Source organism: Schistocerca piceifrons, chromosome 4 (assembly GCF_021461385.2).
Source record: "Schistocerca piceifrons isolate TAMUIC-IGC-003096 chromosome 4, iqSchPice1.1, whole genome shotgun sequence".
In the NCBI taxonomy this organism is placed as follows: Eukaryota; Metazoa; Arthropoda; class Insecta; order Orthoptera; family Acrididae; genus Schistocerca; species Schistocerca piceifrons.
The window spans coordinates 336,694,797-336,766,885 of NC_060141.1; positions in this window are offsets into that span (position 1 = coordinate 336,694,797).

Here is a 72,089-nt window from a genome sequence, read left to right on the forward strand (position 1 = left end):
TCACCACAAACTATTCTTCCGCTGTGTTCCGTGATTTTCCTTCTACTTGTGTTACAATTTAACTCAATGTGACACACTCTTTCGTAAAATCGGATAAGCACGTAATAAATAAGACCAAGTTTTCTGTAAATTTATGCGATGAATACCATACTTTGTATTGTGAATGCAGCGGTAACTTGGACCAACAGCAATTCATAATGAAAATTAGCTTCCATATACAATCTGCGATCAACAAAGAAACTTACTGCGAAAAGTAATTGATGACGTACGGAATATATGGGACGCCTACAAATGGGATGTTGCCTTTCGGAACCTAGGTTCCGCACTTTCTACTTGTAGCTGTTGGCACTGCACGATTTTAAACTTCCCTTGATAAACACCATCGTGCTCATTCTTTTTAATAATCTAAACGCTATTTTAATGGTGGAGTAATTTTGGGCGAATCTTCAAAAAGTCTATTTCTCCCAGATGGCAGGTACCAATGTTCTTGTCACACCATGTATTCGTCGCTGACAGCTACCATGCGCGCTAAATTACAAACACGCCCTCATAACTAGAATGGAGCGTCTGCAAGTTCCCGGGAAGACATTACAGCAGCCTTTGAACCACGGGAAATAAAACTACCATTTACCTTACAGAAACACCTCCCTGAGTGTAGACTGAGTAATCATTAAATTACAATACCTTCCTTAGCCGTAAACCCGGATTTCACAAGGAATCATCGGACAACTTACTACAAAATATTACTGTTAAATTTTTAAATTAGCATGTTGTAACCCAGCTTATATTCCCATCTTTTCTATTTCCTTTTATCTGTATGTACCTACTAAATGCAACGTTCTCAAGAATCTCTTTTGTCACTGTAATTATTCACGTTTGGACTCTACTCGACCAAGCGATTTGCAACACAGGACATTTTCAAAATTTTGTTTTAACTTTTCTTTTTACAAGTGTCACTTTCACCCTCACAGAATGTGCTCTTTCGTCAGGCCAAGCTGATCCGTTATCCTTAGGTTTGTCTGCCAGGTCAACTGTTCAGTTGTGAGTAAAATATGGTTCAAATGGCTCTGAGCACTATGGAACTTAACATCTCAGGTCATCACTCCCCTAGAACTTAGAACCACTTAAACCTAACTAACCTATGGACATCACACACATCCATGCCCAAGACAGGACTTGAACCTGCGATCGTAGCGGTCGCGCGGTTCCAGACTGAAGGCGCCTAGAACCGCTCGACCACACAGGCCGACAGTTGTGAATATTCTTCATAAATTCTTTCTGGCTATTAAATGAAGTTACATTATTCCTGGTGCCTTCAGATCCTCTTTTATTGCAAGGATCAATTTTGTTGGTTTAATTTTTTGTTTTACAACGACTTTCGTAAATTTCTGGAACCTGTCTAGTTAATTTGGTTGCTTCCATTGTTTTAATATGCCCATTGAATTTATTCCTGTGTTTCTTCATATCCGAATAAATCTTGGTAAACTATTCAGTATCAGTATTTTCTCTTAGCCTGCATGTCACTTCTTCAGTATGGTTTGGGTGTGAAGTATTCCTGATTACTTTTTGTCCTCTATTTCTCCGATATCTCTCCTTCTGTTTTAAACGCGTTTTTCATCTTAAAAGCGCTCTGGACTGATGACAGTGTTCTAATGTCTCAGTGTTGTGTCTTTTGAGATGCAGTTTTTGTGATAGATGACTCTCATAAGTCTGAAGGTTGATTTCATTTTGTGGTAATTCAGTAACCAATGTTTTCCAGGCCCGTCTCCTAGATCTTTCCACCTAAGTATTTGAACTGGGAAATTCTCCTGAATTCCCAGTATTTAACTTATAGAATGTTGTGTGACTGGTTGTTGTTTGACAGATGGTTCGTTCTTCAAAACGTGTTTGGAGACCTGCTCTTTCTGCTCTTCCGTTAGGACTTCCTGTTTGTTTTTGTCCTGACTTAAAATCGCCAGGTAGTCTGCGAACTGTAAGTGGTCTATCGCAATATTTATTCTTCTGGAGTTGACTGGTTTATCAGATTTAAGCTCTGATTTTGGTTTCTTCGCTTCTGGATTGCAAATATCACGGAGGCAGTTTGGTTTTTCATATTAAAGAGTAAGCTCAGAGCTTCCTCCTATGTACCGAACTGATACTTTCTTTCAGCATTTTCTTCCTCCTCTTTATCCTTTACCCCACTATAGGACACTTCTCCATCATGCGAAAATTAAATGTGTCTTATAGCATGCTTGATCTTCATTCCGCATTTTACAGGTGTTCTCTATCTTCAGATCGTTTATTTTCTCTGAACTGCATCCCCACATGCCCGAAGGAGTTCGGATTTAGTACACACATTCCGAAAACGATTGCGCAAGTGGGATGTCCGACAATTGGTGTCCACCTAAGGATTATAATTTTAAGAAAATTGTTAAGGCTTCCGTGTCCACTAGTTGACAAACTGCCTATTGGCTTCTGTCCCGGGTTCTTTGGACAGAAGCCAATAGGCAGTTTGTCGATTACAAATTTGCTGGCCCAATACTGTATAATATGAAAGAATAAACTTGTGACGGAGTACAGAGTTCAGCAGTTTTCGTCTGTAGAATAGTACACCACATTGCAACAGATGACCATATAATGTAACGGTAGTCACGCCAAGAACAAAGGTCACACGACAGTATCCGCACGCTCAGGCAGATGGCAGCCCTGCACTACGGACTGGTGCAACCAACATGCCAGGTGAGTGGTTCACGGTTGAAGGAACATCAGTGAGTCACGATTTGTTCACGCCGCAAGCAGGCCTGTGCATGTTTGTTATTCAACCGGATGAGATCACCTTTCAGTCATACGCTGTGCCCAGGGTGCAAATAGACCGACAGTGATCCGGTGCAATTTTTCGTGAAGCGAACTTAAAAAGTCCTCCTAGCTGCAATCCCCCCCGAAAGGAATTCCTAGTTCAGGGCTGGAAAGACGAACATTGATACGATGAGCTACAGTTTATATGTGTATTCGTGCATTCTTCTTTAAATAGTCACATTGTCAACGTGGGAACGTCTGCTTATTATACATGGTGTGGGATGTCAATTGAGTATATAGCATACACCTGAGATGTCACAGAATTTATTCTCAGTGACCTACAGTGATAGACAGCTCCCTATAAGATCATGCAAATTAAAAGAAAACGAAGTCGTACAACAGAAAACGGTTTGTCTGATTAAATTACTGAAGATGAAACATAGATACCGCACCTGACGTAGACATACTGATAGTGGGATCCACAAAACTATGAAAAGAAAGTAAATATCACTGTAATAATCTGATGAACTGCAAAAGACACAAAAAATTTTGCCCATTGAGCTTAGCATACAACTAATTGTCAGGGGAACAAGGGATTGCAAATATGAAAAATAGCATTGTCACAGGTGAGACGATATAAAGCTTTGTTCGTGTATGTGACTAGTGATAGCAGAATAAGTTACTGAGCTAAAGAGAAGTCCCGGAAAATCACGAACAAACACCAATACTCTCGCCTAAGGGCATTGAGGGTACAGCTCATTGGTTGTAAGAATTAAATCAGCAAGGCGAAATCTTGATGTTAGATAAATGACTTCCTGCTCACCTCGTCTCGGTAAATGCAAATGTAGCCTTGGTTACCTCTCTAGTGATGTAGGAAAACAGAGGATGGCTGAGGTAATATCTGAGAATTCTGCGTCCAGCACTGACATATGAGTTCTGGTCTAAATTTGATACCTCTCGCTCTGCAGCTGCGAGCAAGTGCTCGCTACAACGCCCCTGGAGCAAGTGTTCGTCATCACGCCGCTAGACCAAATGCGTTCTTACCCTCCATACAAAACACCCAAAATTTAGCTAGTTCCGCCAGTACCGTAATCTCAACGGCCCCAAACATTTCTTTTTTATCGCAGGTGAAAAGAGTGCACTTTTCTTCACGGGTTAGTGGCGGTGATTCACCCACCAAGTGAAGTTCCCTTGTTCAGATTCAACGATCATGGATGGTTGACGTCTGGGTGGACTTTTCAGCCAAAGTAATGTTGTTTAAAATTCTAATGTGTAATTTCTTCCCAAGGAATGAAAATACGATTTTCGAATATCGCGATGCGATAATTAATCCTGATGATGTGGCCCAGTGGGAAAGACTTTCCGCTGGAACTTGGCCGCAAAGTTGTCGCGCTATCGAGGGTAAAGAGTAGATTTAGGTACAGTCTGAGAATGCGATTATTTGAATGTACATTTACATTAGAATTTTGATGTTCCTGAATAATGAGATGCCCTCAGTGACATTTGAATCTTATTTCGCCTTGATTTTTCCCGATCCAGAAGAGTTCTCATTCGAATGCTACCGTAAAAGACAATAGCTTAAATATAATGTTAATTACATTTTAATCAGATCAGTACGATTTATTCCAAAAGTATCTCTTCGCCGACCTTATGATTTATCACTTTGCGGAATAACATCTCTGTTCTTCAACGTGGTTACCGATACGACCAGTTCACACGCGGAGATTTTTCTGCGCAGGTGTGTGTTCACTTGCCTGTCGACGCAAAAAATCGCTGCGTATCTAATGTGTCCTCGAGAGATAGTTATAATTTATTGTCACCATGACACCTATCGGTTTCGGTAAGAATTTTCAGCAGCAGGAGGCAATGCTCTCGACAAGGGAATGGAAGATGCATTATACTATTCGTAACATTTTGAACACCAATACCACATCGAGGAAGAGTATATGGCCAAAACAGTAGCTTCTCAAAACAGAGCATTTTTTTCACAATTGCTTCGTGTGTCTTATTGAGTCCTATGGTGAATCCATCGCTGTGACCAGATACGATCATCGGCCTGGTGTAGCAAGAAACGTGATTCATCCGACCACGCTATAGGTTTCCCTTGTACACTGCAGCTGTAACTGGCGACGTCATCTGGTCAAGAAGCAAAAGCGTAGAGGTCGTCTGCTCCGGAACCCCATCGTCAACAATGTGCGTCGAACAGTGTGCTCCGAAACACTTGTGCCTGGTCCAGCTTCGTACTCTGTCGTCAGATCTGTCACAGATCGCAACCTATCCTGGTGTACAGAGCGAGTAACATCTCGTTGCCTACTTGTAGTTTCATCGTTCTTCAACTGATCTCTGCGGATGCTGACGACAGTAGCACGAGAACGGTCGAACAGCTTCGCCGCTGCCAGGCTCCGGCCCATATCAATCTGTCCTTTGTCAAAGTCGCTTACGTCATTGGGTTTCCCTATTTTAAGCTCATTTCGTCATTTAAAAGATTCCCCAACACAAGTGCAACAGTTACAAAAACGAAGAGCCTCTATAGGGCATTAGAAAAATGAAGGGATACGAACTGTGTGTAGTGTTACCGTTTGTGTTACCTTTAAATGTGTGTCAGTCCGTAAAGTATCTTGTGAGAGTAGCCTTCACTCGCTTACGGAGTGAATTTTGGTATTCTTCGACTAGTGAACTGATGAGACTCTGGGGCAAAATATTTATTTGAATATAATAGCTAGTAGATTTTTTTCTGTACGATTCGACAAATGAACTGTTGCCTAATGTGTTGAGAGTACAGCGTTGAGCGCTGTTGTAAATCGAAAAAGTCTGTTTTGAAGACTCTCCAGTATCTGCAGCCGTTTGTCGGTAGCCATTGACCACACTTCCAAACAACGCCAGACGGCCAGAAGTAATGCCATGCCAACCTGTTATTTTTGCATAGTATGAGGGTTCATCACTTTAGAACGGCGTGTACAGCTGATAAAACAGATCACAACACTTACTGGTCTCTCTGTGCGGCCTATAAGGCAGTCTCTTGTCTGTGGTAAGACCAAGTGAAGTCCGTGACAGTAATTGTGAGTTGGTGGCACCAGAGATTAAGATTGTAGGTGAGTTGAATTGCTTGGCTCTTGTTAGGATCAGAATTCACCTTCCAGACAGTGCACGTATGTCCACAATCAAGTATAGGTTGTGGAGCCGCTTAATAGCGCATTATTATCGTCGTGCAGGGCGATTTCCGCTCCAGCCCGCTTTAGTATGTCCTTGGTGCACATGGAGTACTGCGTGGGTCCCAAAACAGAGCCCAGCGGCATCCATGGACGCACTGCTCTTGTTCTGTTGTAATGATTGGCGTTCCTGACGCAGAGTCTCCTGTACTCCAGGAATGAATCATTTATCTTGAACACATGTCCTGGACAACCTACGGAGCTTAATATCTACAAATAAATCAGTCATACCAGACGTGGTCAAAAGACTTTTCTCTATCATAGAATACACCTCCAGCTCTCTCTCCTTGACTCTTCACTGTAGAAATGCACTCAACCACACTCAAGGATGGATGAATTGTGGAGTGCTCGGCGGGGCATCGAAACTACTCTGGGAGGAGGATGTTGTGATCAGTAAGGAATTTCCGAAGCGATTTCAGTACAATAGATGCCAGAATGATTCCCCATGCCTTTCTGCTTTATGTACTTTCCTTATCGCGTCCGCAACGTCATCAGGCTGCATTCAGTATCGCGGCGGGACGCTGACGTATTATTTTGGCTCTCCCAATGTCTTAGTCAACATCGTCAACGACCTCTCACATTACGCCAAGGGCTTGGAAGGTTAGCGTCTAGCGCCCCGTCGACCTCAATGTCAAAAGAGACAGAACACAAGCTCGGACCGGGGTAGAATAAGGAAGAAAATCGATATTTGCCACTCTGAGGAATGTCCTGTCATTTTGCCTGACGCAATTTAGGGAAATCACGGGAAACCTAAGACTGTGTAGCGGCCGAGAACGTGAACCGCCGTCCTCCGGAATGCGGGCCCTGCGTCACACTATGTTTGTCTTGTTCGGTGAGAACTTAGATCCTAGAGATACCTGTAAATCTCCATTGTCCTAAGGTCCTCCATCTACCATTCCACACTTCAATTCTGGATATATTCAATACATTTTCCTCATACCATTTCCATCTTCAGTTGATCTTTTTATCACACGGAATATTTCTCGTGAAACCCATTGATTTTATTCGTTCATTCGTTCTAGACTGATCTACATGTAAGGGCAACAGGTTGATGTACAGTATCTGCTGCTCATATATTGGGAATACGCAAGTCAGTTGTGTCGCATAGCTACAATTGTCCTTGCCTGGGATTCGGGGTGTGCTTAGATTATTTAAGCGTTGACTAGTGTAGGAATGATGACAAATTTTAGTCACCGTCATTAACATCAGCATCTTTAGTTACCCTTTCATCTCCATCGCTGGGCAAAGGCTCTGTCTAGACTTTCCGATGCATTACAGTCTTCAGTAATACATATCCACTAATAAACATTCACCGTGGAACAACCGACAAAGAATATTAAATAGAATTAAAGATCAAAACACACACACACATGCACGCGCGCACATGTACACACACACACACACACACACACACACACACACACAAACCAATACAAGTTCAACGTCAGAATCCAGCCACACTGATTAAGTGTCTCCTCAGTCTACAAATCACAAACTGGTGTAACAGATGAACATCTGTCAACAGCTTACATCAGTGAAGTTGGCTGACAGTGAAACAGTGTCCACGGCTAACATTAATGGCGCCTGAAACTCGACCTGCAATCGTGAGTACGCCAAACAAATGCAAAAAACTCTGTTTTACACGTGTAGTATGACCCAAACTTAATGAACATGGTACAACATGTTTATAGTAGATCGCCTGGCCAACAGTTACGCAATCACACATTACATTGCCCGCCCCCGGTAGCTGAGTGGTCGATACCCGGCGGCGTCAGGGATTTTCACCTGCCCCGAAATGACTGGGTGTTGTTGTGTCGTGTTTATCATCATCATTCATCCCCATTGCAGTCGGAGGAAGGCAACGGCAAACCACTTCCATTAGGACCTTGCCTACTACGGAGGTTCCCTACGCTCTGTCAAGAAGCATGGGACTTCATTTCCATTCTCTTAAAAAAAAAATAAAGAAATAAAGAAAGCCGGCATGGTAGCTCAGCGTGTTCGGTCAGAAAGCAGGATGGTCTCTGTAATAAAAAAACTGAGCGAAGGGATCAACAAAGAACTTCAACGGATATCATGTGACGTCCGCTACGACCAAACACAACGAACAACAAGGAACAAACTGTAAAAAAAAAAAAAATTAAAAAATGTGGTCAGCGCGACAGAACGTCAGTCCTAACGGCCCGGGTTCGATTCGCGGCTGGGTCGGAGACTTTCTCCGCTCAGGGACTGGGTGTTGTGTTGTCCTAATCATCTTCATTTCATCCCCATCGACGCGCAAGTCGCCGAAGTGGCGTCAAATCGAAAGACTTACACCCGGCGAACGGTCTACCCGACGGGAGGCCCTAGTCACACGACATTTAGTATAGAATTACATTGGACTGGTTGGTTGCGGTACTATGCACAAAAATTTTCAGGCTATTCACAAAGTGGAGACGAACACGTCAGACATCGGACGTGCTCTTAATGATTTGCTCAACAACACATAATTGTAAATTCGCCGTTTCCTACTGTAAAACTTACGTAAAATTGAAAATTAATTTCAATAATGTGTGGCCCTCATGCTGCTAATGATAATAAGTGTAAGGAACTACAACGTATTGATAGTGCTGTGACGTAGAAGGGAAGACGAAAGGACTAGCTACAAAGCATTTACAAAGAACTTAATATCACTCTTAATCAGTCTATGTTTCAAACGGATCTAGAACGAGGACCCACTAATTTGGTAGAGCAGGACATAACGGTGCACCGGTTTAACTTCTCGTGAGCAGTCGAGATAGTTTGAGCAGATGTTTACGAATAGGGACACCCGTTGGTACTGACTGATAAAAAGAAGGGCGTCCCAGCTGAAAAATTTGTGGTGGACAAGAACTTTTCGTGCACCGTGAGAAAGGACTTCGTACCCGTCTGGACCAATTGGTGTGTAAACAGCGGCCCCCACCCTGCGGTGCTCAAGTCGGAGAGGCCCTTAAACTGATCAGGCAGACACGGGGCGTTTGCGGCACCTCTCCATCAGTCGCACTACGTCTGGGCCGATGGCAGGGCAAACGTCACAGCACGGTGCCTCACAGGAGGGGTCGGCAGCTGGACGCGATTCATGCGGCCCAGCGGCGCGGATGCAAACGCGATCTGAGAGCCTGTTGGGCCTACCGAGCCGCTGTATAATTAGTCAGCGACGAGAGCGATCGCACCCATTCACGCACAATGCGCCCGCGCCGAAGGCGCAGCTGGGTGAACTATTTCACCAATACCGCGCACACCCCAGTGCCTCTGTCCTGGACGGCGCCGCTTCCGTTAATCGAACTGCGCATTACGCCTGCGGCCGCTACCTCACAAAAGACGCCGTTCGTATAAGCAGATCGGACGTAAGGAATCGCTCTCGACGGCTGGAGAAATAGTCCGTGCACGACCCTATGGTCCCTGCTTGGCTCTCACTCGGAGTCCCTAATTAGACGATTACCGGCCGCAGGCCTAATTATTCGGCCATAAAACACTGACCGTGGACCGTCTTCCAGCAATAAGCATGTGGTGCCAGTAGTCGAGAACGGCTGACAAGGGAAACTCCCCATTGCACCCCCCCCCCTCTCCCCCCCCCCATATTTACCGGTAAAATGGCCCAGTGGGTAGCTCCTCAAACACAGAACACAGATCAAGCATGAAAACAGGAAAAAGTTGCACTGAAATGTGAAAAAGAAGCAAAATAGAAAAGTGAATGGTCCAAAGATCAAGATGTGGTAGATCGAGCGGCTTGCAAGACTCACTGTGCCATGGTTATGTGACCACGTTGTTAGACGTTGTGGACGCAATTGACGAGTCTGTTCCGCTTCTGTAGTCCTGGAGACTGTCATAATATTCTTTGATTATAGAATATGAGTCATTTGATAAGAATATAGTACCACCGCAAGTTGATATGATGAATAGTGAGAGCAGGCGAGATTTCGTATAGATATCTCATAGAAATGAAAACAACAAACTGGTGCCAACTATGTTACAACAAAAGAATTCAAGAGTCGAAACTCCCAAAACGGGATGCAAGAGTTATAACATGTGGTACATGTGTAGAACAAATAGGAGGTACGTATGTATGGAGGTACCTTCCTTACACCTCGTTGTTGCAAAAGGACGTTCCACCACGGCACAGACACCAATTTATATACAACGAACAGATCACCTCAATGACCGGACGGACAATTCATAATTTTGTGAAAAGAAAAAGCGGCACGAAGTAGATTTCAAAACGGATCTTTCCCCTCTCAGTCCAACATCGTCACCACATAACCATGACGCGGTGTCAACTGAAATTCGTTTAATGTTGCACATTTTGAGCGTGGATCGTTCACTGTTTTTATTTTGCTTCTTTATTCATAGTTCAGTGCATCTTCTTCCTGCTTTCATGCCTGATACATGTTTAGTTTTAGACGCGATACCCGCTGTGCCATCTTAAACTAAATCTGAGGGGAGTGTGGTGTGGTGTTTGCCTTGTGAGAACAAGAATACGTCTTCCCAAACGCAATCTGTTTGACATTGCAAGTGATGAAATGGTAGTATTATGTTAATTTCGATTACAGACTTTTTAAATAAAAAATTTGTAGCAAAAATAAATAAAATAAAATAAAATAAAATGGCCAAGTGAGAGTAGGACTGCCGAACTGAGGGGTTCCGTGCAGACGTAACAAATACTTTATCGAGCCCGCAAATCTAGAATCTTGCCGATTTTTGGCTGTTATCGATATAGATACTGGCAAGACCTTATAAAAATCTCTACAGCAGTTCCTGAGACCAGCCTGGACATACAAAAAGAATGGCTCTGAGCAGTCTGGGACTCAACTTCTGAGGTCATCAGTCCCCTAGAACTTAGAACTACTTAAACCTAACTAACCTAAGGACATCACACACATCCATGCCCGAGGCAGGATTCGAACCTGCGACCGTAGCGGTCGCTCGGTTCCAGACTGTAGCGCCCAGAACAGCATGGCCACTCCGGCCGGCAGGTAAGAACAGTATACAGTCGGAATGTATGGTTTGATAAAGCGCCAGCATCTTGCGTAAACTACCTCCAAAAGTAAGTAGGTGGTAAATTCTTCAGTACAAAATTTCTGCCGGCCGGAGTGGCTGAGCGGTTAAAGGCGCTACAGTCTGTAACCGCACGACCGCTACGGTCGCAGGTTCGAATCCTGCCTCGGGCATGGATGTGTGTGATGTCCTTAGGTTAGTTAGGTTTAAGTAGTTCTAAGTTCTAGGGGACTTATGACCACAGCAGTTGAGTCCCATAGTGCTCAGAGCAATTTTTTAGCCACAAAATTTCTAATCTGTAGATTTTCACTGTATCGACTGTTATTTTGTCGATAAATGGCATTAAGAGTGTACCATAACCATGTAATGAGATGTGAAACAACTGTTAATTTATCATTCACTAAATTGATGACATACATTGACTGAAATCTGAATATTTCAGTAATTTAGTGGACACTAGATGTTTCACATCTTGTTTCGATTTTATCTCCATTCATCAATCGCCTTGTGATTCACGTTCTTATGACTACGTTTATTTGCAATTGCACTAATCCCGTTATAGCAGGGACGTCTGCAGGTTTTCATGCCAGAAGGGGCAAATTATGTTTCCCATATTTTGAGGATATGTTTATCTCCCCATCACTTAATATATATAATGACTGTTTTTACATTTCCAAATCTTACATTTCACAACAGTTTGAGCGTATTAAGCAAAATTTTAATGTTTATTTTACTTAATGTTCAGTATTCATGTAGTGAACTCAGTCGTATCTTAATTAACAATTAATAAAAAAACAGGTCATTACAGTCTGTGTACAGATGAGCAAATTGATTTTGCTCCCAGTGAAAGTTTCGTTAAACGCCCCTAGAAATAGTGTTTTGTAAATACGTTTAGGGCCAGTTCGAGAACATTTTTGCACGTAAGTGAGTTAGCATTTGCCAGCTCCCCCCGCTCCCCCTTCCCCACCCTTCTTGTCCCTTTATCCCCTCATTCGCTTTCGCCTAGAATTTTTTTTCGCAACTAATGGTGAAGTGCACTATACGGTGTCAAACAAATAACACACATTACATTTAATTCCTGAAACAATTCCGGTTAACTCGATATGTCACACGACATAGTTACGTGAAATTGAACGAATGTTATTAAAATGCTGATGTAATAAGCCAGCATTTCGTGACTATACACCAGTAACACACACTAGTAATTGCACGGAAGAAATTTCCCCGCCCCGAGCTACGAGACGCAGTTCTGAGGAAAAGAGAACTTTACGACGGCAATGACCGTCCCAGTCACACACGTGTTACAGCACTGCAGACAGATCTTTTACTTGGGCTCCCTGTCACCCCTCTCAGCTATTATTTATGATACGTCCGCACAGAAATGTTACAGCTATGCCATCTCTGGCACCTCTTTCAGCTTGACGCTCAACGCATCGCTTTGACCTTAAAGTGGCCCTGCTCATTGTGTCGCAACTAGGACTGTTGACGTTTTTAAAAATATCGGAACTCTGATGTATCTATATTGAAAAATTCATCAATACAGGCTCTCGATATATCGGAAAGACGTTTCAAATCGATGTACCGGCGGAAAAATATCGACGTACTTGCCTATAAAAGTATCGGCTAGATATCGTAAATGTACTGCGGGTTTTAGAGCTGTACGTTTAAGTATTGATTTATTGTTAGATATTCTGTAAATCATCAAGCTAGCAGCCTGCCTATCTGCCTTAGAGCAGAATTGAAAGGAAAATGATGCACGTTCAAGCTTGGCGATAACCACTTTGATAACAATTGTAACTGCATGTAAGTGGCTCAACGAAACTTGTCCGATAGGTCCTCTATGGGACTTAACATCTGAGGAAATGCCGATGTGGAAAAATAGCATATTTTGTGCGTTAAAAATTGTTTTTTAACGAAACTGGTGCGCTGTTTCTTCACATCGGATATCTTGTTATTCCATTCACACCGCTGCCCACAGTTCAATCTGAGTTCTTCTTTTGTGCTACATATAATTGCTTCACAAAGTCAAAGAGAAAGCTTGGACACGATGAAAGCTCAAAACGTAGTAAGACACAGGGAAAGTAAATTTGTGTCCTACGACAAATTCAAAAAAACAACTTCAAATATTTTCCGAAAATTGTGAAAAGGTATAATATAAAGTAAAAATATCGCCATCCGTTATTGCCTCTTGGATGACGATATATCGATTTATGGGGGAAGAAGTAATGCCATATATATACATATCATTATTTCTTGGAAAAAGTATCGTTAGTTAAATATTTTATCAACAGTCCTAGTCGTAACTGCAAATGATTGATTCAAGTAATATTGTTCCACGTTGAAGACCATTTGTCCCGAGTGGGTTTACGTGCTTCAGGCGAGATACACCGACTGCTAAAGTTACAGAACACAGTCTTGCAGCGAGCGTTACATGCCGCGTAGTTCCTTGCGGTTACTGAGGTGCCAAAAAAGCAGTAATCGTGTCCTTCCTCTAGCAATGAAAAATTCTGTGACCAAATTTATCTTTTCTGTTGTCCACATCCTCAACCTCGGATACCATGACATGACGGAGCCTGGAAACACAAGCACCAGTTGTGGTTGCAAAGTTATTTGGGACCACTCATTTCCAAGCCATCATTACGTCGCTAGTCACGTCATTAATCAATTACCATCATAGTATATCGATCAGTGCGTGGATAGTCAACGCCATATTAAAGAAAATGCGAATGCCAACTGACGACAGACATTTGAGGCTTATGAAGATACGCGCACCTAGTGATGTGGGGAATGGAACAGATACTTTTCCATCTCTTGGTGGGCAAAATTCGTTAGGTGTAACTCCCACCATGGATATCTTTCTTAATGGTGCCGCGTGTGCAAGTAGTAGTTTCGTCATCTCAGACGATCGGTAGCTATATTTCTTTTTATGTTAGCTTCTTAGCAATGTACGGAGTATAACATAAAATCTTTCTTTCATTTGAGGTACTACACATTGTTCACAAGTATTAAAATCCAAAATATTCTCCCTATGGAAACATAAATTCAGTTTTGCAATTTTATGGGCCCCTTACTGCATTTAATTTTTGAAGGAGGTTGTTATTCTTGAGAGTGCACCTCATTTTTTAGAATTATGCGTTCAACGTCCATTTGTGACACAATTCATTGTTTTAAAGTTGCTAAGAACGAACAAAGTTTGTTCCTCTAGTTCCTATGACAAACGCATCAAAGTTGCTCGAAAATGTATTCGCAAATGTTGATAATTATTGTCGCTTCACTCACTGTTGCTTGGGTGTTGAAACGAAAATATCAATAATGAATATGTCCATGTGAGAAATATCGATATCTGTGTCCCGATTTTTCGGATTCGTATCTGAAACTAAAGGAAAATTTGAAATTGTACACTACAGTTTCACCAAATGTTGAAACATTTTCTAACCACAAGCAAATGTCCTCTGACAATAGACTTTTTCTCACTTTCAAGAACCCCTTCGTGGTGTTCTCTGACAGTAGACATTACGCAGAAGTAGCTCTTCCATGGTTATACAACAATTTTCATAACTTCAAAAACTAAAATTCTTAAGGATTGTTTGACGATTTTAAATTTATTATTCCTTTTCTAATTTCAGTTCTGACCTCCTGTAAAATTTATATTCATCTTTGTCATTTTATAATTACTTTACAAGTATTTTATGACAATTTACGTCATTTTATCGTTATTTTAGGTAATTTTAGCAATAATTTTCTAGGTATTTTAGATAATTAAAGTCTGGATCCAGCTGTTACAGGTGATTCCTCGTATTCCTAAATTAAATGAAGCCTCACGAGGGTCAGCTGGCCCCACTGGCATACACCTGTTGGTGCCCCTGCGTCACAGATACCACACAAGTCCGAATGTAACTCTTTCTTCCGTTAAATCTGTTACTCAAAAAACACAGACAAATGAAACACACTGTACACTGTCTTAGTTGCGAGCTATGACTTAACGTGACTGTAAAGTCTAGCGGCACCTAGTGTCGGGAAGGAAGACGCAAGAGGCGGCTAATATTAATAAATGTGGAAAACTGTCACCTTTGCTCTATCTGAAAGACGCTAGAGTGGTTCGAATCTGAAATTTCATAGATATTTAACGAATATAATTGGTACCTAATAGTGTGGGTAATTAATTTTCTAACATATGGGGTACGTGACATGGAATAGAAGAGCACATCCACTTAACATGTAAATAATATGTGAGCTAATAATTAATAATGCCTGAAAGAACACAGAGTGAGTGACTGTCCACAGTCGATCATTAAATATTACGAAATTTGTTTCCCAAATTGTGATGTGAATTGACTTCAGCTGCACTATTTATCAGTAACGTGAAAATCACCGCGAGATCGGAACTCTAACCTGTATTTCCCACTTTTACGCATACGGTCGCCTGAATCGCTTCACCTATACGAACACGCCTCCAGGATCGACCCAAACTTCGATGTGTCACACTTTCCACATGAATGCTATGTGATTCCCGCCAGGGAGGGGACATTCGATGTGGTAATAAGCTTCACATATGACCGCACCTGTCGAGCTTTTTCCTGCCTTCGAGATCCAGAATGCTTCATTAGGGCGACTGAGCCTTAATTTCGCATTAGGGCGACTGAGCCTTAATTTCGCAGTCATACCCGCAAATACCTATTTCACGACCTCTTATGACACTTTTCAATATTTCTGGTTCGTGCTGACTTGATCTGGCGACTCTTAAGCAACCTGTTCTCGCCGCTGTTTTTGTTAGAAATTCAAAAGCCTAGGAACCAAGAGTCAAAGACACAGAAAAAAATCATCATGATACGTGTCAGTTGACATGCCGGCATCATCAGTGAGTTCGCTGTGATTGTGCGCTAGCTGATACTCATTTCTTTCACTATTTGTACTGTTTTAAAGGCTGATGATGTGTTAGAGCGTCCAAGGCGCTCTATGTGTTCAACGTTTTCGTGACCTTCTTCGAAAAGTTTATACCATTCGTAAGTCCTTGTTTTACTCATACCAGGCTCATCAAAAGCAATATTTAACATTTCTAAAACTCTGCTTCACTTTATTCCGTTTTTATAGCAAAATATAATGCAAATTGCCTGACCACTTTTTGTACTAAATAATTTTTCTTCAATACTACCCAAAGTAATCTTTCTTTCTTTCTCTTGTGCCTTTGTCCTGCATCGGCGCAGCGTTAGCATGGTTATTAACGGACGTGCCATGGTTAATTGAAGGAGTGGCCAGATGCCCGTCCGTTACCCCCCTCCCCGGGACGAATATTTGTACTACAACTGTTGCCGTGAAAGTGTGCGAAAGTTTTTTAATGTTTGCGAAACGCGTAACTGAGGCTGGACTGGAACAACCTCGAATATAGGATATTTCCAAACCGGAGCAAAAACTTGGTAATGCCTCCCCACCCTTCCACTTTTTTTTTTCCTTAAATCGATTTTTCAGAAATATGCTCACTTTGTAGCACACGTCTTTCTGAGGATGTTAATACATAAAAAATAAATTTTCGAGGAAATTTAAGATACATTATCTGGCCTTAAGTGTGCCGAAGTAGTGTCACGCCTCTTCACACAGCATTCTTACATCGAACGTCATTGTATTTCTCTCTGTGGAATTCGAACGTGTATATTCTTTAATGGAGGCCATCACACCAATATTCAGGACCGTAGAAATTAAAATGTCCTATGGTGCCTCTCCTGCTTCCAGTCGGCCGGTCTGACATCCTACCTCCCTTAAAAGAAACTCACGATTAATACTGGATGGAGTTATTTGTGACCGGGAGAATAAGAACTCTTCAGAAAATTTGCACTCTATATTGCCTCTTAGCTAATAACTTTCTATTTTGTGTGCCGTAAAATTAAATATAGAGAACATAAAACCAGTAAAGGCAAGAGACAAGAAACGCAGTCATTATTCTTTCAATCCTTTGGTCCCAGCATTTTTTTCTCTCTAATGTAGTCATAGCTTTACACCCACGTGTTTTCTTTTCCGCGAAAGAATCTATTACCTCATCAAAGTTAGGCAAACGTTATGCTCCATGAAAAATTAAAATGCCGTAGCCTAATATTGGAAAAGCTGTTAATGCGTATAATACCCAATACTGGTGTGGTTTCTGTCTGTCTACGTCTATTTTGTCATTGTCTCCTAGATAAAACGAAATAAGCCTTTCTAATATTGCAGCACTTGTAACACACGCAAAATAAGCGGGACTGTTTTGGCACAGATGGTCATTTTTATCTATTTCATTTACATAAATAACACGACAGAAAATAATTGACGAAATACCAATATCAAATACCTATTATGCCTACTACAAGCAAAGAGCTTTATGTTAAGAAACAGTTTCACATTTCGTTCACACGCTCCAGTGTCTGAAGCAAGAGGTCGAAGAACAGTAGTTGCACGAAATTTTTATGTAACTTTTGAATCGTTACATTCTTCCACATAATTCTTATGATGCCTGCGTTCCTTTTCCTTCCTTGTTCTAACAAATACGCTTGTGAAACATCCCCGTAAAGAAATTATGAATTACTGTGCTGGTAAACTTCTACGTTATTTGATACAAAGACAGCTGAGTAAAACTGAGCGTACTCAGCCAGTACTCACTTTACTTATTCTGATCATCACTAAACTGACACACAAAATTTTTTGTAGCACATCGCAATCCTGACATCCAATAATCCCTACAAAAGAATGGCCCTGATACCTTTCACGAATCACTCACCTCACAAAAATCTTCGTTACTCGAGCTATTCCAATACAGTGAGCGCCAATACTGCCAGCTAAATAAAAGATTCTATCTACTGAAGGCGCTAACTACTGATAAGCATAGTCAGCAAATGAAAGATTTTGACAGAGAACAAACAATGTATTTACATTAATAGTGTTCAAAAGTCGTTCATGACATCCAGTCTTACAAATTTCCTTTTTCTGACGGACACGCGTCCAGAATGTCCGCTCGCAAAACTCCGCCATCTCTCTCCCCACATCCACCACTGCTGCCGGCTCACCTCCAACTGCACAACGCTACGCGCTGTTAACAGCCAACTGCCCAACCCTACAATAGCGAATATTCCAACAATGCCAACCAGCCACAGACTGCACACAGCACAGCCAGTGATTTTCATACGGAGCGCTACGTGGCGTTACTAAAATAAAAACCTAAACAGCCTACTTACATAGCTCCCATGCTCCCCACAAAAAATTTTACAAATTGTTTTGGGCAGTGTTCAGTATAGATTTGCTAATTTTTTTTATATTAACGATAACAAATATTTCAAATGCACACAGTTACTGACATATTGTTGGTCAAAAGCAAAAATTGTTCTCATAAAGACAGTCCTGATCATTCATCACAGTAGTAACTGCTGTTTTTTTCTCAAAGTCTGAACAGTAAAAGAAAATGCACACAGAAGTAGTAGACTTCCATGCAGTCTTGAAGAAGTAGTGTTGTCCTTTCAACGGAAAGACGGTGCTTACTCTTGACATGCAGACAGGTAATGGGCCACAACAGAGCAAACCCACAGCAGAGTCAATCAAAGTTTAGAAGAATAATGGTAGGTAGGTCATCACAGAGCAGACCCACTGTACTCCTGGTAGAGATTATGGTATTGGTGGGCCATCAAAGGTGCAGACCCACTGTAGTCCTTGTACAGATGGCTAGCAGCCATCTGTTGCGACTGTGCGGGTACACAATCACCATCGAAGAGTCTTGCAGACAATATAGCAAGTCCATAAACAACCACTTGTGCACTCACAAACTTTTTGGAATGTCCTTAGAACCAGCAGTGCTGTTAACCAGTTCCTTACTGAATTATCAACTCACATGTAAGCACTAACAGTCCCTTTTTCTTGGTTGAGAAGAAACATGTATTTCCCTTAATAGTGTTCAAAAGTCAATATATATATATATATATATATATATATATATATATATATATATATATATATATATATATATATATATATATATATCAGTTCATGACATCCAGTCTTACAAATTTCCCTTTTCTGACGGACACACGTCCAGATCGTCCGCTCTCAAAACTCTGGCATCTGTTTCCCCAGATCCACCACTGCTGGCGGCTCACCTCCAACTGCCCAACGCTACGTGCTGTTTATATCCAACTGCCCAACACTACAATAGCGAATATTCCAACAATGCCAACCAGCCACAGACTGCACACAGCACAGTCAGTGATTTTCATACAGAGCGCTATGTGGCGTTAGCAACATAAAAACATAAACAGGCTACTTAAACTTGTTGTCACTAATACTATAACTATTCCTGCCCCTGTCAAAATTTATTCTCCAGTTAACTTCGCTAATCCTACCAGAATCACCAGTTCAGTCATACTGCGTTTATTCTCCGGTTATGCGTTATCACGTGTTCGTACGACGCGTTTTCCGAGAACAGAACTTACGTGGCTGCTAACCCGGGACTGTAGAACTGGTCGTTAGTAGCGATCTGGCAAAAATTTTCGGGCAAAACTTCATTTTCTTGGATACTCCGAAAAGATAATATGTAATCTGTCTCACAAGTTATTGGTGTTAGTCGTTTATTTCCTTCTGTTAGTCTGAATCTATATATTTTGCTAATAATTATAACACCGCTGATCATTCTCACACCCAGTCAACCACATAAAGAAACAGCTTTTGGCAAACAGCCGTTCGGGTAAGTTCGTATAGCGCTGTCCCGTTTTGCCGCGGGAAAATTTTATAGTCTTGATTCGATGGGGACTCCACTGGCAGACACATCACGTACACTATGCGCGCATTTGAAAATTAGCTTATTATTTCGTTCAGAAATCAACTCAGAATGTGTTCAAAAATGTTCGAAAATCATCGGGGATGCCTTTTAAAATCATACGAACAATCAATGGACCTGGGAGCTAGGCGGTCTGTGAAACAAGGTTGTTTCCTTCAAGAATATGAATTTGGCGCCCCTAAAATTGCCACCCGGAACAAATACCCCGGTTTGTACCCCTCCCCCCCCCCCCTCCTATATCCGGGCATCCAGTTTTATCCTTTGGGAGGTCCCCATTTACCCGTCTCAACAGTGGATAGTCAATCGTCAATCACGACGATACGAAAGTAAGGACAACAAAACAGATGGAAGAAAATGTCCTGCCCGTCCGGGAATAGAATAGAGGCACATCCGGTTAGCAGTTTGCCACTCTGACCCCGCAGCTACCGAGGCGACCGTGGTTGTTAAACAGGCGGACGAGTTTGATCCATGGTAGGAGTGTGTCCCTCTCCAAAATATCACGCTTTAACACACAGCTACCCGGGCGGGCATATTACCAAAACTGGTGTAACCTTTTGAGAAAGCCGGCCGGTGTGGCCGAGCGGTTCTAGGCGCTTCAGTCTGGAACCGTGCGACCGCTACGGTCGCAGGTTCGAATCCTGCCTCGGGCATGGACATGTGTGATGCCCTTGGGTTAGTTAGGTTTAAGTAGTTCTAAGTTCTAGGGGACTGATGACTACAGCAGTTAAGTCCCACAGTGCTCAGTGCTCAGAACCAGACATGTTTACCAACACACCAACGAAAAATCGAGCGAATCGCGTTCACCGTACATGACAAGAACACGAGATATAGACCCCTAGCCGAATGAAGAAGCGAAAAAGAGCTGAAACATGTCTGGGTAAAACTCCAAAGGTGTCCTGCATAGCCGACCGGAGTGGCCGAGCGGTTAAAGGCGCTACAGTCTGGAACCGCACGACCGCTACTGTCGCAGGTTCGAATCCTGCCTCGGGCATGGGTGTGTGTGCTGTCCTTAGGTTAGTTAGGTTTAAGTAATTCTAAGTTCTAGGGGACTTATGACCACAGCAGTTGAGTCCCATAGTGCTCAGAGCCATTTTTTTTTTTTAGTCCTGCATAAGGCGGAATTCGTCATACAGTTTTCTCAGCAAGCACGGAACTAAGAAGAGCAGGAACACCAGAACATGATAAGATCCCCGTGGTTGTCCACGAGTGTTCCTATGCATTTCGTGCTCTTTGGCCCAAAACGAGATGAATTTCTCCGACTGGTGTTTGGTCCCACCACGCGCGAGATGTCGTTCGATGGCAGACGTGCTGGGGTGGAGAGAGGCGGACAGACAGATTTTTTTTTTTTTTTTTTTTTTTTTTTTTTTTTTTTTTTTTTTTTCCAGATTTATGGAACATGCATAACCCACTTTCTAACACTTTTGAGTGGGCGTATTATGACTAACTATCTCTACTATTAGCAACACAGGAGTGGTTTATTTATGCATGCAAGCTATCTAGTTATTAAGTAGCTTCGCCATATGTGAATTAACGGCCTCTTAGCCTCTCTGGAACGCTGCCAGAGAGTTGCCCGTCCCTAGCCACGTGGAGGCGGGCCGCTACTTCTAGAGAAACCACTCCATTTGTACTGCTCTTTTATTCCCCCCCACCACCATACTGATCTAACTACAACTACTTGCTACTATTATTCAAAACTTAAACAACGTAATATTTACATATTTACACTTGCGCATTAGATCCGAAGCGCACTTACTGTCTCCCAAGGTAGGCTCGCTGGGCCTCCCTTGAGATTTTGTTTACCAAATTAGCGAAATTGCTGAACAATTCGCTGTTTGTCAATATTTCGTGAACAATTCTTGTTCGCAGAAGCTGCCTCTCTACTGAGACAGCCTGTTCATATATTGGGCACTCAAACACTATGTGTTCTGGCGATCCTTCTTGGGCACCACAGTCACACTCTGGTGTTGGCCTTTTCCCTATTTTGTGCAGGTACGTGGGGTAGGGACCGTGTCCTGTGAGGAAGTGAACTAGGCCCTGTGAGGGCTTTATTATGTTGTTCTTTAACCTTCCTCTCACTGTGGGTAGAAACCCATGGACTCTGCGGCCTGTAGTGGACCCATCCCACTCGTCCTGCCAGATGTCAAGCACTCTTTCACGAATGTCTTTGACGCTTATCAGAGGAATGCCCATTATATTTTGCACCCTTTCAACGTTCTGTTTGTGCAGCCAGTAGAAGGCTGCGTGCTGCCTTATTATTAGGTCTAGTGGGCATAGACCCATAATTACCAACAGTGCATCTGTTGGACTTGTGCTGAATGCACCGATGCATCTCAACAGAACGTTCCTCTGTATTCGCCTAACAGCGGCGGCAGGCCGCACCAAAGCTAGCCTGTGGGCCCACACACTGGATGCGTGCCCTACTATTGGTGCCAATATACTGTTGTGATACATATTTATTGCCTTTGACGGCAGATGGAACCTTCTCTGTCCAATTGATATTATCTTATTGAACAGAGCTAAGGACTTTGTCGTTACTTGCTCAATATGCGGAATGAAACTCCAATTCTCATCCAAATATACCCCAAGGTAACGGGCATATCTCTGTCGTGACACTGCTTGGCCATTAATTCTGACTGTTGGGTCCCTATTCAACTTGCCTTTCAAGAGCATATATAGCGATTTTTGTGGTGCAATAGACATTTTAGTCTTCTTACACCAGTTGGTTAACAGTTCAATAGCCAGTCGTGATCGGTCTTCGATCACATTGCGAGTGTCACCTTCTACTAGAATTGCGAGATCATCCGCATAAGCAACGACTCCCAGAACTGCAGTCTCCTGCTGCAGGACGTTCAACAAAGGTTCCATATTAATGTCCCAAAAAATAGGACCACACACCGATCCCTGGGGACAACCACGGGTTACCCTTTTAGATACGACGGCTCCAGGAGCCGTTATCTTAGCAGTCCTTCCATCACAGTAGGCCTCCAGACAGCCATACAGCAGCTGCGGGCACCCAATCTCTCTTAGGCGAGAGAAGAGTGCCGGCCACCACAGGTTGTCGAAGGCCCCTGAGATGTCTATCATTATGCCAAGGACATACTTTGATGTCGCAGAGTGAACAATTCGGCAAACCTCATTGATCGCATCCTGGGTGGAGCGACCCTTTCGGAATCCGAACTGCCTGTCACTCGTACCATGCAGAGTTCGATGACTCTGGAGACGGTCAGCGAGCAACTTCTCAAATGCTTTGCCCATTACATCCAGCAGACAGATAGGCCGATAGGATTTCGGCACCGTTGGATCTTTATCGGGGCCTTTCCTGATAATTACTACTTCCGCAGTTTTCCACTGTAGTGGATAATAGCCCCTTTGTAAACAGACGCTGTAAATACGACTTAATGCCGGGGCGACCAAGTGTGCGAGTCCCTGTAAGATCTCCGCAGGGATCCCGTCAGGACCCGGCGCCTTCTTCCTTGCAAAGGTGTAGATGGTTGCTTCTACCTCCTCTGCTGAGAAAAGGCGCACGTTTGTATCGTTAAGATACGGGATCGAGAGCGCCTGACGTATTTCTCGCTGCTCGTGCGAGTCCTGGTCCTCGATGTCATCTGGGAGTAATGTTTCCAACAGCAATCTTGCTGTATCTTCCCAATTCTTGGTCGTGTCACCATCCCCAGCACGCAGCGTAGACAGCATCATGGGCGATCTAATTTTTTCTCGAACGATTTTGTAGGGAACTCCCCAAGGGTCTGTTCCCAGCTGATCGTTCACAAATCTTTCCCAGGATTGGCGCCTTGTAATGTCTAACTGATCCTTGTATCTCTGCTTCAGACGACGATAAATACGCAGGTGGTATTGTCGTTCGTCGTGGGCAAAGCTCCTTTGATAGTTGCTTCGCGCCCTTCTGACTGATCGTTTAAGCACAGTCAATTCAGGGGTCCACGGTGTGGACTCCCTGCAGATGTATCTCGCTATTCGAGGTACAGATAGTGTGATGGCTGTTTGCACGGAGCTCACAAGCTCCTCCACAGCTTCATCAATATTACCTATGTCCTCACTGAACTCAGGAGGACTGAACACCTGCACGAGTCGGTCCCAGTCTGTCCGAGCATAGTTGTACTGTTCCACCCACTCACCTGGCACATCCGCGATGGTCGACAGTATTTCAAATGTGATACAGTTGTGATCACTGACAGTTAGATGTTCTCTTACTTGCCAGTTATGGACGTGGGGTGCTGCCCTCTCACTTGCTAGCGTGACATCAATATTCGATGTTGCACCCGCCCTCCCTGAGTAGGTCGGGGGGTACCCAGGCAAGTTTAGCACATGCATGTGCGTTTCCATTATCAAATCAATAAGCTCCGCACCCCTACCGTCTTGTACATCACTGTGCCAGAGTGGGGACTTAGCATTAGCATCAAGAGCTACAATTATAGCCTGCCCAGCTAAAACTCTTAGTATCCAATTCAGCTGATCAAGATAAATCTTGATGTCATGTCTGAATTGGCAGTAGACGTTTACAACGTACATACTGTAAGACAGCAAATTAAGTTGTACAACTATAATATGCTCAGTACAGAACTGATTTAATATCGTAGTTTTAATAGTTTTGTTCAAAACTATAATTGCACTCATGGGGTTCCCACCCGAGGAAACCACCTGTGCTGTTGCGGGAAAACCAGGGACTCGACCCGCACAAGAGTTCGGTTCTTGTATCAGAAGAATATCTATTCCTTCTTGTTCCGCTACCTTCCGTAGCTCATGTGCAACCATCTGGCTGCGCATGGCATTGACTTGTACCACTTTAAATTTCGCCGTAATCTGTTCTTTGGATAAGTCTATCTAAGAACATTCGGTGGGTTGGACAATCTTTAGGTCCACCACACTTACGGCCCCGTTTCTTACATGGTACACATGTTGCTGCTTTGTCCTTATTAGGACAATCTTTCCTAATATGTCCAGCCAGGCCACAGTGGGCACATATGATATTCGGTTCTGTACAATACTTATTAGTATGATTTATGTCCTGGCATTTTGTACAACGTGGTACTGCCAGGTAATCTTTAATGTTCAGTGCTGAGTAGCCGACGTACAGCCGGCCAGCCCGCGTTAATACTTTCCATAAGTTCGGTGAGACCTCCACAACATGATGTACAGTCAGCTTTCCACGAGGCCCTACTTTAAAACGGAGCTTGAACTCTTCATCAAACTCGTTTCTAGTCATTGAGACGTCAAAATTTTGCGTATATATCGCATCAAGTAGGCTGTCCGCTGACATAAATGTAGGTACATCATATAGACTCATAAGTGGACGACGCTTTCGTGGAGGTTCACACCTAACTTTCTCGCTTAGTTGTTTATTACCTAAGATCTTTTGGCTATCTTCTGGCGAGGCCGTCTCGACTATCAGCACATTCTTAGAGGTACGGACACTGTTGATCCTGATTTTATCTTTCTTTGGATCAACACACTTTTCGAAAGCTGTCTTAGCAGCTTTGATGTCTTCGCCAGGTTTAGGTTTTATAAAGACCGTGGGTGCTACTTTTTTGATGTTCTGTTCAATTGTCTCTTTTGCTGTTGGCGCCTTGGCCACTGGGGCTTTGGCAACCGCAGCATACGTCCGAGTAGGCTGACTTCTAATCCTTTTATTTTCTTTTTCTAGTTCCGATATTCTCCCCTCTAACTGGGAGTGAACAATTGCCCAATTAGCAATAAAGTCTCTTATCTGGTTTAACGCACCATTGCTGATCTTTCCATTTTTGACACTCGAGTCCAGCAATTTCAAAAATTTCGAGTGTCGCTCAGCAACTGTCAAATTCATCTCGATTTCCGTTCCGGAAGCATCTAACACATTACCACTCTCTTGATTTTCAGCCATTATCGTATTCAAAGAGAGTGAATGATGGAGGCCCGTCTCTTGCCCCGGACCGGCCTCTCTGGCATGGGGGGAGGCTACATGCAGCTCGCTCACCGGTCCCGCCCCTTGACCAAGAGCTTGTCAATAACTGAGCTGCCAGGTTTAGCACGCCGTGGGTACAGCGCACTAGTCCTCTTCAACAGCCACACCACCATAGTTTTCACCCGCTCCCTTATCGGCGAATGCCACCCGCATTCCGGGAGAGCGGATTCACTCTCCGTCCTTCGCCCCTTACTTGCCCAGGTTCCCACCAAAGGCCAAGGACCCGGTCCTACTCAGGTGCCGGGCCGGTCCCCCAGACGTTCGGAGGTCTGGACCCATCTAACCTAACCGGGGACATGTCACCACGCCCCGGCTTGGCAGAGCATGCCTCGGAGCCCAAGACAAGGCGAGTGACCTTCGCCGACTTGGGGCAAGATCCCACCACAGCAAATGCACCTGTCAGAACCGGTGTACAAGTTGTTCAGCACACCGTCGTGCCCCTGCCCTTCAGTCGCCCGAAGGCTTAACAGCTCCACCTCTAGAAGGCGGGTAAGGGCACTTGAGAAGGAGAGGCTGTTTGAGACGCATCCTTCCCCACACTGCCTATTACCAACCCAGAGCCTGCACACCTTGCAGGCCCTTAGTATGAGACAGCCGGCGGACAGACAGGCGGACGGAGGCGGGGCAGGACCGAGCGGCAGCTGCGGCCCGGCCCACGACACTGGACTACACCGCGCGACATCTGGTCGCCCGCCGCGCGCCGCCTGCCGCTCCAGATTGCGTTTCACGGCCGGCCAGGGCTCCCCGCGCTCCGCCCCAATTTTCCCCATCACTTGGCGCCGGCGGCCTAAGCGGATATCGCGTGTTGTCCCGCCGGCTGATAAGCCGCGCCGCCTATTAGCACCTGAGCGCCGCTCCCTTTGTGCGCGCCACGCCGGCCATGCAGACGGGCCGGCGCTGTCGCTGCCTGTTTGACGGCCCGCCGACCACAGACACCGGCCTCTGCCGCGGGGCGCCGCAGCCGCAGCCGCAGCCAAAACCGCGTGGCACCGCCGGCGGCAGCGCGCCACCTCTGCTCCCTCACCGTACCTCCTACAACACACCCAAAAATAACGTTTTCGGTACACACAGTAAAGACAAACGATGTTACATGTTGTTGGAACAGAAAGCTATTGCAAGATTTTTCTATTTTTTTTTTTTTTTTTTTTTTTTTTTTTTTTTTTTTTTTTTTTTTTAGTCATCAATCTTCTGACTGGTTCTGACTGGTTTGATGCACACCGCCACGAATTCCTCTCCTGTGCCAACCTCTTCATCTCAGAGTAGAAGTTGCAACAGACGTCCTCAGTTACACTACTGGCCATTAAAATTACTACACTACCAAGATGACCTGCTACAGACGCGAAATTTAACCGACAGGGAGAAGATGCTCCGATATGCAAATGGTTAGCTACTCAGAGCATTCACACAAGGTTGGCGCCGGTGTCGACACGTACAACGTGCTGACATGAGAAAAATTCCCAACCGATTTATACAGCTACATCTACATCTACATTTATACTCCGCAAGCCACCCAACGGTGTGTGGTGGAGGGCACTTTACGTGCCACTGTCATTACCTCCCTTTCCTGCTCCACTCGCGTATGGTTCGCAGGAAGAACGACTTCCGGAAAGCCTCCGTGCGCGCTCGAATCTCTCTAATTTTACATTCGTGATCTCCTCGGGAGGTATAAGTAGGGGCAAGCAATATATTCGATACCACATCCAGAAACGCACCCACTCGAAACCTGGACAGCAAGCTACACCGCGATGCAGAGCGCCCCTCTTGCAGAGTCTGCCACTTCAGTTTGCTAGACATCTCCGTAACGCTATTACGCTTACCAAATAACCCTGTGACGAAACGCGCTGCTCTTCTTTGGATCTTCTGTATCTCCTCTGTCAACCCGACCTGGCACAGACCCCACACTGATGAGCAATACTCAAGTATAGGTCCAACGAGGGTTTTGTAAGCCACCTCTTTTGTTGATGGACTACATTTTCTAAGGACTCTCCCAATGAATCTCTACCTGGCACCCGCCTTACCAACAATTAATTTTATATGGTCATTCCGCTTCAAATCGTTCCGCACGCATACTCCCAAATATTGTACAGAAGTAACTCCTACCACTGTTTGTTCCACTATCATATAATAATACAATAAAGAATCTTTCTTTCTATGTATTCGCAATACATTACATTTGTCTATGATAAGGGTTAGCTGCCACTCCCTGCACCTAGTGCCTATCCACTGCAGATCTTCCTGCATTTCGCTGCAATTTTCTTATGCTGCAACTTCTCTGTATACTACAGCATCAACTGCAAAAAGCCGCATGGAACTTCCTACACTATCTACTAGGTCATTTATATATATTGCGAAAACCAATGATCCCATAACACTCCCCTGTGGCACGCCAGAGGTTACTTTAACGTCTGTAGACGTCTCTCCATTGACAACAACATGGTGTGTTCTGTTTGCTGAAATCTCTTCAATCCAGCCACACAGCGATCTGAATTTCCATAGGCTCTTACTTTGTTTATCAGGCGACAGTACGGAACTGTATCAAACGCCTTCCGGAAGTCAAGGAAAATGCCGTCTACATCGCATTTCTCATACACAAACAGCAGTTGACCGGCGTTGCCTGGTGAAACGTTGTTGTGATGCCTCGTGTAAGGAGGAGAAATGCGTACCATCACGTTTCCTACTTTGATAAAGGTCGGATTATAGCCTATCGCGATTGCGGTTTGTCGTATCGCGACATTGCTGCTCCCGTTGGTAGAGATCCAGTGACTGTTACCCGAATATGGAATCGGTGGGTTCAGGAGGGTAATACGGAACGCCGTGCTGATCCCAACGGCCTCGTATCACTAGCAGTCGAGATGACAGGCATCTTATCCGCATGGCTGTAACGGATCGTGCAGCCACGTCTCGATCCCTGAGTCAACAGATGGGGGCGTTTGTAAGACAAAAACCATCTGCACGAACAGTTCAACGACGTTTGCAGCAGCATGGACTATCAGCTCGGAGACTGTGGCTGCGGTTACTCTTGACGCTGCATCACAGACCGGAGCGCCTGCGATGGTGTACTCAACGACGAACCTGGGTGCACGAATGGCAAAACGTCATTTTTTTCGGATGAATGCAGGTTCTGTTTACAGCATCATGATGGTCGCATCCGTGTTTGGCGACATCGCGCTGAACGCACATTGGAAGCGTGTATTCGTCATCGCCATACTGGCCTATCACCCGGCGTGATGGTATGGGGTGCCATTGGTTACACGTCTCGGTCACCTCTTGTTCGCACTGGCGGCGCTTTGAACAGTGGACGTTACATTTCAGATGTGTTACGACCCGTGGCTCTACCCTTCATTCGATCCCTTCGAAAACCTACATTTCAGCAGGATAATGCACGACCACATGTTGCAGGTCCTGTAGGGGCCTTTCTGGATACAGAAAACGTTCGACTGCTGTCCTGGCCAGCACATTCTCCAGATTTCTCACGAATTGAAAATGTCTGGTCAATGGTGGCCGAGCAACTGGCTCGTCACAATACGCCTGTCACTACTCTTGATGAACTGTGGTATCGTGTTGAAGCTGCATGGGCAGCTGAACCTGTACACGCCATCCAAGCTCTGTTTGACTCAACGTCCAGGCGTATCAAGGCCGTTATTACGGCCAGAGGTGGTTGTTCTGGGTACTGATTTCTCAGGATCTATGCACCCCAATTGCGTGAAACTGTAATCACATTCAGTGCTAGTATAATATATTTGTCCAATGAATACCCGTTTATCATCTGCATTTCTTCTTGGTGTAGCAATTTTGATGGCCAGTAGTGTATTTGCGGGATGTATTCCAATGTCTGTCTCCCACTATAGTTTTTTCCCTCTACAGCTCTCCATCTACACTGAAGAGCAAAAGAAACTGGTAAAAGTGCTTAATACCGTGTAGGGCCTCCGCGATCACGCAGAAATGCCGCAACGCAACGTGGCATGGACTCGAATAATGTCTGAAGTAGTGCAGGAGGGAACCAACATCATGAATCCTGCAGGGCTGTCCATAAATCCGTAAGAGTACGAGAGGGTGGAAATCTCTTCTGAACTGCACTTTGCAAGACATCCCAGATATGCTCAATAATGTTCATGTCTGGGGAGTTTGGTGGCCAGCGGAAGTGGTTAAAGTCAGAAGAGTGTTCCTGGAGCCACCCTATAGCAATTCTGGACTTGTGGGGTGTCATATTCTCCTGCTGGTACTGCCCAAGTCCGTCGGAATGCACAATACACATGAATGGATGCAGATGATTTGACAGGATCCTTACATTTGTGTCACGTGACGGAGTCGTACCTAGACGTATCAGCCGCCCCATATCACTCCAACTTTACACGCCTCCAGCGTTACAGAGCCTCCTCCAGCTTGAACAGTCCGCTGATTACATGCAGGGTGCATGGATTCATGAGGTTGTACCCATACCCGTACACGTCCATTCGTTCGATACAACTTGAAACGAGATTCGCCCCACCACGTAACACGTTTCCAGTAATCAACAGTCCAATGCCCGTGCTGACAGGCCCAGGCCAGGCGTAACGCTTCGTCTCGTGCAGTCATCAAGTGTACACAATAGGCCTTCGGCTCCGAAAGCCCATATCAATGATATTTCGTTGAATGATTCGTATGCTGGCATTTGTTGATGGCCGAGCATTGTAATCTGCAGCAAATTGTGAAAGGGTTGCACTTCTATCACGTTGAACGATTCTCTTCAGTTGTCGTTGGTCCCGTTCTTGCAAGATCTTTTCCCGGCCGCAGCAATGTTGGAGATTTGATATTTTACTGGATTCCTGATACTCACGGTATAATCGTGAAATGGTGTTACAGGAAAATCCCCACTTCATCACTACCTCGGAGATGCTGCGTCCCATCGTTCGTGCGCCAATTTTACCACCACGTTCAAACTTGATAACCTGGCATTGTAGAATTAGTAACCGAGCTAACACTTGCGCCAGACACTTGTTTTACATAGGCGTTGCCGACTGCAGCGCCGTATTCTGCCTGTTTGCATATCTCTGTATTTGAATACGCATGCCTCTTTGGCGCTTCATTATATCCTGAAATCTTAACACATGTCCTGTCATCCCACCAATGTTTGTCATATATTCCTTTCCTCATTCTTTACCGTGTAAGTCCACCGAATTTTCAACATTCTTCTGTAGCAACACATCTTAAATGCTTAGATTCTCTTCGGTTCTGATTTTCCCATATTCATAGCCAATGCTGTGCACCAAACGTACATTTTCAGACATTCCTTCCTCAAATGAAGACCGATGTTTGGTACTAGAAGACTTTTCTCGGCCAGGAATGCCGTTTTCGCCACTGTTAGTCTACCTTTTATGTTCTTGCTCAGACCGCCAAGGGTTATTTTGCTGCCTCGGTGGCAGAATTCCTTGACATCCTCTATTTCGTGATCCCTTGTTCTGATGTTAAGTTTCTCGCCGTGCTAAGTTCTTCTACTCGTAATTAATTTCTCCTTATTCGTTTTATTTTCTATCCATGATGAGTACTCATTAGACTTCATTTCATTCAACAGATTCTGTATTTCTTATTCACCTTCACTGAGGACAGCAAAGTCATCATCGAATCTTATCATCGATATCCTTACGCTCTGTATTTTAATCCCACTCTTGAACCTTTCTTTTTTTCGGTCATTGCTTCTTAGGTGTACAGATTGAACAGTAGTGGGAAAACACTACATCCTTGCAGTGCACCCTTTTTAATATGAGCACTTCGTTCTTGGTTTTCAAATGTTATTGTACCCTCTTCGTTCTTGTACTTACAGGATATTACTCAATTTTCCCAATAGCTTACCCATATTTTTCCCGGAATTTCGAACGTCTATTACATTTTACGCTATCCCGTATGACCAAAGAAGCGGTGTGGAACGTCGCTGTATAATCTAGCCCGCGTACCATTTGCAAAATATATGTAAGTGATGTAGTTGAAAGCCTCCGATGCTCGTCAAGGCTGTTCGCACATGATGCGTTTGTCTATAGCAACGAGGCAGCGACAGAAGATAGTAATGATTTGCAGAATGACCTCGATAGAATTGATGAACGGTACAGGCTGGTAGTTAACCCCGAACAAAAATAAATTTAACATGATGCGCATACACTGGAAAAGAAATCTACTACTGTACAGCTACACTACAGATAACAAACCGCTAGAAAGAGTATCTACTGTAAAATATCTATGAGTAACTATCCAGAGCGACCTTACGTGGAATGACCACATAAATGAAATAGTGGGAAAATCAGGTGCCAGACCCAGATTCATAGAAAGAATGTTAAGGAAATGTAACTCATCTATAAAGGAAGTGGCTTATAAGGCGCATGTTCGACCAGTTCCTGATTACTGTTCGTCTATGTGAGATCCCTCCCAGATAGGACTGATGTAAGAGATAGAGAAGATCCAACGAAGGGCAGCGCTTTTTATCAGGGGATCGTTTAGCCGGCGCGAGAGCCGTACGGAAACGCTCAACAAACATAATTGGCGTATGTTACAAGAGAGACGTTGTGCATCACGGAGAGATTTACTATTGAAATTTCGAGAGAGCACTTTCCGGGAAGAGTCGGACAATATATTACATCTCCACCCCCTACATACGTCTCGCGTAAGGACCATGAGGAGAAAATTCGAGAAATTAGAGCAAATATAGTCCTACCGACAGTAATTTTTTCTACGCGTTATTCGAGAGTGGAACAGGGTTGGAGGGCTCAGTTTGTGGTACAAAAAGTACCCTCCGCCACACATCATTAGGTGGCTTCCGGAGTATGATATAGACGTAGATGTCATAAGTAGCTAGCTTTAGAGGGCGAACTTACTCCCGAGGTACATACACTGATAACTAAATTTCTGACCGTGAGGTTACAGTGCATACCGTATCTGTTCTCCCACTCCGTTCTACACTGAGGTGCCAAAGAAAATGGTATAGGCATACGTTTTCAAATACAGAGATATGTAAATAGGCAGAATACAGCGCTCCGGTTGTAAGTAGGCTGTTTATGTTTTCTTATTGACAACGTTACGTAGCGCTTTGTTTTTTTTTTGTTTAAAAAAAAAAGAAAAAGAAAAAGAAAAGAAATACAGATGTTATGTTTTCTTATTGGCAACGTTACGTAGCGCTCTGTATTTCTTTTCTTTTTCTTTTCTTTTTTTTTTTTTAAAAAAAGAAAAAAAACAGAGCGCTACGTAACGTTGTCAATAAGAAAACATAAACAGCCTACTTACACGGTCGGCAACGCCAATATAAGACAAGTGTCTGGCGCAGTTGTTAGATCGGTTACTGTTACTACAATGGCAGGTTATCAAGATTTAAGTGAGTCTGAACGTGATTTTATAGTCGGCGAACGAGCGAAGGGACATAGCGTCTCTGAGGCAGCCATGGAGTGGGGATTTTCCCGTACGACCATTTCACGAGTGTACCATGAATATCAGGAGTCCGGTAAAACATCAAATCTCCGACATCGCTACTTCCGGAAAAAGATCCTGCAAGAACGAGACCAACGGCAACTGAAGAGAATCGTTCATCGTGATAGAAGTGCAACCCTTTCGCAAACTGCTGCAGATTTCAAAGCTGAGACATCAACAAGTGTCAGGGTGCGAACCATTCAACGAAACATAATTGGTATGGGTTTTCGGAGCTGAAGGCCCACTCGTGTACCTTTGGTGACTGCACGACTCAAAGCCTGACGCCTCGCCTATGCCCCAACACCGACACTGAACTGTTGATGACTGGAAACATGTTGCCTGGTCGGACGAGTCTCTCTTCAAATTTTATCGAGCCGATGGGCGTGTACGGATGTGGAGACAAGCTCATGAATTTATGGACCTTTCATGTCAGCAGGTGACTGTTCAAGCCTCTGTAATGGTGTGGGGCGTGTGCAGTTGCAGTGATACGGGACCCCTGATACATCTAGATACGACTCTTACAGGTGACACATACGTAAGCATCCTGTCTGATCACCTGCATCCACTCATGTCCACTGTGCATTCCGACGGACTTGGGCAATTCCAGCAGGACAATGCGACCCCAAACAAGCCCAGAATTGCTCCAGGAATACTTTTCTTAGTTTAAACACTTTCACTGGCCACCATACTTCCCAGAGGTGAGCATTATTGAGCATATCTGAGATGCCTTGCAACGTGCTGTTCAGAATAGATCTGCTCCCCCACGTACTCTTACGGATTTATGGACAGCCCGGCAGGATTCATGGTGTCAGTTCCCTCCAGCACTACTTCAGACATTAGGCTAGTCCATGCCACGCCGTGCTGCGGCACTTCTGTGGACCCTACACGAAATTAAGCAGGTGTATCAGTTTCTGTGGCTTTTCGGTGTATCATTGTCTTCCTCCCAAAATATTCCAATTACGGGCAGTTAATTTATACCACTAGAATTTTGCCCTGCGGCCACGCTCCAGCTCGACTCTCTCACTCCTTCGCGCCAATCTCTCCCTCCTAGAACTACGGGCTTCCCCGTCAGCGAAGCCACTGCGTTGTAGCACTGAAATAAAAGAGTAGATTCGATCCTTCGAGTATACGATCAATATCTGTACTCTTACAGCTGGTGAACAGTGTTTATGTATCAGCTAGTTCAATACCTGTCTCATATGTGACATATGCTGAACTGCATCTATGTATATGTGTATATGCACCCACAAAACAAAAAAATTCTACATCTAGATTCATACTCTGTAAAACACTGTGAAGTACGTGGCAGAGGCTACTTTCCGTTGTACAGCATCACATTTAATCCTCTTGCAGTCGCGTATGCAGGAGAGGTTGACTGTTTAAATGCCTGGGTGCGCGCTGTGATTAGGCTTATAAGCAAGAATGTTGAACTTCTCAAACGGGATTTTAGTTACGAGTTTCAACGAGTCGTATGTAGAACGAGAAACAAATGGTGGAAAAATGCGTTCTCTGGGGCGCCACAGGTTTCATTTCTTAGACTGTCACTTTTCTCCATATACATACTAACTGTATCTCGTATGTATTCTTTCTTGCAGATACTACTTGTTGTTGTTGACATCCATCTCAAACTTTTCTTAAGAATATCTCTTATGTGATTTGACCTATGAAGTGTGGGAACAAATACTGATTCTCGAATCAAACCATAAGAAGTAATCTTTGTACAACTAGGACAGTTGATCAGAAAAATTTTTTGTGAACTGATTCCTCTTTAATGACAGTCCATTGCTCTGTCAGAAAACCGAAAACGATAAGGACACAATGACGTACGAAACTCTATATCAAATGAAACATACTGTCACAAAATTTAGAACAAGTTTTTCTCGACTGCATGCAATTCAAAAATTTACAAAAAATATTTCCATTTGACAAAAACAAAGAGGAGGCCAGTTATTAATACCCCCTAATCTCAAATTATAATGTATTCCAACACGGCATATATATAGAGAAACCTGCAGACGGGGCGAGTGAGCCTTGATGTATGTGTTCCATGTATCTGTAACATTAGACCGTTTGATCGTGTCCTTCACATATCCAATTAAGTTCGTTGTAATAGGTTAAGTGGCGTAATTTTTAGATGTGGAGAATCACTGTCTTAATGCTTCAAATATTTCCAGAAGCTTTTCTGATAATAATTTCCAAGATTGGTAGACGCATTTTCAAAAATAAAAATAAAATGTAACCATTTTCATCGGGCTGAACTTGGTGAGCGTGTTAACAATACGAAACGAGGCACTAACAGTTAGTTACTGTTTCTACAAAAATAATTACTTTCTATAGGACGTATTCAGTTCATGGTGATTATGCTCGTATTCAGATGGCTTCATTCATTCGTTTTAGGGTTTAATACCGAATTACATAAGTAAACCAATGTGTATGAATCATACTTTAAGTTAATTACTGGAAGACGCAAGAAGTTAACGACTTATGGCGATCTGTTGGCACTCCATAATTCCATTCGTTAATAATGTGTTTTACCCGTTGTACAATATTAGAGACATAAATGAAGGCATCTGAGAACGAGCGAAGCTGTCTGGAGCGCGGATTAAGAATATATTTTTGTTTTTAAATATTGTCTGTCTGCTCTGTATTTCATCATGGAAACGAATTAGAATTTCGTCAATGACAGATAATTTCCTTCAACAGTTAAGTGCAGAGTAAATAAACACTGAGTTCTTACTCAGGTAGATCTCCTCCGGGTGTCTCTCCTAGAATTCACCAGAAGCATTTTCTCTGATGTTTCGACAGATATTTGCAATTTAGTTTCTGCAAAGTGTGGCTGGAGTCGCCCAAACAAATTCGGCTCCTCCCCTCTTGCATGCGACGTTCAGTATCAACAGAAGGCGTCAATTTCTTCCCGTTACAAGCAAAATTATTTTTAAAGCGAAATTTTAGATGCCCATTCTACTGAACAGTCGATATTAGTCTAATGTCATATCCGGTTTAGCAATACGTATTAGCAGGAGCAGTAAAACACGAAGAACTTCCCCAGTCTGATGTACGTACCAACCTACTGCTGAACGCTCAGACACAGTGGGACTCGTGCGTACATTACGTGCGCCCCGACGAGGTACACGCGATTGCAGCGCGCTGCAGCGACAGTTGTTGGATGTATCTGGCTCGCAGATCACACTATTTACGAAGTGAACAGACGTAAAACACCTACGTTACCTCTATTAAAATGCACGTTCAATTCCTTGTCCACATGCTAGTCATGCTATTCTGTCTGTAGGATACATAAATAAAAACTTCAGTATCAGTGTACATGTATAAGGCTAAAGGGCTAAACGGAGGTAGTATGTCCACTCAATAAGGCTTATAAAACTTTCTTTACAAATACTGCTACAGAAACTTACAATAGTTCTCCACATAAGATAAAAATTATTTCACCATTCTAACTTTTTAGTAAATATCTTTATTTGATTACTGTTCCATGTTGTTGTTGTTATGGTCGTCACTCCTGAAACTGGTTTGATGCAGCTCTTCATGCTACTCTATCCTGTGCAAGCTTCTTCATCTCCCAGTACCTACTGCAACCTACATCCTTCTGAATCTGCTTAGTGTATTCATCTCTTGGTCTCCCTCTACGATTTTTACCCTCCACGCTGCCCTCCAATACTAAATTGGTGATCCCTTGATGCCTCAGAGCATGTCCTACCAACCGATCCATCCTACTAGTCAAGTTGTGCCACCAACTCCTCTTCTCCCCAATTCTATTTAATACCTCCTCATTAGTTATGTGATCTACCCACCCAATTTTCAGCATTCTTCTGTAGCACCACATTTCGAAAGCTTCTGTTCTCTTCTTGTCCAAGCTATTTATCGTCAACGTTTCACTTCCATACATGGCATTCGCTTCATACAAATACTTTCAGAAACGACTTCCTGACACTTAAATCTATACTCGATGCTAACAAATTTCTCTTCTTCAGAAACGCTTTCCTTGCCATTGCCAGTCTACATTTTATGTCCTCTCTACTTCGACCATCAACAGTTATTTTGCTCCCCAAATAGCAAAACTCCTTTACTACTTTAAGTGTCTCATTTCCTAATCCAATTCCCTCAGCATCACACGACTTAATTCGGCTACATTCCATTATCATCGTTTTGCTTTTGTTGATGTTCATCTTATATCCTCCTTTCAAGACACTGTCCATTCCGTTCAACTGCTTTCCCAAGTCCTTTACTGTCTCTGACAGAATTACAATGTCATCGGCCAACCTCAAAGTTTTTATTTCTTCTCCATAGATTTCAATACCTACTCTGAAATTTTCTTTTGTTTCCTTTACTGCTTACTCAATATACAGGTTGAATAACATCGGGGAGAGGCTACAACCCTGTCTCACTCCCTTCCCAACCACTCCTTCCCTTTCATGTCCCTCGACTCTTATAACTGCCATCTGGTTTCTGTACAAATTGTAAATAGCCTTTCGCTCCCTGTATTTTGCACCTGCCAGCTGAAGAATTTGAAAGAGAGTATTCCAGTTAACATTGTCAAAGGCTTTCTCTAAGTCTACTAATGCTAGGAACGTAGGTTTGTCTTTCCTTAATCTACCTTCTAAGATAAGTCGTAGGGTCAGTATTGCCTCACGTGTTCCAATATTTCTACGGAATCCAAACTGATATTCCCCGAAGTCGGCTTCTACCAGTTTTTCCATTCGTCTGTAAAGAATTCGCGTTAGTATTTTGCAGCCGTGACTTATTAAGCTGATAGTTCGGTAATTTTCACATCTGTCAATACTGCTTTTCGTCTCTGGGTATTTCGCCTGTCTCATACATGTTGATTGCTCCCGGGACCTTGTTTCGACTTAGGTCTTTCAGTGCACCGTCAAACTCTTCACGTAGTATCATACTTCCCATTTCATCTCCATCTACATCCTCTTCCACTCCCATAATATCGTCCTCAAGAACATCGCCCTTGTATAGATCCTCTGTATACTCCTTCCACATTTCTGCTTTCCCTTCTTTGCTTAGAACTGGGTTTCCATCTGCGCTCTTGATATTCATGCAAATGGATCTCTTTTCTCCAAAGGTCTCTTTAATTTTCCTGTAGGCAGTATCTATCTTACACCTAGTGAGATAAGCCTCTAAATCCTTACATTTGTCCTCTAGCCATCCCTGCTTAGCCATTTTGCACTTTCTGTCGATCTCATTTTTGAGACGTTTGTATTCCTTTTTGCCTGCTTCATTTACTGCTTTTTTATATTTTCTCCTTTCATCAATTAAATTCAACATTTCTTCTGTTACCCAAGGATTTCTACTATCCCTCGTCTTTTTACGTACTTGATCCTCTGCTGCTTTCACTATTTCATCCCTCAAAGCTACCCATCCTTCTTCTACTGTATTCCTTTCCCCCATTCCTGTCAATTTTTCCCTTAAGGTCTCCCTGGAACTCTTTAAAACCTCTGGTTCTTTCAGTTTATCCAGGTCCCATCTCCTTAAATTCCCAACTTTTTGCAGTTTCTTCAGTTTTAATCTACAGTTCATAACCAATAGATTGTGGTCAGAGTCCACATCTGCCGCTGGAAATGTCTTACAATTTAAAATCTGGTTCCTAAATCTCTGTCTTACCATTATATAATCTATCTAAAAGTTTCTAGTACCTCCATGGTTTTTCCATGTATACAACCTTCTTTCATGATTCTTGAGCTAAGTGTTAGCTATGATTAAGTTCTGCTCCGTGCAAAGTTCTACCAGGCGGCTTCCTGTTTCATTTCTTAGCCCAAATCCATATTCACCTACTACGTTTCCTCCTCTTCCTTTTCCTACTATCGAATTCCAGTCACCCATGACTATTAAATTTTCGTCTCCCTTCACTATCTGAATAGTTTCTTTTATCTCATCATACATTTCCACTATCTGGATAGTTTCTTTTATCTCATCACACATTTCATGAATTTCTTCGTCATTTCAGAGCTAGTTGGCATATAAACTTGTACTACTGTAGTAGGCGTGGGCTTCATGTCTATCTTTACCACAATTATGCGTTCACTATGCTGTTTGTAGTAGCTTACCAGCACTCCTAATTTTTTATTCATTATTAAACCTACTCCTGCATTACCCCTATTTGATTTTGTACACTCCAGGAAATGGAAAAAAGAACACATTGACACCGGTGTGTCAGACCCACCATACTTGCTCCGGACACTGCGAGAGGGCTGTACAAGCAATGATCTCAGCGGACACACCAGGGACCGCGGTGTTGGCCGTCGAATGGCGCTAGCTGCGCAGCATTTGTGCACCGCCGCCGTCAGTGTCAGCCAGTTTGCCGTGGCATACGGAGCTCCATCGCAGTCTTTAACACTGGTAGCATGCCGCGACAGCGTGGACGTGAACCGTATGCGCAGTTGACGGACTTTGAGCGAGGGCGTATAGTGGGCACGCGGGAGGCCGGGTGGACGTACCGCCGAATTGCTCAACACGTGGGGCGTGAGGTCTCCACAGTACATCGATGTTGTCGCCAGCGGTCGGCGGAAGGTGCACGTGCCCGTCGACCTGGGACCGGACCGCAGCGACGCACGGATGCACGCCAAGACCGTAGGATCCTACGCAGTGCCGTAGGGGACCGCACCGCCACTTCCCAGCAAATTAGGGACACTGTTGCTCCTGGGGTATAGGCGAGGACCATTCGCAACCGTCTCCATGAAGCTGGGCTACGGTCCCGCACACCGTTAGGCCGTCTTCTGCTCACGCCCCAACATCGTGCAGCCCGCCTCCAGTGGTGTCGCGACAGGCGTGAATGGAGGGACGAATGGAGACGTGTCGTCTTCAGCGATGAGAGTCGCTTCTGCCTTGGTGCCAATGATAGTCGTATGCGTGTTTGGCGCCGTGCAGGTGAGCGCCACAATAAGGACTGCATACGACCGAGGCACACAGGGCCAACACCCGGCATCATGGTGTGGGGAGCGATCTGCTACACTGGCCGTACACCACTGGTGATCGTCGAGGGGACACTGAATAGTGCACGGTACATCCAAACCGTCATCGAACCCATCGTTCTACCATTCCTAGACCGGCAAGGGAACTTGCTGTTCCAACAGGACAATGCACGTCCGCATGTATCCCGTGCCACCCAACGTGCTCTAGAAGGTGTAAGTCAACTACCCTGGCCAGCAAGATCTCCGGATCTGTCCCCCATTGAGCATGTTTGGGACTGGATGAAGCGTCGTCTCACGCGGTCTGCACGTCCAGCACGAACGCTGGTCCAACTGAGGCGCCAGGTGGAAATGGCATGGCAAGCCGTTCCACAGGACTACATCCAGCATCTCTACGATCGTCTCCATGGGAGAATAGCAGCCTGCATTGCTGCGAAAGGTGGATATACACTGTACTAGTGCCGACATTGTGCATGCTCTGTTGCCTGTGTCTAAGTGCCTGTGGTTCTGTGAGTGTGATCATGTGATGTATCTGACCCCAGGAATGTGTCAATAAAGTTTCCCCTTCCTGGGACAATGAATTCACGGTGTTCTTATTTCAATTTCCAGGAGTGTATTTATAACCATGTTTTCACCTGACCAAAAGTCTTGTTCCACCCGCCACCAAACTTCACTAATTCCCACTATATCTAACTTTAAACTATCCATTTCCCTTTTTAAATTTTCTAACCTACCTGCCCGATTAAGGGATCTGACATTCCACGCTCTGACCCGTAGAACGCCAATTTTCTTTCTCCTGATAACGACGTCCTCCTGAGTAGTCCCCTCCCGGAGATCAGAATGGGGGACAATTTTTCCTCCGGAATACTTTACCTTAGAGTACGCCATCATTATTTAACCATACAGTAAAGCTGCATGCCCTCGGGAAAAATTACGGCTGTAGTTTCCCCCTTGCTTTCAGCCGTTCGTAGTACCAGGACAGCAAGGCCGTTTTGGTTAGTGTTACAAGGCCAGATCAGATTATCATCCAGACTGTTGCCCCTGCGACTTCTGAAAAGGCTGCTGCCCCTCTTCAGGAACCACACGTTTGTCTGCCCTCTCAACAGATACCCCTCCCTTGTGGTTGCACCTACTGTACAGCTATCTGTATCGCTGAGGCAGGTAAGCCTCCCCACCAATGGCAAGGTCCACGGTTCATTGGGGGGGGGGGGGGGGGACTGTTCCCAGTAAGTAGCAGAATCTTTACAACATAATACATAACATAAAGCAAGAAAATGCGAAATATCTTACTGCAGATACTTCAAACTGTCTTGAATATTAAGTCAATCGAAGATACTCACTCCCCGGAGAGTGTGCTCTTATACTTTTATAACATCAAATATTATAGAATATATTTTTACTAAACTAATAAGAAAGTATCAGAACCCATAACAAAACGAAAAGGTTAGTAATAAAAATATTTGGATTGAGTGTGACCTTATAATTCCGCGACTTTACTCATCATGCTGCACAATCATGATTCATTAACGACCATACTATGCATCTTACAATCTTGTGAAAGCTTTAAACGCGGATATGTTGTTAAATAGCGTTTAGTTGCAACAAGCTGTACCAAGTACAATGCGTTTTCATCGCTCCTCAATGTGCCGTTGCCTTGAAATGGCAGTTTTATAATACGCAAGTTACAGTAATTCTTTAACCGCCAATATGGCGTTTTCTGTCATTTCATTACAACACATCATACAAGTAACAAGGAGTTTTCGGGAGATTCTCAATTTGCTGGTGCTTAGAAACGGCAGTATACAGATGTGCATTAACTGGAAGCTAATATGACATCTCGCGACTCTGTACTGATGAGAGATGGCGTGCAAGTGATGTAGGTGGCGTCCGTCCACCCCATCGATCTACAAACAAACGCACATTCAAATTATGTGACAAGCTAGATATTGCTCTGCACGTTCAGAAAGCCTCCCTAACGTGCTTTTTCCACGCTATGACGTCAGAAACTTGGCACGCTCAACGCTAAACGTTTCCTGTGCCGACGGTTTTACCGCCATGCAGCAGTGCTGCTTAGTCGCTGCCTGACTACTGGTTATTCTTCGTATCTTACTGACATTGTTAATACATATCGCTAAACCGAGCTAGATTAATTTGCTACAGCTCCGTTGTATGGGACATAAAATTTAGCTTTCAAAATCATTTTCGTCATTTTTCTGTTTTCCTTTCTTCCGTAGTTGCTTCAAAGTTCATGGAGGTACGTTCCTTCTACGCAACTAAATGAAAGGCAGTTTGTTTATTGTCATACGAGTTTCCTCATCTTTTATTTGTGAAGCATCTTCAGTGGCGTGTAATACCTGTTTCTTTTTACATAACGCGGTAGTTGCAATATGTTATTACGTTACATTTTAACTTCCACATAATACATTTACTACATGCATATAAAGGAAACACGTATTACCGGCCACTGAAGAGCTTCACAAACGAAACAAGCGAAACGCATTTGGGAATAAACAAATTGCCTTTCATTTACTTGCATAGATGGTACATATCTCCATAAAATCATTTTGTTTGTAAAAGGAAAGAAACCGGGGCTACCTATTCGACATTGGGCGTCGCAGTAAAAACGGCTTGATTTACACATTGTAAAAACGAAATTGCAAGTATCTGCTGAAACAACAAAGAAAATATCCCTGACGACTCTTCGGAGAGGCCCCCTATATGCACAATGTTGTGTGAAAGTGAAGGCCGAAAGTAGCTTTCGCGTGATATGTCACTGTCTACATCTACATCTACATCATACTCAACAAGCCACCTAATGATGTGGAGCGGAGGGTCCCTTTTGTGCCACTAACTGAACCCTCCAACACTGTTCCACTCTCGAATACAGCATGGGAGGAATGACAGTCGGTAAGCCTCTGTATTGGCTCTAATTTCACGGGACGCATGAGAGGGTATGTGACATGTTGTCTGACTCTTCCCGGAAAGTACTCTCTCGAAATTTTAGTAGTTTATCTCCCCGTGATGCACAACGCCTCTCTTGTAACGTGTGCCAGTGGAATTTGTTTAGCATCTCCGTACCGCTCTCTCGCCAGCTAAGCGACCACGTGACGAAACGCGCAGCTCTTCGTTGGATCTTCCCAATCTCTTCTATGAGTCCTACCTGGTATGGATTCCACATAGACGAACAATATTCAAGAATCGGTCGAACAAGCGCCTTATAACCCACTTCCTTTATTGATGAGTTACATTTCCGTAAGATTCGTCCTATGAATCTGAGTCAGACATCTGCTTTTCCCACTATTTGATTTATGTGGTCATTCCACTTAAGGTCGCTCTGGATAGTTATTCTTAGATATTTTACTGTAGCTACTGTTTCTAGCAGTTTGTTGTCAACATTGTAGCTGTACAGTAGTGGATTTGTTTTCCAATGTGTGCGCAGTATGTTACGTTTGTTTACGTTCAGGGTCAACTGCTAGAGTCTGCGCCATTCATTAATTCTCTGGTGGTCGTTCTGCAAATCGTTCCCATCTTCCGGCGTTGTTACAGACAACCACATCATCTGCAAACAGCCTTGAAGAACATCCGAGGCTTTGTATTAGATCATTTACATATATCTTGCAAAAGTCACGGTACTGTCGCACTTCCTTGGCGTACTCCGGAAATTTCCTTTCCATCTGTCGATTTTCTTCCATTAAGAGCAACGTGTTGAGTTCTGTCTGCAAGGAAGTCTTGAATCCAGTCGCAAATCTGCTCCGATACTCGATAAGCTTGGCTTTTTTTTCGTTTTTTTTTTCACTAAACGGCAGTGTGGGACGGTGTCAAATGCGTTCCTGAAGACAGGGAAAACGGCATCAATCTGAGCGCCGTGGTCTACGGCGCTGTGGATCTAATGGAGAAACAGAGAGAGCTGAGTTTCGCAGGAGATCTGTCTGTGAAATCCTTGTTGATTTTTATAGAGGACATTTTCCTTCTCCAAGAACTTCATAATTCTTGAACACAAAACATATTCCATAATTCTAAAACAGACTGACATCAAAGATATAAATCTATAATTGTGTGAATCTGTTCTACGGCTCTTCTGAAAAAGGGACATGGCTTTCGCTTTCTTCCAGTCGTTAGGTACCGTTCATTGCTCGAGCGATCTACTGTCAAGTAACATATCTCTATGATTTTTGCACCAGAAAGGTAACTGATGTAAATACGCAATGAAACGAAAAGAAATGATGCTTTTATTCAAAGACAATAATTACGCTGAAGTCACTGAGATTCATGATGCTCTCCTGGATGCTAGAAACTGCAAGACACTGTTCTTACAGGGTGTGAGATCACACGGACGGTAATGTATGTTCTGGCCATATGGCTATCAAGGAGCTCTTCTGGAAGGCATTCCTGTCCTCCACCAGAGCGGCTGACACCTTCTGGATTGCTGTTGCTGCGTGTAAACGGTCTGCAGTGTGTCTCCCCACCGCACCCGACACGTATTCGATGGGATTTTAAGTCGTGGGAAACGGGAGACCGGTCCTTTCGCGAATATCCTCTCGTTCGGAGAACTCCTCCATCTGTACTGTTCGTTGCGCCCATGCCTTGTCATGGATAAGAATTAAGTCAGGGTCGATTGTACCCCGGAAATACGCACTTAGGGAATAAGTACAGTGTCACAATAACGTTGACCTGTGAGTATGCTATGTACACAGATTTCGAGCTCAGTACACTCATAGAACTTTATGCTTCCTCACACCGTAATATATGGACCAACAAAGCGAGATCATTTCCGACTGTGTTCCTGGATGCATTAGCTATTAACACCTCCAGCTATATGCTGGTACGACGAACATGATCGTTTTGCTGGTCCAAGTGTTATGGTGTGGGGAGGCCTGATAATGTATGGGTGCCCTGACCTCCAAATCTTTGTATAGGGTACACTCACTGGTCGACGTTATTGACTTCCCCATATGGTCTTTTCAGGGGTGCATTCAGCCTTGACGTCATTTTTGTGGACGACAGTGTGCTACAGCATCGAACAGAATAGGTGGAAAGAGCTCTTAGAACGAGAGGATGTTCAGCGAATGGACTGGCTTGCCTGTTCCCTCTACATAAATTTCATCGAACTACTTGTGTGGCACAACCATCAGCAGCTGTCAAGCGCGCTGTTGGACGAATGAAACGCCCTATCACAGGAACTCCTTGTACCAACCTCATGGTCAACATGAGAGCACATTGCGGTGCATGTCTTGCCGTCCGTGGGACAGCAGACCCTATTAAGAACCAGTCCCACCGTCTCTAGTGTCCAAGGGAACATAATAAATCGTGGTGACTTAAGTGTAATTTAAAAAAAAAAATATGGGTCAAATGGGTCTATGCGCCATGGGACTTAACATCTGAGGTCATTTTTCCCCTAGACTTAGAACTACTTAAACCTAACTAACCTAAGAACATCACACACATCCATGCCCGAGGCAGGATTCGAACCTGCGACCGTAACAGCAGCGCGGTTCCTGACTGAAGCGCCTAGAACCATTCGGCCACAGCGGCCGGCTGTAATTATTGTCTCTAAATAAAAATCATTACTGTTCTCCTTCTTGCATATTTCTTGCAGCTGCCTTTTGTAGTATACTGTGGTGGATCTATGTATAGTCCAAGTTTCATCGTGCTACGTTGCTTGGCAGTGGCACAACACGTTAAAGATAGTTTCGAGCTTTTGCACACCAGTGTATATCCTCAATTTGTTAACAAACGTCATCTCTTAGCTTCGAATTACTCACATTACAGTCACTCACAGGTAAATGAATTTATTACGACGTGTGAACAGCGATTCCTATCTTCTCTTATTACAACAGCATTGCAATCACGTTATACTTTTGGCTTCGTTACAATGAATGATTCGTGGTTTTTGGATTGTCTAATGTAATTGTTCAACACTGCATGTCTATGTTGTAAGAGGTATGTGCTGCCTGCGATATGTAAGCTATAAGAGAATCTGAGACCAAAGAGCAGTGTTGACTGCAGTACGAACTGTGTAGCAGTAGCAGTAAGTTGTTGCTAGCGAGCGGTCGCCCGTCTGCGCTTGTCAGTCCTGTCTGGTGTATCATGTTGGCTGGGCCGGTCGCGGTGCAGCGATGCCGGAGCCTGAGTATTATTGTATAAGGTAAAAAAAAAAGCAGCCTCGCGCGTATCTAGTAATATTATGTAAACTCACATGTAAATCTTTTAAAAATGTTCTAATAATAATCTTTGTCTAAATAAAAAAAAGTGTAACCTCCCCACACGAAATAATTTTTTAAATATTATTTGGTTAATGATTCTAATTTTTGTATAACCTCACAAAAAAATTGGTTCCCATTTAATGTACCCACAAAATTCTTTTCTCATTTAATATAAGCTCGAAACAGAAAAATTCCTTAACCTCGTAATAAAAAATTAATTCAGTAACCTGGTAAAATTTGGACGACAGCAGTGCTGCGTCATGGCCCTGTAAGATCATTCTGAATAAAAAGCAAAAATTCTCACCTCGATAAAGTCGGCAACTATCTGCTCTTACAATAGCTCTTTTCCGGCACAGCTCTGTGCAATGCTGGCCTATACATTTGTTATTTATGAAAGGAAGCAAATGATTTTTCTTTTGCAACAATCGGAATGATTATGCATTTAAAAAATATATTAAAGTCTTTAAATTGAAATGAATGCTTGTTAGAAATTAGACAAAGATTATTATTAGGACATTTTAAAAAGATTTACATGTAAGTTTACATAATATTACTAGATATGCACGAGGCTGCTTTTTTTTACCTTATACAATAATACTCAGGCTCCGGCATCGCTGCACCGCGACCGGCCCAGCCAACATGATACACCAGACAGGACTGACAAGTGCAGACAGGCGACTGCTCACTACCAACTACTTACTGCTACTGCTACACAGTCGTACTGCAGTCAACACTGCTCTTTGGTCTCAGATTCCCTTACAGCTTACATATCGCAGGCAGCACATACCTCCTGCAATGTATATTTTCATATGGTGTAGTTCTTACCAAATGATCCTCTGTTTCATCATGTGACACTACAATAACATCACGTGGCTGTTACATTACATATTATTGTACATGTCTATCTGTAATTTCATATGTGGTAGTTTTCACCAAATGGTTAGTTTTTTGGTCATGTGACATTACAGTAGTACCATGTGACGATTATATTCCACAATATTGTACTGAAAAGAAATTCTTACATAATTGTATCTCCTTTTGATGTATTTATTTTATTGTAATTTGAGTGCACATGTATTTCGTTGTGACTGTACTATAGTGTACTCATATTCGGTAACTTTTTCTTTGATCTATGATCTTTGCTTTGGCTTATAGCTTCTTTGAGCAACTCATGTTCGTTAGCATACCTAATACTGTTGTGCCTGAGTAATAGTACTGTGCACTTACTGTTGTTTCATGTTTTCAAAGCTGTTTTCCGCTTGGTTAAGTCTGTATTACGGCCTTACGTATGGTTTTCTTACGTTTTCAAGTCAGCAATGATGTGTACTTTTGTGGTTAAATAGCACGTATGCCACGTAAGGTTGTCACAATAGATGTTTTTCGTAAGCACATTCAATTTTTCCGACTAATAATTCTCATGAAAATGTAATTTCTGTTGGTATTCAAAGATTTCACTTTTTTTGCATCTTTGTGCTACTATTGTGAAAATAGTCCATGATCGAAACTGGTGATGAATAAAAGTGTTATAAGACAGCAAAGTGTGTGTCATTCATTCCTCTAGGTATATCGATGCTGTTGACAGTTGCCTGATAAAAATTTGTTGTTCGCTGTAGTGCTGACTCTAATAAACATATTCACACTTTGAAGGTAAAATAACAAAATACAGGGAACGAAGGGTTATCTATAATTTTTATAGAATTCACAGTGCAATTGTAAGTGTCGAAGGACACGATAGGGCGACAGTGATTGAGAAGGGAGTGAGACAAGGTTGCAGTCCTTCCCCTTCGTTATTCGATCTGTACATTCAGCACATATAGAAAAGACGAAGGCTGGGCTACAATAGTAAATTTCACGTGCGTATCGGTTGAGGTAATTATACTGAGATGATGTTGTCTGCACAGGATACACTAGCAGTGAGTGCTGCCCGAAACCAGTAAAAATTGTTTGGTATCCGTTTCCCAATCTCCTACACTACTGATTCATCACCCATGTAAGTTTGTAATCTATATAGGCAGGTCATGTATGAGGCTAGTGTTGCCTAGTGGTTGTACTCAAGTTGTTAGTCTGACGATCCAGGAATCGAGACTAGAATTTTTTTCCTGCAGTTACCGTGATTTTCTCCTTTGACAATATATTCCTTATGTGTAATATTCAAAGCAGTCTAGGTTGCAGAGATAGCACTAGCTTTATTCACGCGTTTCGCTCTTTTGAGATTTTTTCAGAATTACTACTTCGGCAAAATATATACAAATAGATTAAGGGTATGATCCTATCTAGCATGAGAAGGTGATGAAAATTTTTTAAAATCTATAAAAACAGCAGAGTGAAAGGGGACTTAGATCTGGGAACCGCGAGTATAGTGTTACTCATAAGAAGTCAAAATTTTGGTGTGTAACTGAAATGTAAAAGTGAAAGAGTTTTTAAAACTTTGTCCCAGGCTAGCAATGCAGAGCCGTGTTGGTAGTGGAACCGTGAAAGAGGCGACGGTTTTTACCTTTGACGGAGTCTCACATACTGTGCGCACATGCGGTCATGTATTCACGGCCGCTTCAGTTTGTATACCGATATTTGTGTCAAGATTACAAGTGTGGCCCTATATACGGACAGCTGCATGCCTTCGCCAGGTTGTGAATTAAGTAACTGTAAGTTAAAAATGACATAAATCCCAAATAAAAACCGCTGTTGCCGAAAAGTAGCATTTACAGAAATCACTTACATCGAAAATTTATAGTTTAGCCCTTCCCTGTTGTGCACTCTTCCTTGCTGTTGCGCATCGCCCCATCACACACCTTCCTCCTTGCACACAAACCACTACAGTTGCTGGCTCACGAAAGGTCTTCTGATACCCACGCCAATACACACCGGAAGGGCACAAGACGACAGAGTTTTCAGCGCCGACCAAGCATTGTGGTTCGCTTTCTCCCTACTTTCCTAGAACTGCTTTCCGTTACAACTATGCCTTTGCACCACATTCAGAGTTCAGTTCCTGGAAACATAAAACAGTACTGCAGGGACAGGGTGGAGTAGTATATTGGACTGTCGTAAAGCAATAAAACTGGTCCCAGGTGCGCCTCTCAGCACTGCCATCCCAGAGGGCGGCGGCGCGGCGAATGTCAGGCATCCATTGACAAACGCCGCCAGGGCGCCGGACCCTTCGCAAGTGAACAAAAGGTGCGGCTTTACTGCATGGCGGAACTAAAGAGGGGGCGTTTCGGCGAAACCGTGTCGTAAATTCCGAAGTCCGCGACACCGAACGTCCGACAAACAATTGTCCTCTGACATCCCTCCCACCTCTTGGCGCATGTCACGCTGCGTCCGGTGTCCGAGGTTGCAGCGTTGGCAGGTACGGGACACGACATCTGCGGCAAATTATCTCGAACGGTCACTGACATCATCCGTGGCTGTGGACGAATCAGTACACACAGTGACCGCCAAAGCATTAGCATTGCTATGAACATTTGGGAGACGGATGTAGGGAAGTGCCCTAAACTGGACTTCCCCTAACGCGGAAACCCTGGTCTCTTGGTTGTATTTTTTTCCCTTTTTTCCAGTCTTTCAGTCCCACCCCTGATGGGGAAGGTGACACATGGGAAGCCCCAACAAAACAAAGTAAATTGAAAATATTGTAATTCTTAGGCCTACAACAGTTTAATTATTATAAATTTCATGGGTACTTAAACGAAATTAAAAATCTGACCCACAGAACATGACACGTAGGTGTCGAAACACGTCTGGGAAAAAACAAAAATAAACTAACTCCGTTTGCATGTGGCTGATTTTCAAAACAACCCAATTCTAATGCTCTTTGATACCCTAGCTTAACTTGCGTTATTCTGTTGGGATATCACTTATTACATAATTTTGGGCTACTATTTATAAGATTATTTGGGAATCCTTTCTATTTTTCCTGTGTAGTCTTATATTTTATGATAAGAGGATATGATGAGCCTAGAATTCGTTCAGGGACTAAAGGGAAACCTTTCAAAAACCTTTGCAAGTGTCGTTGTGTTTGCTGTTCTTATCCTTCTGTCTTTGTTCTTCAGTTTTGGATTGTGTCTACGTCTTAAGCTTCTGTTATACGGCTGATTTATTCTGTGCTTCTGTCGGTATTTTAATCTTTGAATGTGATGCATTCCTTGATTATTTTTGGAGGGACCGTATATCTGTACTCCGGATAGTTGAATTATGTTGGTATGTCGTCTAGTAGACCTGTTGTTCGTGTTGTGTTGACGATTTTGTTTTTTTCCTAGTTCCGCCGTTAATTCTATCTATTACTCCTTTATTGGCGAAACTTTTTTGTCCTGATAGACTGCGTTGTTGTTCGTCTTTTTGTCTAGTCTCCCTACTACGTGAAGGGTTTTTCTTTCGAATGCGAGTAGTTTTTGTGTATTATTCCTGCTTATCTATCCAAACTGGGGGGATGGGGGGGGGGCATATTCTAGGATTGGTCTTACAAATGGTTTGTATGTATAGATTATTGTGTCGTTACGGTTCCATTCACTTAGTCCCATGTCAGTCTGATGAAGTTGTATCTGTTATTTGTCTTATTTGTTATTTTTTTGATACATGAAATCCATGACATCGTTCTATCTAGGGTTATACCTAGGCATACGGCTGTATGGCTAGCGCGAATAGTTTCTCGTCATAGTTGTATTTTAACTTTTTGAAGATCGTGGTTTCTAGATCGTGAGAAGTATTTGCGACTGAAAATTATTAATTGTGTTTTTTTTTTTGCGTTCGGTGGTGCGCATGTCGCTTGGTTCTCTTGTTATTTATCAGTTCACCATCTCATCTTTTGACAACGAAAAGCCGGCCGAGGTGGCCGAGCGGTTCTAGGGGCTACAGTCTGGAACCGAGCGACCGCTACGGTCGCAGGTTCGAAACCTGCCTCGGGCACGGATGTGTGTGATGTCCTTAGGTTAGTTAGGTTTGAGTAGTTCTAAGTTCTAGGGGACTGATGACCTCAGAAGTGAAGTCCTATAGTGCTCAGAGCCATTTGAACCATTTTTGACAACGAAAGAAAGAGTTACAGTGTGCTACATTTCGTGTTATTTCTCCTATATATTGGCAGGTAAGCCTTTCAAAGTATGCATATTCTGACTCGTGAGGTTTAAGGTTAATGTTTATTATTCAGCCGTTTCCTTTTGATATCAGGTTAAAAAGCTATTCTGTTAACAAAGTGTAGCCTACTGTCGCGTAAACTTAGTCACCTTCAGTTGCTTAAACAGGACGCCTGTTGCAAATGTAAAGTCTGTCTCCATTAGAACACACACTTGTTCTCTTGCAACAGTCTCGCAAACTCCAAGACGATAAAGCGAAAGGTTGATAAAAGGAAGTTAAGTCCACCTAAAACGAATAATAAGCCTTTGATGAAGTTCAGAAGAAGAAGATATCTGATATTTAGAAATCGGAAGTACAATGTGGGTCTGGTTTTGGACGCTTCCAATATTATTTGTTATTTACAGTAGAAGAAACCCTACGCAAAAATATTTTACAAGTTCGTAGTGTTCCACTATGAAGTATGAAGTTCAAGCTACACTCCACGTCACATACTTGCAGTAAAAGACCCCTTTTTACGGTTCTCTGCCACACAATCCATTTACTTTCAAATAAGGGAAGCTCGTGATTGCAGGCTTTCTCGACGTAATCAAATCATAAAATGTTCCCGGATAATCAGCTGGGTATTGGTCTCGCCGAAACGTTTCAATGTGTTTAGTACCAACACTCATCAGGCAAAGACGATGGGTACGATACAGCACTACCACTTGGCTTGGCTGATCACCAGAAAAGATTTTATCGAGGGAAGCTAGCTAACAGATATATCGTTGTGGACTCTGTTAATATTGACATTCCTGTTCCAACATAATTACATAAGTAAATAAATGAAACAGCACATAAACCATTTTGAAAAAGAGAAAGAAACAAAAGGCGTCACTCATTCCTCAAACAGTACGACGTGGATTTTTTAACGTGAAAATCATTCAAAATCTGAAGGTGGCTCAGAAAAAGTGAAAAGAGAATTACTTAGTGGAACAGGAAAATAAAAGCATCAGAGAAGATACTGGAGAATGAAGCTACTGTATGGAACCGAAATGGAATGGAATGTTGGTGGCACACGGAGTCAGGCGATTGGATTGAAGGTGGATCAAGGAAGTTCCTTGTTGGACTACTGGAAATACGAAAAGACGAGGACTGATTTAACAGAAGGTGAGCCGATGACGTCAGAAAACAAGCCGTAACAACATAGTAACGAACAGCTGGAAACTATGATACTTGCAAGAAGGCTAGAAGTGGTATTTACCCAACAGTGGATGTGAAATGGTTGTGATGGTGATGTAAATAAACTTTATAATATTGATAATAGGCTCTGACTTGTAGCCAGAATATAACGGTATGTTTCTTTCCAACCAAACATGTTTCACCTCATTTCTGTCAGTAGTACTTTCTTCGATAAAATTTCATGTTTCCTGAAATTACCTTTCCATTTCAACAGTGGTAACAAAAAGTATGGCGAATTGAGGTTGGAAATCGTGTTCTCAAACAAGTAACATAACGTTGATTATGTACTACGAAAGCATCACCGAAACTACGTAATTTACAGTTTGATATTAAGAGGGTGGCTAAAATAAATACAAGATCCGGAGTAGGTGCACTTCCACAGCAGTGCAATGCCACATTTGGTATACACATTAGGTTAAAACAGATAAGCAGTCACAGGAAATAAACAAAGTAACGAGAGACTTTGGAGCATTACAACAGGTCTGTAATGTGTGGTTACACCGTCCGACGTCGTGTGCTTTTATCTTGGTGGTGATATGCGTACCATTAGAAATGCCTATGGTTGCAATAGCCATTAGAACGCAGTCGATAGAAGACTAAGGGCATAATTAAGGTAAAATCGGTCCTCCAGTGATGACTGCATACTGGTTAGGGCCTACTGTGGTCGATGGTGATACTGGTACCAGAACGGGTGGCCAGTAGGCAGAAGAAATGCCCGACAACAGAGTAAAATAGACTTTTTTCTGATACGTTTTCGCTGTTAAAACTGCTTTAATGTGGGGAATATGTAATATTGTTGTTGCTGTAGATTGGACACGAACCTTCTAAGAGTTACGCTCCGCTTATTAAAAGTGGCACCTTGACTTGAAGTGTTCGACGATGAAGAGCAGCAATTGATTTTCTCATTCACCTCTTGACGCTGACCTATATTAGGGTATTGGTTACATATCACTGCAGAAGGTGTGTCACTGGCCGCTCAGGTAGTGCTGGCGAGCAGGCACGTCGTCCTCACACTCCTCTTTTTGTGATCATAGGGCTTTATGCCGCCTTGGTATGTATTTATTACCATCTTCTATTAGTCCAACTCCTCCTTCCCCATCTCTCTATCCACCGCCCCTACTCTCTCATCTCTTCCTCCATCTCCACTCTTTGCCCATCTAGTCCTCCCCCTCTTTCTGTCAATCTCCTTCTCCCCCGTCCGTCTGTCTGCTTGTTCTCCCTATGTCGATCTCCTCTCTCCCCCCTCTAATTCCTTCTGCTCCACCCCTCTGTATGTCAATTTCCTCGTCCACCTCTCTGGTTTCTTCTCCTCCCCCTCTTCCTTTTCATCTCCTCACCTTTCTTTCTGTGTCCATCTGCTCTCCCCTCTTTCTCTGCCCATCTCCTCCTTCTCCCTTTCTCTGTCCATTTTCTGCTCCCTCTCTGTCTGTTTATCCCCTCCTCCTCCATCTACCTACCTACCGCTTTCTCCCCCATCTCTGTCCATTTCCTTCTCTTTCCTTTTCTTGTTCATCTCTTCCTCTTCCCTCTCTGTCCATTTCCCCCTCTTCCATCTTTGTCCATTTCTTTCTCCTGCTGCCTGTGCCTATCTTCTCCTTCCCCTTCACTGTCTGGCCTTTGCTTATCCTCCCTACTCTCTCGACGTCAGCATACTCCCCTCAAAGGAGACTGGAGGATCTTATCTCTACAGTATTTCTTTCCAGATCGTAACTAATAAGTGTACCAAATTCGATTCAAATTGTTCCGTAGTTTAAGGATGAGCTTTTTACCCGTCGATTTGCTGGCATACAGTCAATTACATTTCACACGTGTGTAACGTATTTACTGTGTATTAGTACAGACATTTCTCCTGTATGTCTAGCGAATTTCGCCTTGTAGTTTCATTTTCAGGCAGCTCAATGGTTATGACGTCGTATCTCCGGAATTACGTGCTGTACAGTTATGTAATTTAGTAATAACATCAACTGTCTGCGAAATGTGTTGTGAACAGAGTTAGCACTAAAGAAGTAATGCGGCAGTTTCTCACGCGTCTTAGTGTTTATGGCGTCATATATCCCGACATATGTGTTCACAGTGTTATGTTTTTCTACGTATATTCAGCGCCATATGCGGATACTGTCTGAGGAATGCATTGCAAATAGAGTTAGTAGCAACGAAGTAATAAATTTAAACGTCTAGCATGATGCTTTAGGTTTTCACGCATTCAATGCTTATGACATCATATCTCTTGAACTAAGTGTCGTACAATGCTGTAACTTTGTGGTACGTACAGTGGTATGTGAATACTGCTTGCAAAACGTGTCTCGAATACAGTTAGCAGTAAAGAAGTAATAAATTAAAACGTCGTGCTTCATGTGGCAGTTTTACTGCACGAACAACGAAAATTTAGTTTGCTATATACTTTTTTCCGTTTATTGTTTTCTGGGTGTTGTGATGGAGAAAAAGTATCGTAGTGGTTTGAAATTATGAGTAAAGCCTGTTGCAAATTCCTAAGTGCTCTCATTTTGAAATACTGGATGACTAAAGCACGGGTTTTCTCGGACTGTGGGCTGTATTGTCTTCTCACCGCCACTCCCACTACTTTGATAGATGGGTGGTTCTTACCTTCACAGTGATTCTTTCCAGACAGTAAATGATACGTTTACCCAGTCTGGTTGAATCAGTCCAATGGTTTATTAGGAGATGTGGAATATACAAACGCTTGTACTTCGATTTTTATAATTTGTATGGACTCATTAGGTGAAAATCGGAACAGCACATGTTTTGGAGAAGTATCTGAAGCTTATTACCAAAACCACCCATAGTAAAAACTAATTCAGAAAGCAAACTGCTTTCCAACCTTGCTATGTAGAGACATCATCTCGAATTAAACATTTGGCTTTGACAGTATCCAAATGACAAGCTGCTTCAGCAGTTAAGGAAACGATAGCAGACGCATTAGACTGAAGGTGAATAGGAATAAAAACTTCTACTGATATCGAGATCATTAGACACGAACCAAAATCTGTGATCGGAGAAGAATTATGGCGGATACCGATCATGATCACTTTTCAGAAGCCATCGCGATCTTCATCTAAAGCTTTTCCGGGGAACCCCGGAATAATCTAATAGAAGAGGGTTGGTAAACGCTTCTAATACAGGCCGTGGCTCTCAAAGATTATATCCCGACTTCTACAAAAGGACGACGCTCACATGCACGAAACACGAGTCGAGTGCGCACCCCTGTACTCAGCGTCATCGATCAAAGCGCGTCAGTGTCACCGTTACAGTCAACAGAATATGTTTAAGAAGAGCTACGGGAGTAGCTGGTCAACGGAGCAGAATATTTTTCATCTGCTCGGGATATAATAAGTTTCCAGAACTTGTAACGAAAAAGACGAAGAGCGTATAATTTTTTTTATTAACTCTCCATTCTAATCCTCAAAAAATATTTAGTGTAATTTATTGAACACTCGTAGTTCATTGAAGCAGCGTACTGTAACGGCTGTTAATTACTATCATTTCAAATTGAAAATCTTAAGTTAGTCAAACATTCACAATGTCATCATGTCTGGCGAGTCTTGTGAAAGCCTCACTGAGTAGTAGGCAATACGGAAGAGGTGTCGTGTAGTTACCTGATGTAAACTGTTAATTTATTACACCAACTGGCATTAATAAGCGTGTCGTACATTACCTCTCGAGTGAAAGCCACCGATGTCTTCTTTCTGCGTTGTCGGCTAAGCACTTCCGCGTGCTTAATTGCTTCTACGTCGTGAGAATGTAATCTGGGCTGCTGTTAAAGCTATAAATATTGTCGGCCAGGCAGTCTTACGCGTCACAAGACTGAAACTTGTACCGAACGTTTGTCGTACTGTAACACAAGATTTTCTCCATTATTCCTCATTACGTGTCTGCATATGTGAATATTCTCTGTATATCACCACAAAGCTCTTAGCATACGACAATTTTTATAGTTACAAGCAGTATGGTTTCTCCAATTTCTATTTACCAGTGGAACAAAAAACAATGACTGCCCCTGTTCCTCCGTGCGAGCTGTTGCTAATCTAACCTTATCTCAGGGTTTTACAATGACAGCGCGTAGGCGACTGGTGAACGCTGATTGATTTCGTCATGAGAATATCTTTGCTGTTTTATAGCTAGATTTGTGCCACCACTCCCCCACCACAATGACCTTGCTGACGTGAAGTGACTGGCTTGTCTACACGAAGAAGATGCTCGTACCATAGGTGCAGCCACAATGAGCAATATGTGTGGAGTGATCAGCAAACACATTGGCCCTGAAGAGGAGCAGCAGCATTTTCAGTAGCTGCAACAGCAATAATGTGGGCCGGCCGCTGTGGCCGAGCGGTTCTAAACGCTTCAGTCCGGTCGCAGGTTCGAATCCTGCCTCGGGCATGGATGTGTGTGATGTCCTTAGGTTAGTTAGGTTCTAGTAGTTCTAAGTCTAGGGGACTGATAACACCCGATGTTAAGTCTCATAGTGCTGAGAGCCATTTGAACCATTTTGAACAATGTGGATGATTGTCTATCTGGTCTTGTAACGTTAGCTACATGCCCGTGTTATCCAGTTTGTGTAGACGGCTGAAAGCAATGCGGAACTACAGCCGTTATTTTGCCCGAGGCTCTGCAACTATACCGTATGGCTTAATGACTATGCCATCCCCCTGGGTAAAATATTCCGGAGGTAAAATTGCCCCATTCGGATCTCCAGGTGGGAACTACTCAGGAAGATGTCGTCATCAGCAAAAACAAAACGGACATTGAAAGAGTAGAAGTGTTGGATGTTAGGCTCCTTCAGGCGCTTCACATGCTCAGACCTATCTGAGCAGACCATGTTTGCAAAGACCGTCTGCACATATGGTCTGCAGTATTCCGTTCGCTTTTAAGCCTTCCAACCACACTGCAGCTTTCGTATGGTCCTGAACCAATAGTCTGAGAGTGCAGAGTATCTTAAAGGCGACGGCCAAATGAAGGACATTTGCTTATACAGGGTACCCTCCGCCACCCACCTGGAGTGGCTTGCGGAGCATCTGTGTAGATGTAGATTATTCTTCGCACTGTTTTTCCGAAAGTCGGAGGTATATCCCCAAACTCACACATTCTACACACTAACATGAATAGTCGTTTTGTTGCGTTGCCATTTCCCTCAATGATTTAAGAAATGTCGATGGAGTGTTATTTCTCCATTCAGTCACATTGGATCTTAAGCTGTCCAAAGCACTTTTAAATTCTCATTACAATGCTGTGTCCCCAATCTCTTCCCTGTCGACTTCTGTTTCTTCTTCTATCACGTCACCAGACAAGTACACCCCCTCACAGTGGATTGAATTGTGCTCTTTCCACCTATCCGCTCTCTCTTCTGCGTTTAACAGTGGCATTCCCTTTGCACTTAAAGTGTTACCACCTTTGCTTTTAAATTCACTGAAAGTTGTTTTGACTTTTCTGTATGCTGTCAGTTCTCCCGACGATCATTTCTTCTTCAATTACTTCACATTTTCCTTGCAGCCATTTCGCTTTAATTTCCCTGCACATCCTATTTGTTTCATTCCAAAGCGACTTGTATTTCTCTATTACTAAATTTGCCTGAACACTTTTGTACGTCCTTCTTTCACCGATCAAAGGAAGAATGTCTGCTGTTACCCGTAGTTTCCTCGCAGTTCCCTTCTTTATACCTATGTTTTACTTCCCAACTTCCGTGATTGTTCTCTTTATGGATTTCCATTCCTCTTCAGCTAAACTGCTAACGAAGCTGTTCAATGTCGCAGTGTCTGCCATGTGTTGTTGTTGTGATCTTCAGTCCTGAGATTGGTTTGATGCAGCTCTCCATGCTACCCTATCCTGTGCAAGCTTCTTCATCTCCCAGTACTTACTGCATCCTACATCCTTCTGAATCTGCTTAGTGTATTCATCTATTGGTCTCCCTCTACGATTTTTACCCTCCACACTGCCCTCCAATGCTAAATTTGTGATCCTTTGACGCCTCAGAACATGTCCTACCAACAGGTCCCTTCTACTTGTCAAATTGTGCCACAAACTCCTCTTCTCCTCAATTCTATTCAATACTTTCTCATTAGTCATGTGATCTACCCATCTAATCTTCAGCATTCTTCTGTAGCACCACATTTCAAAAGCTTCTATTCTCTTCTTGTCCAAACTATTTATCGTCCATGTTTCACTTCCATACATGGCTACACTCCATACAAATACTTTCAGAAACGACTTACTGACACATCTACACTCGATGTTTACAAATTTCTCTTCTTCAGAAACGCTTTCCTTGCCATTGCCAGTCTACATTTTATATCTTCTCTACTTCGACCATCATCAGTTATTTTTCTCCCCAAATAGCAAAACTCCTTTACTACTTTAAGTGTCTCATTTCCTAATCTAATTCCCTCAGCATCACCCGACTTAATTCGACTACATTCCATTATACTCGTTTTGCTTTTGTTGATGTTCATCTTATATCCTCCTTTCAAGACACTGTCCATTTCGTTCAACTGCTCTTCCAAGTCCTTTGCTGTCGCTGACAGAATTACAATGTCATCGGTGAATCTCAAAGTTTGTATTTCTTCTCGATGGATTTTAATACCTACTCCGAATTTTTCTTTTTTTTTTTCCTTACTGCTTGCTCAATATACAGATTCAATAACATCAGGGACAGGCTACAACCCTATCTCACTCCCTTCCCAACCACTGCTATCTGGTTTCTGTACAGATTGTAAGTAGCCTTTCGCTCCCTGTATTTTATCCCTGCCACTTTTAGAATTTGAAAGAGAGAATTCCAGTCAACACTGTCAAAAGCTTTCTCTAAGTCTGTAAATGCTAGAAATGTAGGTTTGCCTATCCTTAATCTTTCTTCTAAGATAAGTCGTAAGGTCAGTATTCCCTCACGTGTTCCAATATTTCTACGGAATCCAAACTGATCTTCCCCGAGGTTGGCTTCTACCAGTTTTTCCATTCGTCTGTAAAGAATTCGCGTTAGTATTTTGCATCCGTGACCTATCAAACTGATAGTTCGGTAATTTTCACATCTGTGAGCACCTGCTTTCTTTGGGATTGGAATTATTATATTCTTCTTGAAGTCTGAGGGTATTTCGCCTGTCTCATACATCTTCCTCACCAGATGGTAGAGTTTTGTCACGACTAGCTCTCCCAAGACTGTCAGTAGTTCTAATGGAATGTTGTCTGCTCCCGGGACCTTGTTTCGACTCAGATCTTTCAGTGCTGCGCCAAACTCTTCACGCAGTATCGTATCTCCCATTTCATCTTCATCTACATCCTCTTCCATTTCCATAATATTGTCCTCAAGTACATCGTCCTTGTATAGACCCGCTATGTACTCCTTCCACCTTTCTGCTTTCCCTTCTTTGCTTAGAACTGGGTTTCCATCTGAGCTCTTGATATTCATAGAAGTAGTCCTCTTCTCTCCAAAGGTCTCTTTAATTTTCCTGTAGGCAGTATCTATCTTACGAATTCGAACATAAAACATTGGCAAACAATCTAAACAAGAACCCTAAAAAGTTTTGGTCATATGTAAAATCGGTAAGCGGATCTAAATCCCCTATTCAGTCACTCGTTGACCACGATGGCACCGAAACAGAGGACGACCGAAGAAAGGCAGAAATACTGAATTCAGTGTTCCGAAACTGTTTCACTGCGGAAAATCGTAACACGGTCCCTGACTTCAGCCGTCGCACGGACGCCAAAATGGAAAATATTGAAATAAACGCTATCGGAATTGAAAAACAACTGCTATCACTTAGTAGCGGAAAAGCATCCGGACCAGACGAGATACCCTTAAGATTCTACAGTGATTATGCTAAAGAACTTGCCCCCTTTCTATCAGCAATTTATCGTAGATGGCTGGAAGAACGTAAAGTACCTAGCGACTGGAAGAAAGCGCAGGTCGTTCCCATTTTCAAGAAGGGTCATAAATCAGATGCGAATAATTATAGGCCTATTTCGCTTACGTCAATCTGTTGTAGAATAATGGAACATGTTTTGTGTTCTCGTATTATGACGTTCTTAGATAATACAAATCTCCTTCATCATAACCAACATGGATTCCGCAAACAGAGATCATGTGAAACTCAGCTCGCCCTATTTGCCCAAGAAATTCACAGTGCCGTAGACACTGGCGAGCAGATTGATGCCGTATTCCTGGACTTCAGGAAGGCATTTGATACGGTTCCGCACTTACGTTTAGTGAAAAAAATACGAGCTTACGGAATATCGGACCAGGTTTGTGATTGGATTCAGGATTTCCTAGAAGAAAGAACACAACATGTCATTCTTAACGGTTCAAAATCTGCAGATGTAGAGGTAATTTCGGGAGTACCGCAAGGAAGCGTGATAGGACCTTTATTGTTTACAATATACATAAATGACTTAGTTGACAACATCGGTAGCTCCGTGAGGCTATTTGCAGATGACACGGTTGTCTACAAGAAAGTAGCAACATCAGAAGACTCGTACGTACTCCAGGAAGACCTGCAGAGGATTAATGCATGGTGCGACAGCTGGCAGCTTTCCCTAAACGTAGATAAATGTAATATAATGCGCATACATAGGGGCAGAAATCCATTCCAGTACGATTATGCCATAGGTGGTAAATCATTGGAAGCGGTAACGACCGTAAAATACTTAGGAGTTACTATCCGGAGCGATCTGAAGTGGAATGATCACATAAAACAAATAGTGGGAAAAGCAGGCGCCAGGTTGAGATTCATAGGAAGAATTCTAAGAAAATGTGACTCATCGACGAAAGAAGTAGCTTACAAAACGCTTGTTCGTCCGATTCTTGAGTATTGCTCATCAGTATGGGACCCTTACCAGGTTGGATTAATAGAAGAGATAGACATGATCCAGCGAAAAGCAGCGCGATTCGTCATGGGGACATTTAGTCAGCGCGAGAGCGTTACGGAGATGCTGAACAAGCTCCAGTGGCGGACACTTCAAGAAAGGCGTTACGCAATACGGAGAGGTTTATTATCGAAATTACGAGAGAGCACATTCCGGGAAGAGATGGGCAACATATTACTACCGCCCACATATATCTCGCGTAATGATCACAACGAAAAGATCCGAGAAATTAGAGCAAATACGGAGACTTACAAGCAGTCGTTCTTCCCACGCACAATTCGTGAATGGAACAGGGAAGGGGGGATCAGATAGTGGTACAATAAGTACCCTCCGCCACACACCGTAAGGTGGCTCGCGGAGTATAGATGTAGATGTAGATGTAGATGAGATAACCCTTTACATCCTTACATTTGTCCTCTAGCTATCTCTGATTAACCATTTTGCACTTCCTGTCGATCTCATTTTTGAGACATTTGTATTCCTTTTTGCCTGCTTCATTTACTGCTTTTTTATATTTTCTCCTTTCGTCAATTAAATTCAATATTTCTTCTGTCGCCCAAGGTTTTCTATTAGCCCTCCTCTTTTTACCTACTTGATCCTCTGCTGCCTTCACTTCTTCATCCCTCAAAGCTACCCATTCTTCTTCTACTGTTTTTCTTGCCCCCATTCTTGTCAATTGTTCCCTTATGCTCTCCCTGAAACTCTGTACAACCTCTGGTTTAGTCAGTTGATCCAGGTCCCATCTCCTTAAATTCCCACCTTTTTGCAGTTTCTCCAGTTTTAATCTAAAGGTCATAACCAATAGATTGTGGTCAGAGTCCACATCAGCCCCTGGAAATGTCTTACAATTTAAAACCTGGTTTCTAAATCTCTGTCTTACCATTATATAATCTAGCTGATACCTTCTAGAAATTGATGAAATGTATGATGAGATAAAAGAAATTATTCAGGTAATGAAGGGAGACGAAAATTTAATAGTGTCTGCCATAGAGAATTTCAAAGGTATCTCTTCATTCCTTAGTACTTCCGCATCCCACTTGTTTGCGCATTGATTCCTCCCGATTAATCTTCTCAACTTCAGCCAACTCTTCATCATTACTAAATTGTGATCTGAGTCTGTATCTGCTCCTTGGTACGTCTTACAATGCAACATCTGATTCTGGAAACTCTGCCTGACCATGATGCAATCTAACTAGAATCTTCCTGTATCTCCCGGCCATTTCCGAGTACACCTCTTCCTCGTGTGATTCTTGAACCGAGTTTCGGTATTATTATCTGTAATTTATTGCAGAATTCAATTAAGCTTTCTCCTGTCTCATTCCTACTACCATATTCTCCCGTAACACTCCCTTCCACTCTTCCCCTACAACCGCGTTCCAGTTCACTGTGACTATTACATTTCGTCTCCCTTTACGTCCTGAATAACCCGTTCAATATCCTGATATACTTCCCCTATCTCGTCATCTTCTGATTGCGACGACGGTATGTATACCTGAAACTGTTATTTTCAGTGATGGTTTACTGTTGATTTTAAAGAAAACAACCCTATAACTGAACTGATCTCAGTATCTCATTCGCTGCCCTACCCTACCTACCTGCTCCTGTTATACGATTTTCTGCTGCTGTTGACATCACGTACGTTCTTCTGATCAGAAATCTTTGTCTTCTTTCCATTTCACTTCGTTGGCCCCCACTGTATCTAGATTGAGCCTTAGCATTTCGCTTTTCAGATTTTCTAGCTTCCCTACCACGTTCAATCTCCTGACATTGCACCCCCGAATCGTATAACATTACCCTTTCATTGGTTATCCAGTCTTTTTCTTAGGGCCACCTCCCCCTTGACAGTCCCCTCACAGAGATCCGAATGGGGGACCAGTCCGGAGCTTTTTGCCAGTTGGAGAGATCAATCACCATGACACTTTTTCTGTTACGGGCCACATGTCCTGTGGATACAAATAATGTGTCTTAGACAAGAGACACGAGAGTGCCCTGAAACTCTGTCTGCTCCTCCGACCTCTTTAACAAGACCGTTAACATAATGAGGGTAACTTTTTATGAAGAAAGCCTTTGGTCACCATTGCTGATCGGTTTTATTCGATATAAAAACGGTGGCTACGTTCGAACCCAGGATGTTTTAATTACTAGTCGGGGACTCTACCCCAAGATGGGTGCAAATTCAAAAAAGGATTTGTGTGGCTGGAATTTAGATACAGTGGGAGTTACTGAAGTGTGATTGTGACAGGAACTAACCTCTGATCAGGTGAGTAAATGATTATAAATCACACAGAGGTAATGCAGGAGAAGACCTAAGAATGAATAAGAAATTAGAAATGAGCGTAAGCTACTACACGCAGCATAGTGAAAGCATTATCGTAGGCGGGACAGACATGAAACCAACACCTGTAGCAACAGCACAATATTTTATACCAGCTAGCTCCACAGGTGATGAAGAGTTTGAAAGAAGGTGTGATGAAGTAAGAGAAATTATTCAGGTACTTCAGGGAGACGAAAATTTAACTGTGATCAGGCTCTGGTATTCGATCGTAAGAAAGGGAGAGGAGAAAAAATATTAGGAAGACACGGAGTGGGACAAAGAAAAGAAATGGTATTCTGCCTGGTAGAATTTTGCACAGAGTATAATTTGATCACCGCTAACACTTTGTGGTGTGTATGAGGGGAAGACCTGGTGACAGTGGAAGGTTTCATATTGATCATATAATGGTAATACAGGGAGTTCGAAACCTGAGTTTAAACTGTAAAGCACTGCAGGTATAGATGTGGTCAAATTTATTGGTTATGCACTGTAGGTTAAAATAGGAAACTGCAAAAAAAGTGGGGACTGAAGGAAGTGGGATGTGGATAAAGTGTAAGAAGCAGAGGTTGTTGAGAGTTTTAGGGGAATTAGGCAACTATTGACTGAATATGTGGAAAGGAATGCAACAGAAAACGGGTCGGTAGCTCTGAGAGATGAAATAGCAAGGGTATCAGAGGATCAAATAGGTAAAAAGACAAGGCATGGTAGAAATTCTTGGATAACGCAGGTGATACTGACTTTAATTGTCGAAAGGAGAAAACATAAAGATACATCAATTGAAGTAGGTTAAAGTGAATACACACATGTAAAGAATGATATTGACAGAAAGCGCAAAATGGCTATTCGAGAAAAGTTAGAAACCAAAAAGAATGGCTATAGAAGCATCAATAAGTAAGGGAAAGATAGAAGCCACCCATAAGAAAATGAAAGAGACCTTTGGAAAGAAGAGAAGCAGTTGTATGAATATCAAGAGCTAAGATAGCAAGTCGGTACGAAGCGAAGAATGTAAAACTCGAATGAGGAAGGAATATAAAAGGAAAATGAAGTAGAAGTAAATATTATTATAGAAGTAGACGGAGACGAGATGGGAGAGTATACTGACAGAAAAGTTTGACAGAGCACCGAAAGATCTATCTAGGAACAATGACCCAAGATTTGACGAGATTCTCTCTGAGTAATTGATACCCTTGGGAGAGCTAGTCATGACAACACTATTCCACCAGGTGCGCAGGGTACATGAGACAGGCGAAATGCCTTCGGTGTTCTAGAAAATGTCAAAGATGGCAGGTGTTGACAGACGTGAATATTACCCAGCTATCATTTTAGTAACCACGACTACAAAACAATGACAACAATTATTTACTGAATAATCGAGAAACAGATAGACGTCGACCTTGAGGAATATCGGTTTGCATTCCGGAGAAAATTTAGGTACGAGTTGGGCAGTACTAACCCTACGAAGAGGCGACAAAAAAAAAGATAAACGTACGTTTATAGCATTTGTAGATTCATAGAGAGCTTTTGTCAGTGTTGACTGTGATACACTCTTTGAATTCATAAACTAGGGAGGATGAAACACAGGTAGCGAAAGGTTGTTTACAGCCTACGCAGAAACCAGACTGCAGTTTTAAGAGGGAAAAGACATCGAAGGAAAGTAGTGGTTGTGAAGGGAGTGAATACTTCAGTCTGTACTTCGAGCAGTCAGTAAAGGAAACAAATGAGAAATTATGAAACAGAATTAAAGTGCATGAGGAAGAAACATAACTTTTGAGGTTTGGCGACTATATTGAAATTCTTTCAGAGGCAGAAAAGGACTTGGCAGACCAGTTGAACGGAGACTTTATAAGATGAACATAAAGGAAAGCAAAATGAGAGTAATGGAATGTATTTGTATTAAATCAGGAAGTGCTGAAGGAATTAGATTAGAAAATGAGACACTAAAGATAATGGATGAGTTTTGCTAGTAGGGCGATAGAATAACTGATGACGGCCGAAGTAGAGAGGACGTAAAATGCAGACTGACAGTAGCGAGGAAAGCATTTAAAAAAATAAATAAAATATGTTAACATCTAATATAAATTAATGTGTTACGCAGCTCTTAAAATATTTGTCTGGAGTGTAGCCCTACACAGAAGTGAAACGTGGATGATAAGCAATTCAGACAAGAAGAGAACAGAAGCTTTTGAAATATGTTGGAACGGTAGTGTGCTGAAGATTAAATGGGTGATCCTGTAACAAATGAGGAGACACTGAATCAAACTTGGGAGAATCCAAATTTATGTACAACTTGACAAACAGATGTGATAGGACACCTCTTAAGGCATAAAGGAATCATCGATTTGGTCATGGAAGTAAGTTTGTGCGTGTGTGTGTGTGTGTGTGTGTGTGTGTGTGTGTGTGTGTGTGTGTGTGGGCGGGTGGGTGGGTGGGTGGGGGGGGGTGGGGTGTGGGGTGTGGATAAAAGTGTAACATTAGGTCAAAGGACGAAGACAGTAAAGAAGCAGTTTCAAATAGACGAAGGCTGCATCAGTTATGCAGAGATGAAGAGGTGCAGAGTGTAGACTAGCGGGAAGAGCTAACTCAAACCAATCTCCAGACTAAAGACCACAGCAACAATAACTGATTTTGACATGATACTGAACGCTTAACGGAAGGTGAGTTACGTTATTTGGCTGCGCGGTATTAATATGGCCATGTAAGTTGTTGCAAATAACATTACGATATCTGAAGATAATCGAATAACCACCACATTTTTTTCCGAAAGCAGATTGCTTTTATTAAGAATTCTAACATACCCCATTATTCCCCACTCTTTTGACTACGAAACCCTATTTTTCAACACAATCTCCGTTCAAGGCGATGGCCTTACGCCACCTAACTGGAAGGGCCGTATGGTGTCACTCTACTGGACGACGTCGGAACCAACGTCTTGCTGCGTGAAAAACCTTCCCATCATCCACGTACTGCTTCCCGCGTCGTACATCCTTCATTGGACCAAACAGATCGAAGTGGCAAGTTGGGAGATCCGGGCTGTGCGGAGGATGAGGAAGGACAGTCCTCTGAAGTTTTGTGAGCTCTTCTCGGATGTGTAGTCTTGTATGAGGCCTTGCGTTGTCGTAGACAAGGAGACGTTCGTTTGCATTTTTGTGACGACGAACTGCTGAAGTTGTTTTTTCAGTCTCCTGAGAGGAGCAGAATACGCTTCAGAATTGACAACCTCAAACGGAGTAACTCCTTCAGAGTCGCAGAAGACATCGCCGTGATGTTACCGACTGAGGGTGCCGCTTTGAAGTTTTGCTTTGGAGGAGAGGTGGTTTGGCACCACTCCATGCACTGACGTTATGTTTTCGGTTCACGATAATCCTCGAAAACCGCAAGCAGTACCGCACAGATGGTCCTTCATTTCTCTTTATGGTCGACGGTTAGGCGGCGAGGAACCCAGCGAGCACACATTTTTGAGTAAAGGAAACCAAGGGGAAGACTGGAAAATAAATTAAAGCTCAAGGAAAAGAAATACAAATTTTGAGGTTTGCCAATAACATTGTAATTCTTTCAGAGACAGCAATGGATTTAGTAGTGTAGTTGAGAGGAAGGGGTTATAAGACGAAAGTCAGCAAGAAGCATAACAAGGGTGATGAAATGCATTCGTATTAAATGAGGCAGTGCTGAGGAAATTAGATTAGGAAATGGGAAAGTAAATGTAACAGGCGAGTTCAGCTATATGGGCAGCAAAATACGAGTAACTGATCAGATGGTGGGCGAGTACGTCAGCACTACAGAGGAGTTTGTGACAACTGCATGGACTGACACTTGTATGGAGAGGGAATGTGTTGATATTTGCACGGAGCCTGAGACACTGTAGGTAGTGGACAGCGTGTTCCACAAGTAGGATATGCCAGCTTGACCTCTGACGAGCAAGTAGCGTTCTGCGTTTTAGTGTTGAGGTAACGCAGTTCACCAAGGCCAGCATATCGAAGCCTTTACTCAGTTACAACTTGCATCAGGATACAGAGTGGTCCATTATCGTGACGGGCCAAATATCTCATGAAATAAGCGTCAAACGAAAAAACTACAAGGAACGAAACTTGTCTAGCTTGAAGAGGGAAACCAGATGGCGCTATGGTTGACCAGCTAGATGGCGCTGCCATAGGTCAAACGGATATCAAATGCGTTTTTTTTAAAAAATAGGATCACACATTTTTATTACATATTCGTGTTGTACGTAAAGAAATATGAATGTTTTAGTTGGACCACTTTTTTAGCTTTGTGATAGATGGCGCCGTAATACTCACAAACATATGGCTCACAATCTTTGACGAACAGTTGGTAACAGTTAGGTTTTTTAAATTAAAATACCGAACGAAAGTACGTTTGAACATTTTATTTCGGTAGTTCCAATGTGATACATGTACCTTAGTAAACTTATCATTTCTGAGAACGCATGCTGTTACAGCGTAATTACCTGTAAATAGCACATTAATGCAGTAAATGCTCAAAATGATGTCCGTCAGCCTCAACGCATTTGGCAATACGTGTAACGACATTCCTCTCAACAGCGAGTAGTTCGCCTTCCGTAATGTTCGCACATGCGTTGACAATTCACTGATGCATGTTGTCAGGCGTTGTCGGTGGATCACGATGGCAAATATCCTTCAACTTTCCCCACAGAAAGAAATCCGGGGACGTCAGACCCGGTGAACGTGCGGGCCATGGTATGGTGCATCGACGACCAATCCACTTATCATGAAAAATGCTATTTAATACCACTTCAACTGCACGCGAGCTATGTGCCGGACATCCATCGTGTTGGAAGTACATCGCCATTCTGTCATGCAGTGAAACATCTTGTAGTAACGTCGGTAGAACATATGTAGGAAATCAGCATACATTGCACCATTTAGATTGCCATCGATGAAATGGGTGCCAATTATCCTTCCTCACATAAGGTCGCTGATGATCCACTTGTTGCGGCCATCGTGGATTCTCCGTTGCCCAATAGTGCATATTATGCCGGTTTACGTTACCGCTGTTGGTGAATGGCGCTTCGTCGCTAAATAGAACGCATGCAGAAAATCTGTCATCGTTCTGTAATTTCTCTTGTGCCCAGTGGCAGAACTGTACACGACGTTCAAAGTCGTCGCCATGCAATTCCTAGTGCATAGAAATATGGTACGGGTACAATCGATGTTGATGTAGCATTCTCAGATTCCCAGTTCTCGCGCAATTTGTCTGCTACTGATGTGCGGATTAGCCGCGACAGCAGCTAAAACACCTACTTAGGCATCATCATTTGTTGCAGATCGTGGTTGACGTTTCACATGTGGCTGAACACTTCCTGTTTCCTTAAATAACGTAACTATCCGGCGACCGGTCCGGACACTTGGATGATATCGTCCAGGATACCGAGCAGCATACATAGCACACGCCCGTTTGGCATTTTGATCACAATTCGCCATACATCAACACTATATCGACCTTTTCCGCAATTAGTAAACGGTCCATTTTAACACAGGTAATGTACCACGAAGCAAATACCGTCCGCACTGGCGGAATGATACGTGATACCACGTATTTATACGTTTGAGACTATTACAGAGCCATCTGTCACAAAGTGAAAAATGTGGTCCACCTAAAACATTCATATTTCTTTCGTACTACAGGAATATGTAATAAAAAATTGGGGTTGCTATTTAAAAAAACGCAGTTGATATCCGTTTGACCTATGGCAGCGTCATCTGGCGGGCGAACCATAGCGCCATTTGGTTTCCCCCTTCAAGCTAGACGAGTTTCGTTCTTTGTAGTTTTTTCGTTTGATGCTTATTTCTTGAGATATTTGGCCAGGTCACTATCAATGGACCACCCTGTATAGTGGACTAGACAAATAAACAAGAGATAATTTAGTGTCCTTGTGTAAACGTTAAAAAGAATAAATGCAAATGAAGGCTAACCACAAAAAGAGCACAGTTTTAAGTGCAGGTAGACATGTTTACATTCCAGATGAGGCAGCAAGTTAAGTGCGAAAAGATTTTGTCAGCGCAAAGAAGTGGGCAAAAGGAATAGACGGTACAGTTTCATCAGATTACTTAAAGAAGTAAGGCAGCTCTTCAGTCGAGAGTGCTACTTAGTAACATCGTTATCATCAAACAGATGTGCGAAACAATCGTTACATCGCATTTGGTGAAAATACATGGGAACTACGCAAGACCCCACCAATTCTGGAGTAATATTCTTCCAAGAAAGTAATTTACTGATGAATGATGGTAACAATTTTCTTAATTGCAGATGATAACAGGGGAACGAATGACAGAATACTGATGTTTGCCAGCGAAAAGGAAAAAGGGTTTCATCATACTGCTAATCATTCTTTGTGGGTGGAATGTTCAAGAGCTCGACCTTAATAGTTCTCGGAAGGAAACTAACACCTTACCAGTTGTTCATGCTTTGATGTCAAATAAAACGCGAGAAAAATATGAACGTTTTTTTGAAAGCTATAAAAACGAAGGTGCCTGGATAAATGACAATGGACCTTGAAACTGCCATCGTCCAAGCAGCTAATAGTTTATTTCCTGTAACAGATACTACTGGTTGCAATTATCATTTCAATCAATATTTATGGAAACAAGCTCACTGTAGCGGACTCGTTTCAGTCTACAAGAGAAACGTGGAAATACGCTGCTCTAGCGTGTCTTCCCCTGTAAATGCTATATGATGGTTGGCTGTGTATTCAAGACTGCATGCCTGAAAGCCAAAAGTTTCAGTACTTTTACGACTATTTTGTGGACCAATGGCTCGATAATGAACATATGCCAGGTAGATGTGGAATTGCAGAGGAAGACGCCTTCGCACTTATGTTTCAGAAGGATGGAACCGAAGAATAAATACATTAATCTCAAAAGTTCATCCGGATGTTTACTCATTAGTGAAAAATCTTCGAGAAGATGCAGAATACCACGGCCACCACTTTGACCGACTAATTTCAAACTTTGACGGGAAAAGAAGAAAAATGTCAGCAGCGAAGACTGACGAAACGATTGCATAGACTTTAAATAAACTCCAACCTGATGAAAACTTAAAATCATTTTTGACTTTTGTGGTCTACGCACAGAAGTTAGAATGGTGAAGACAACGTCAGAGTCACTGAAAATTTTGTAAATGTTGAAAATACTTTAATGTAATCATTGGCAATCGTGTAAATATTCTAAATAAATTTAATTGGGAAAAAAAGAAGTTGCCTCCTCGTTGTGTTCTCTAGGAACGACACGAAGTTGGCTAAACGTATCTTGAAATTTGTAAAATATTTCCTAATGGAGACTGAAAAGGCTATCTCAAAGGCCAAGCCTTTTCTAGAGAATAATCCCATCATTCGCCTTGAGTTGTTCTTAGAGTCAAAATCTGTATGAGCCGACACCGACTACGAAATATTTACAGCGGATATGTCGGCAAATGAAGTGTAATAAATCCATACTTCCTCTCTCCGTTATAAGATGGGCAAGACAGAATGAAACTGCTAAAGACAAAATAAATTATTATAAAAAAGTGACTGGTCGCAGTTTTTCAGTGTGTCAGTACGTGTTAAAATTAATTTCTGGTAACACAGGTCGTATCCTACAGCATGCCTGTTGAGGATGCGGCTTGGTTACCCTCGCTCCCTGCCTGTGTTGTGAGTGCTCGCGGTTAAAATGTGACTGACAAACGTCGTTACGTAGCGCAGCACTGCCGATTGGTAGCGAAGGAGGGCGAACAATGAACTGCGTTCTGAGGAATTACCAAAAATATGTTCGGCGTAGCCTTGGATATGAACGGCATAACGGCACAGTACGTAAGGGGAGAGCCCACTCAAAAACTTAACATTTCTGTTTCTTTTCCGATGACAACCAAATTTTAAAATCGTGTCTGTTATATAGAGATGTAGCATTACCCAAGTTTTAAACTCCATATAATTTGATCGGTTTTCGAGTTTCGAATTTTCGATATAATTTTAATAGTATTTTTGAAAAGCAACTTTTTGTAGTCACACCACAATTTTCACATGCCAGATTTTGTAGAAACATTCAAAAGACAAATTTCAACTATTATGCGCATTCATTTTATGAGAAATATTAGTAATTCGTTTTCAGTGTTTGTGTCAAATTTCAGCTTTAAATTTTCTTCAGTTATCGGTTCGTAAAGGTGACGACAAAATAAAGAAATTACATTATGGATAATATTAATGCATAGAAGTATGCAAACATATTGAGACTACTTCTTGCCAAAATTTCATTCAGATATTTATGATAAAAATGTTGGCACTGAGAGTAGATAAACAAACTTGCGGTAAAATGGATTTTAAC